The sequence below is a fragment of the Amblyomma maculatum genome, chromosome 7 (assembly GCF_055883805.1).
Source record: "Amblyomma maculatum isolate TAMU_Amacu chromosome 7, ASM5588380v1, whole genome shotgun sequence".
In the NCBI taxonomy this organism is placed as follows: Eukaryota; Metazoa; Arthropoda; class Arachnida; order Ixodida; family Ixodidae; genus Amblyomma; species Amblyomma maculatum.
The window spans coordinates 72,065,208-72,137,296 of record NC_139350.1 but is presented as its reverse complement, the minus strand read 5'-3'; the positions used below and the strand labels follow the sequence as shown (position 1 = coordinate 72,137,296).

Here is a 72,089-nt window from a genome sequence, read left to right as displayed (position 1 = left end):
GATGCTTGTTTCATTCTATGCTAAAGACATTTCGAATTCATTGCTCTTTAGGAGGGGGATCAGCACCTGCCACCGTAACCCCCAAAATCTGTCTGTCGTGAGGATATTGTAAGCAATGATCGTTCGGTCAAATTACATGGATTTCGACTACGCAGGTAAAGTATTTGCATCTGTAATGGGATAGGTAATAAGGAAGCAGTTTATTTACTCCTTCTCTCATAGCCAGAGTCGCTTTGCGACGTTAAACCTGCAAACCATTTTCTTTACTATTTACTTCTTCCCAGATTGCTGAAAGCATCCAGTTTCACAATGATATAGATTTTTTTATGTCTGCAATACCCAAACCTTTCACCATGTACTCACAGATACAGCAACTATTAAATTGTATGCAAAAGTTTTAAATTGTAGGTACTTTTTCGTGCCTTTCAGATTTTGGTGCTTCTTTATGACTTCGCTTTTTTGTGTGCTACTGTAGTAGCCAACTGCTTTGCACACCTTTCATCAGCTTAGAAAACATTAGGAGTTTCCGAGGCGACACCACTGATGGACACTCAGGAAAGCTGCGCAGTAACAGCATGAGCACAAGAGAGGACAGTAATGAGGACAGTCGTTGATGACTTTATTGCAATCTTCATTTTGTTGGAGTGTAACTATTCCGCAAATTCTCGCTGGTTTGCATGCTTTATTTGTTTACAATACAGTTTTCATAAAGGACATATTCTGAGGACAAATACATGCACAATGTGGCAATTATTTAGTCCTCTGTGGTGCTAGGCTCCCGAAATGCGAAGTAACAAGAAACTCCAATATTGCAGTCATATGCAAAAAATAGTAGTAGCTTGAATTTACCTTATCGCACACGTGTTGCTGGTTGTTTATTACAGATGACGACTGGGAATCTGCCAGCCCTGCCGATGAGTTGCAGCTACCAGCTGCTACTGCTGAAGTCGGGCAATCTGCAGCAGCTGCAGAAGTAAATGAGAGCACTTATCATGCTGTGCAGCAAAATTCAACATCAAACACTCCTGCGGCAGGCTGCACCAGCATTCCACTTGATTCTGGAGCTGCTGGTTGTACCTTTGTTCCATCAGAGGCCAATGGTGGCAATGGCAGGCCTCTGAGGGAAACAACGGCACTTTTTAAAAAAAAAAAAAAAACGTCTCTCGGATGACAATGAAGTCCCAGCTCGAATGCTGAGGGACGAGCAAGCCATCCGAATACGGCTCCTCCAAGAGCACCACGAGACGCAACGAGACCGGACAGTGAAGTAAAAAGTTTGAGCAGATGCAGGAGCTTGAACTTAAGAAACAAAACAAATCGAGGTCGAGAAGCAAAACGTCGAGTTTGAGAAGGAGAAGCAGCAGCAAGACTTCCAGCTAAAAAAAACAAAACAAAAGGGAGCTCGCAATCCTCAAGATGAAAAAAGATTAAAGAATTGCTGCTCTGCAAGCTGCAGTGCACTGCAAAGCCATAAAGAAGAATAAACAAAATGGACTTGTGAACAAAAATGTGTAATCATCAGCTGCAAGTGCATGATTGCATGCATGCAGTTTTGCTAAGGAAAATAAGTAATGCCATTCGAAAAAAAAAAAGAAACTTTTTTATGCCTTACAAACTTTCAAGCCTGTACGTTTGATCACCGACAGGTGAAGAGATAGCATTCTTTGATACAACAATGCCACAACAAATTGTTCTGTGTACTTTTCCAGGGTAATTAGTGAACCTCTCTCTAAAAATGAGGTACCATTTACTGAGTCCAACTGGTTTGATGCTCTGGGAATGTGGAAAAAGGGGTCTCACAAGTTTTCGAACCTATTGCAAGCCCATAATTACCAGCAAATTTTGTGGTTACTAAATATTCTTGCCTATTTCGAAAGCACTGGTGTAAAAACAAGTCCACAAGTGGACATGGACGTTTATTAGATTAACTCGTCACAATTCTGTACAGCATAGCAAATACTGCTTCTATGTGCAAATGTTGATGCAGCAATCAAAATTCCAGCCAAACAGGGCATATTTCAGCCAAGTAGCCTTCACAGTAATCAAGAACGAAACATCGGCCTCTACCAAGGGGATGGCAACATCTATCATTTCAGTTCATTTTACTCTTGGAACAGCCATTTAACTGTTCCAGTAAGCCGAAGATAGCATTTTACTACCAAACTAACTGCTCAGCACTATCTCAATAGCATCCTTCTGCCATCTGATGCGATTACAGAGCATGAAAGCAACGTTGGGAAGTGGTGATTTGTTTTTATTTATTTACAAAATACTGCGGACACTGAGTCCAAGAAGGGTGGGTGAACAAGTCAATCAAGGCACAAAAGGAAACGCAACACTACAAGAAAGACAACACAGTATAGCAACAATTGGTTAAAACTCATGGGACAATGGATTGCCTAGCGGATTCCAATCTGTTACTGTGCGTGGAAAGAACCAAAATTTGTAAGTGTCTGTTCTAGCGAATACAGGGGTTAGGGAACTGGGATGGTGTTGACGAGTTTGTCTGGTTGGTGCCGGCGTTTAGTATGATGACGGATCCAAACCGGGTTTGTTATGTAATAACTGACAAATAAATTCTAATCTAAGCTTTCTTCTTCAATGTTCAAGTAGTTCAATTTTATTTGTCTCCATGGGGAGTCAGACCTTGCATATTTATTGAAAATAAACCTGACAGCTCTTCTCTGTAATCTTTCTAGATTTTTTATGTTAGATTTAGTATACGGGTCCCACCCTATGCATGCATATTCGAGTTTAGGTCTAATTAATGAAGAATAACAAAGCAGCTTAATGTTAGAAGGAGCATTTTTTAGTTTATGTCTTAAGGAGGACAATTTTCTAAATGCAGCAGAGCAAATATTGTTTATGTGCAAGTTCAACGATAGATTGCTACTTATGGTTACTCGTAGGTATTTGTAGTTGGATACTTGTTGAAGAGGGAGAGAGCCTAATTTATATGTGTAGCTATGACGTATGGTTTTTTGGGTTATCGGCATATAAACAATTTTATCAGCATTCAGAACCATGCCCCATCGGTCGTACCATTCGAAAACGTTGTTCTAGGCGCTGTCCAGGTCACATTGATCTTCCCTATTTGTAACTTCTCTGTATAGAATACAATCGTCAGCAAACAATCGAATTTGCACTGGTGGGTTAACAACTTCAACAATATCATTGACATACAAAAGGAAAAGCAGAGGGCCCAGAACGCTTCCTTGGGGAACACTGGATGAAACTGGGAGAGAGGCCGAACGTTGTCCCCCCACTTCAACAAACTGTTTGCGGTCTTTTAAGTATGCATTGATCCATGTTACTAAAATATCAGGAATGCCAATTTCTTTCATTTTAAAAACTATTTCATAATGAGGAACTTTGTTAAATGCCTTGCTAAAATCAAAATATATTGCATCGATTTGGCCTTTATTATCTATACAGAAAGCAAATGAATTTATTACTGTAATTAGCTGTGTTACCGTCGAGAGTCCTTTTCTGAACCCGTGCTGGAAGCTAGTTAGCACGCGATTTTTTCTAAAAATTCGTTCATAAAATGTGCAACTATATGTTCTAATAGTTTACAGCATGGGAACGTCAATGATATGGGACGGTAGTTCTGCAGGAGAAGACGGTCTCCTTTTTTATAAATGGGAACAATTTGGGCTGTCTTCCAGTCATCGAGTATTTCACCTAATGACATTGAAGCGCGAAAAATTATTACGAGGAATTGAGCCAGAGTTTCGGCATAGCGTCGCAGAAATGCGTTTGGAATGTTGTCAGGGCCAGAGGACGTTTTGGTTTTTCAATTTCAGCAACATGGAAAGGACACAAGGATAAGTAATAAAATTCACTTCGGCGGGGTAATACACTCGGCTATTGTCGGTACGTGTGCTCGGGGCAGAAAATACACTTTGAAAATAACTATTAAAATGTTCAGTAATAGCCTTTGGACCACCTGAGCTAACAATCAAAAGCTCTAACTAGGAGTAGCTCCAGCTGCACTGCATGACATACATTGCGCATTAATTTTTAGCTGACGAAATCGCCCTGTACCCTGTAAATATGAAAGCCTTTGAATCCATGCCACTGCCATTAGACAAAAAATATGGCCGATTTGAATAGTTAATCAAATACCAACTAGGTGCGCAGGACCGCTTATCCCCGTTATACCTTTTGTGCATTACCACAAAAATTTGCGATTTACACTCTCTCCTATTTACAGCTCACGCAAGAGGTGGCCAGCCGTTAAAAAGACAAACAGCGCCGACAGTTGCGCTTCCAAAACATACAACAAACAAACCTAATGCCTAAACATTCCGATCGCTGCCCTTGGTCGATTTCGCGCGGGCGGCGGTTTCAAAGGGACGTATGTCCAGGCGTCGTCCCGAGAAGACACCGACAGCAGCTCCCTCGGCCGCGCATTCTCCCCAAGCCCATGTTTCGCAGCGATTTACGGCCTCCTCGCCCTTTCCCCTCAAACCGAGAGACAGAGCAGTTAGCGCCGAACCCACAACCACTGCGCCTTTTTTTAATCGAAAAGTTTGCCACTAGGCACAACCACTGCTCTTACTCTGTGCTTTTAAACTGCTCTGGTATGCCTCCTTCGCGGCACGGTCGCAGCTCGACTTTTCCGAGAACCGGAACGGACCGAATCGATGGCGTCGCCCCTTTCCACGTGTTCTTATACCACTTCCGAAGAGCGACCGCCTGCGCGACCGTCATAAAGAAACTCGCCTCAAGCTGCAACTTGACCTTGGCCGCTCCTTCGGAATCTCCCACGCAACAGTAGACCCACGGTGAACACTTCGTTTCTGGGAGAAGCCTGCCAGCTTAACCCCCCCCCTTAGAATGGGAATTCTACGGAGCCGACGAAGGTGATCTATGCTCGTCCGCTGTCAGCTCGCCAGCCTTGCTTGAACTTGAGCATCCAAACGGCCGCGTTTCCGCCGACTGTCGATTCATGGGACTCCGGCTTTCCTGTTCTGCCTTCGTAACCGTTGTACTTCAGCACGTCGAGCACGGCGAACCTGCGCCCCAGTGCTAGATGACCCGGCTTCATTAATTGCGACGCAAAGCAAACGCACACATGCTTTTGCAACGCTGCCCAGCGACAGCCGCCACGTCCGCAACTGACACGCCCCTCTCTTACTGTCTTACTCTCTATCTGGGTGCACCATGCGGTAGCTCCGCCCCCTCAGTGTTAAGTCGCGTGATGCGGGCGTTGCCACTTTTCCTTTCTCTTCTTCAAATTCACGGAAAGATGGATGGACAGAGATGACTTTTATTACAGCTCTGCAGCCGCTCCACCTCTTCAATGCTGAGCCGCGAGACGCGCGCATAGCCACTTTCTCTTTCTTCACTTTAAGTTCACAAAGAGAGAGTGAGTGAGCGGCTTCATACAGACATCGGCGAAATCCGTGATTGCGGCTAGTAGTGCTACGCACTGAAAACATATTTTGGGATCAGAAGTGCACAGAGAAATTCATTCCCATATTTTCAATAATCACAAGCCCACTTTGTGAAGATTTGAATGACCACATGCACTGAACACAACAGACTAAAACAGTCAAAATTACCATGACGAAGTTGATGATAGGTCCTATGCTGTGGTAGTTTGAGCCGTCAATGCTCGTACAACTTCGATAATGCTAGTTCTTATGGTATGAGATCAGTATAACCACAAAAATACAGATCCATAACACATACTTCAGCAGCACTGACAGCAGTGGCACGAAAGAAAGTGAACTGCTAACCGAAGTGTTTCTGTCGAAAACAATGCACTATTACATCAGTTAAATAACTTGACCATGCATTCTGCAGACAAATATATGCACAGTGCGGCAATTATTTATTGCTCTCAGGTGCAGGACTGCCATGTGAGGAAGCAAGAAGTTCCATCATTGCAGCTTCTCTACAGTCTCTAGAGACCAACATAACAGTAGTATACTCATTTGAGGGGGGGGGGGATATGTAGTGGAACCAGAATGGAACATGCTAAAGGCACAGTGACGTAAACTATAGCTGCATATCTTCGCTTTCTCAGCTGAGGCCTGTTTCACTGAGAAAAGCAAACACGCCCCTTGAGGGCTACCTATAAATGCCACCCGACCGTAACAGGCATGCTCGTAAACTTTCAGGACACGGCTCCAGTATAGAGGAAGGATTGTAGCTGACAAAACTAATAAAGCCAGACTGCTTGCAAATGTCTACTCGTCGACAGACGGCAGAAGCATACTGTACTGCGTCCTGTAAGGGCAACACAGTCTTGGCTTTTTATTTATTGTTGTCAATTAATAACGAACCCATAGTTGAAAAGATCTAGTCACAAAGTGTGTAATGCTGCAATTCAGCTGAAAAAACGAAGACACGTTGCTGTGATATACATAACTCTGGCACTTGAGTCTGCTTCCTGCACACCACTAATCGGCTTGGAGAACAAGCTGTCGAGTTGATTCAAGGGGTTACAACTTTACCACTATAAAACTTCTATTCACACTTAACCATCTCACCTAACGTAGAGGACCACAGCTAGCACAATCACTGTAACAAGATATACACCTCTCCCTTGCTGCTTGCCAATGGAGGCAAAAAGCAAGGTATTCATCTACTGTAAGATGTCAGTGCATGTTAAAAAACACCAAGGTAGTCTAAATTTCTTCAACTCTTAATCACGGCATCCTGCATAGACAGAGCTGCTTTGTAGACCATACCAAACCAAATCATCATCCCCATTGAAACACTTGCTTTGTGATGTCGAACATGCAACAGTGGTGTGATAAGGATGTGCAGGTCAGGCTAGCAGCGTCTGGGGTTTATCAGTGACTATCGGGTGGTGATGAGGTCCCTATAGGATAGGCGGTCCTATTCTGCCCTTCCACTGAGGAGCATGCATGGTCGTATTCGCTTCCTGCAAGATCAACACAGTGCTCTGGAAGAATAACTTTGGAAAACATTTGCAGGATTCTCAAGCTATCGTTAACACCACCTTTTACGTCTGTGCATTTAGTAAATATTTTTATTTAAGTAGGTTTACGAGGAAAAGAGAGCAGTGTCTGACTTATTGGTGGACAAAAACTTAGTTTTCATACTTGTTTATAGACGTAAAGGAAAAGTATCTGCCACAGTTCTCAGTGGACACAAGAATAGCGTAAGGGAAGGGACATCATTTCAACTACAGGCATCCGTTTTCCTGCTACATTCTGAACACTTCCAACAAAGCCCGCGCAAATGTTGGAGTGCGGCGATGGCTTTTTAACTGATCAAACTGTATACGCTCTCACGTAAAATGGACCCAATGAACAAATGGAAAAGCTCAAACTTGAAGAGGCGGCTGATAGACAGATGCTTTGGAATCTGTAACCTTGTAACCTACTCTAGGAACACGGTGCTCCTCGTAGGGCACCGTCAAAGGAGAGTGATTAAAGATTCGCCGGTCGTGGATTACGTCTGACCAGCTGGCGACGTTATAAAAAAATTGCAGATGCGGTTCGTTGACAGCCTACATTAAACCAGCAATACACCAGTCAGCAATTTTATGGCGGCGTAAGGCTTTCATTTTCTGCGCTCCGGTTACGCTGCCCATTTAGTAAGGATGCTCTCGGTTGCGCGCAGTCGCTGATGACACGACAGTCCGTCGTTGAGAAGACGCAGTTCTTTTAATACGCGCGAAAATCGCTCTCAGTCGCGTATCAATCACGTAAACTGCGCGTAACTGCCGGCATCGGTAACGATGCTGTATTCTTTAGCGGCCCACTTTGTTCAAACAAAAAAGTGAACCTCGAGCACAGCAACTGACATATTTCGCTTTACTTCATGCACCAGCGCTTCAGACGAACAAGCTAACAGTTACCTGTTCGTAACACCGCGCAAAAACATTAATTGCTGACCTGAACACTGATGAAAACGTTAGTGTTTGGACAGCCAGGGCTTTGCATTTTCACGTGAGCATAGTCTATGCAGCCTGTCAGTCCAGGGAAGTCGGCTGTTTCGTAAAACTCAAGCATCAGTGACGAAAAAACGCCGTGCGTCCGGGAAGTGCAAAAGCATCGGAGCGCAGGTGCTTTGCCATGAGCACGGTGACATTCGCAACTGTGCGGCATGCCGTTGACTGCAGAATCCTCACGAGGTCTTCTTTGTCGTTCGGAAGGTGCCAGCGACGTAAAAGCTTAATTTCATTATCAGCTGCAGCATGGGAGGAATTGTTTCTCCCCTGTTGTCCGCACTTTCCCGCAGAGGCAACATCGAGAGCAGCTTTCGCAGCACGGTGTTAGAGACTCGGCAGTGAACGAGAAACTGTTCTTCATCGTTCATCGTCATTGGATTTCCCGGATGACGTAGGGCTGGTCGATGAATCTTTGGCAGAGAATGCGCTTCTGAAAACACCACATTCATTGCGTGTCAAGCAAATTTAAGCGACGCAGTCATGCAAGCGACGTCGCTTCGGCGGGCAGCCATGTTGAAAAAAAGAGCGATGTCGTGTTCAAGACAGACTAAGAGCTGACTTGAAATACTTTGTGATTTGACCTTACTTTGAGCGAGTCAAGTCGAGCGCAAAGTTGCCTTTGAAGTCAAGTACGTTTTATGACACGCGTTGCGGCCGACTTGAGACTGCGGAAGTCGTCTGAGTCAAGTTACATCTCTGCATTCGGGGGAGTGACGTGTAACAAATTCCCCCAAACTAGAAGATAGGCACCCGCGTGGGTCTCTAGGTAGAGCACCGCATGCGACATACGGGAGCCGTGAGTTAAGATCCTACAGGTGGCGTGTAGTTGTTTTCCTCCTATTTGTAAATCAATTATACATGAGGTAAAAAGTGATTGCAACACTTGGTTCCTAGTGAAGGCTAAAACTAAATAAAAATACTCTTCCTATTGATTTCCATTTATTCGGCTCTTGGCTTTCTTGTCTATTCATTTCCTCTTCAATTTCATCTCTTTAAAGGAGTGTTGATTACCATGGCTAGTGCATCATGCAGTGATGAAAAAGCTACCACTCTCCACGGGGCCCTTTCATTAATATCTAGGCAAGCCTCACCTTAGCATTTACTTGACAGAGTTATTCGTAGCGTTCAGCGGAAATCTTGGTGCGGTGACACCAAAATTCAGATTGGTCAAGAAGGCCCTAGCGTCAAAGCCAAGGAACTGCGATTAAAAAAAAATGCCGCCGGTGAAGTGGCGGAACCGAGCCGCCGTCATTTCGGTTGCGAGCCGGGCACGTTACCCCTACGCTACCAAAGAAACGTCATTCTACGGGGCCAAATGGTAAATCCTGGTAAACGTAGTTGTACTTCGTCACATCCCAATGCTATAGTGGAGAGAGAAAGAGAGATAAAAAAATTTGTTGTAAGAAGAAGAGTTCTAAGTCTTCTCTGTGGAAGAGCCAAGTGTCGTCAGCTGATTACCGGCGGTGACTTGCTGAGCGCGGTTTATGGCGCCCAGTTGTAAATCGGGGTTCGCTTGTGCATTAGTTCCTCCCAGGATTCAGGTGATGGAGCTTGTATGAGAGCCTGCAGAGATACGGTCCTCTGAGCCATCCCATAAAATCTTGTTAAGGTTGCTGTTTCCCTGCAGCTAGTGCAGGTTGAGCATATGTGGTCGTAAACATGTGTGCGTAAACTGCAGGTTTGTGGAAGGAATTCTGTATTTCCTCCAGACGACTTGATGTCTTGTTAAAGAGTTGTGAAAGTGGTTATAGTCCCCAGGGGAATTAAGTGCTTTGTAGGGTCGGTGTATGTGGTGAATCCCTCCATTTCCCGTTGCTCGGCCTCAGGTCTCATTGCTCCTCGAACCTGTTGTTCGTGAGCGCTATTACTGCCTCGATTCCCTGATTGGGCCTGTGTCCATCATGTTCTGCCTCTCGGTCCAGTTTGATATCCGCAATGTTTTGGCGGGTGTCGGTTCTGCATATGATAAATTAAGTATGGTAGTTTGTGAGTCACTGAAAATTGTGTCCTCATCCGCTGTAGCGATGACTAAATAGACTTCGACTCCTTACACTTGGTTCGAGTTGCGGTCTTTGACCAAAGCGACTGACATATATTTGCTGAAGTTGTTGCAATGCTTAACTACACAGATGGCAAATGCACCTTCAGTCATTAGCAGTCCGAGGCATCGGTGTGTACATAACTACCTCATGATGCGGTATTTTAGAGCGGGAGCCTTACTTGGCTTATGGTAAAAGTCTTGTGTGGGCGAGACTTGTACGCGAGATATGTCCGAAAGATGTGTCTGCAGAATATTGGTGGGGTTCTGTCTAACCGTTAAAAAAAGAAATCGTCCTCTTCTGGGAATCGAACTCCTACCGCTGCGATCTCCAGCTGAGCACGTAACCGACTACGCCAAGCCGAGTACGTGAGGGACATCTTAGTTCTCTTTGTCTAGCCTTCTGGCTGTCTCCATGAAAATGTAAAGGCGCGATGACGGAGTCTTCACCCCGGTCTCCAGGAGGGAGTGTAGGGCCCGTCATCTCCCGCTAGCTATGAACACCAAGCGCTGCAACGTGCGCGTCATTGCCGTCTATTGGAGCTGCTCCCCTCAAACCCGGTGCAGAAGAAGACGCTGTACTGCGTTGTGTGATCGGCAGGGTTCTGTCAGATAAACACTACCTTAGAACAAGTCTCAAAGGTTTTTGCCTTATCGCTCTGAAGGGGTCTCAAGTTCCTCAATATATTTTCTGTCCGGGGGCTTAGCCATAACTTTCCCCCTGCCTTCATGGAAGGAGGGATTCATGTTTCGGGGCAAATGTTTGGGGATAATTTGGTCGCGCACTCTTCCTAGTAGTAGACTTGAGTGGTTGTCTACGGTTCGTCATTAATCACAAGAGCAGTGCTCGACTGGTGCGACCTCCTAACGGTCTCGAGCGATATTATTAAGGACGACTCAAGTGTCTTCGCTCCTCCCCATCTTTTCGCGCTCCCATTGTAGTAGCGAAGTCGAAGTTAGAATACAGGAAACTAAAGATACAAGTCGTGGCTTTGCGCGCAGAAGAGCTCGAGCGTGAAACTGGTTTTGGGGGATAGAGGGGAAGTATCCGCTTTACAATGAGACGAGTTGAATTGGCGTCGAAGAGGCGAAGCGAGAGGATATTCGTCAGTTTACGTTGAGTAAACAGTGGAGCGAACGCAGGAAGAGTTTTGCGCGGTGAACGTCTGTGTTAAAAGAAGAAGTCTCCTACCGAGACGTTAGGAAATAATCATGATAACATGCGACAATGACAAAGTGTGGAAATCGCGAGTGTTCACATGGCGCAAGGCATTTACAGATGTCCATGAAGACGTCCACGACCAGCAAAAATCCGGGAGCCCATTTATGATGGTTACATACCTCTGTGTTGAATGCGTACGTGTTTAATGCACAGATGCGAACATAAGTAAACGGAGCACGCTTTGCCGTTCAAATTACAATCACGCCTTCGGTACTAGAGGTAAGAAGACATTATTTGTGCAAGTAAATGCGTACTGGCCTCTACTACTATTGTCAGAGAAAGAACACTAGCAGACGACGAACAAGGAAGAGGACACACACAATGAATAACGAACTCGCCCAGCAACATACCTTGTCTACGACTAGTCTGCATACACCATGACTCCTTGTTTGAATTATGCAACATATGAAAAATTTTAGAAAAAATAGTGTGCTTCCTCTACTTTGGTCCGCACCGGTGCACTGAAATACATTTATGTGTCCTCATTAATAATTGCAGAATCTCTTAACTCGTCTGCAGTCATACGGACGCTTAAACGCCGATCACTATTCATTGTATCGCACACACAAAGTGTCAGTAGCCTCGAAGACGGGCGTTCAGACCGTTGCTAGACAGGACGTCTTCACGGCCGTCCATAAACGCCTTATGCCATTTGAACAGTCGCAGTTAGCACATTTCATAATTGCCGCATGCTCTCTGGATCATAGCACCGCATCCGTAGGCGACTTCTGTACTTTATTGCAAAACTTCTCCATGTAGCGTTCCTGCACTATTCGCTCCACGCTTTTGCAACGCAGCTATGAAACCGAGGTACACATTCAAGCGTTCACTCGCTTCAACTGTTCTTCAGCTCGCCGCATTATCTCAGGAAATCGTTTCCCCTATTGCGCTCATCAGCACACAACGCCAGGACTTGGCTCTTACTTCCAAGACCCACTATATAGCAGTAGTTCATGTGCTTCGTAAAATGGTATAAGTTACTGGGATTCGATAGATAAGCAAACAGAAGAGAACTGCTTTAAGACATACACTAGAAGAAATTTCAAGTACGCGAGGTGATTCATCGCACACTTATCCGAGCTAAGGAATAATGATTTCGGAAATTAGAAGAATTCGTTTAGCTGCAGTTAGTACGACATTCTGGTATTGATTACTTAATTACGATTTAGGTTTCAGATGCGGTGACCGTGTTTTTGTTTAGACAGCATGGTGGAGCTGTTCGGTACTGGTAGTTTAGTGCGAGTTAGAAAGAAGTATGGATTAGAACTTATTCGGGATCCTACCATTTAGAAGTGTCGAATTTCGGCTCTATCGGCTGTACCAAGGAAACTTTAATTAAATCATCACAGATTGGTAGAGACATTTTCGTCAGTACAATATGTATGGTAAAGTCAACTAAAAGTTATAGCGGAGGGCAGTTCAAATGCAAACGATTGCAAGTATTCTAGGCCCGCAGAGCGACGAAGACTTTCATCTGACAGAATAGGTTGTACATGATTACTGGATATGGATGTGTACTTTTCATTGCGACTGCGTTCGATCCTTGACAGTGCGAATGGTCGCCATAACGGAATTATGAGAAGCCGTGTCGGACCCAGCACCAAAACAACCGAATTCTGCAATGACTCATTGCACCCAGTATAAATGTTTACTGATTGATTGATCTATCAATCCATCGATTTATACACTGCTAGAGAAAGCTGTCCACAGCCTTAATGATATGCAGCAACAAACCGGAAAACAACGCACTGTTCTCTGTTCTGGTGGCCCACCGCTTTATAAAGAAGCATTCACCCATTATGCCAGAAGCGGGTGCTATGACGTACCCCCCCCCCCTCCCTCCTAACTACCACTAGCACTACCATAGCGACGAGGAGAAGATAAAGTCGTCAGAACGGGCCGACTTTAGAGACAGTTGCGTATCCTTCTGACACAGATTGAGCGTTGCCTAAGGACACGCGTATCCTTCACCACTCCCGAGACATTTCCAAGGACACGCTTAACGCCAGTGCTGTTCAACTCAGGGGAAAGCCCATACAGAAGTACCTCTCTAAAGGAAGAGTAATGACTGGAAGCGATCACGGTTGACCTTAGCATTCTTCAAAGCGAAAAGCGACCCCTATTAGCAACTTCATTATTGCCGTGCGCGTACACTACCCCACAATGACTTAACGATGACGCTGCTCCAGATGTTGGCCACCTCTACCAGTTCTTGTTAGCCACATCTAGGTTACGAAGACGATGGGAGCAATTTTAAAGGGATGCGCATAACACTGTCAATCATGAACGAAATTGGGAGCTTGCTTATCCATGCATCTATTTTGGCTTTGTTCTAAGCCTGAAAAAAAGAAGGGGCTTGAAATGTTTATTTTGTTTGTACTGGGCGTAAGCAATTTTAGTAGGAGTTCCTAAGGGACACTGATGGTTGCTGAACGAAGACGACTTGAGAATAAACTTGTTTACAACTGATTCCACAAATTCATTGTCCCTTGTGACAAATACTTAAAGGGCTGTACAATAAACAACGCAACGGATACCATTGCGTTGCTCCTTTTTGCACAGCCCTTATCATAAGGAAAAAACTTATGGAATCAGTTGTAAACAAGCTGTCTCTACTAGTGGCGTGTGAACATATTTGATAAAAACTGTTGTTAAGGCGGCTAAGGAGTATACATGCCAAGTGCGTTTAGTCTAATTTCCACACTGCAATGCTCCCAGCTTGTTTACTCCCAGTCATTACTTGCAGCAGACGCATCGATCCACAATGTTGTGTCAGCTCTGTCCTACGCAGGGAAAGCAGCGCGTGCATTCACAGCACGCAGCAATGACGTCGGTTTATAAACCCCTGGGATGAACTAAACGCGCTACAAACGATACTGTTTTCACCGAAGCTTATTCTGGCGATATGGTAAGTTCCCACGAATCATCATCTTATCTCAAAGTATGTGAATCACTTGCGATATCGTTAGCACGAGGACTCGGTCGATGGTAAACAAGAAGGAAGAAAACCGCAGATTTCAGTGCGCACTATAAATGTGATTGAATATTTCGGTGACAGATTCGTTGCTCGCTGCTCAGTGGCATCTGCTGACGCTATCTTCGAGATTTCTTAGTGCGGCCATTGAATCGCGAAGGTACGCTGCGTGTGAAGGCTGCGAACGGTGGAAATATTGGCGCTTTTTTTTGTGTGTTGTAGTACATATAGGAGTTGTGGCCTATTGTGTTTCGTCTAAGCTCTGTGATTCCGGGCTTATTTTGTTTACCCGTTTTTCAGGCCTTTCCCTGCAAGCCACGCTATGGCGGTTGCGAAACCCGGGCAGCCAAGCAACGCTGGTGGTCAAAAGCCAAACGAAGGAGGAGCTGGCGCGGATGCTGCCTTTATCGAGACAGAGACGCGTAGCAGTGGTGGTGAGCAAAGCGAGCCTGCTAACGGCGCAGAGCCCTGTGGCGAGGTGAAGAAGCCGGATCCCGACGAAAAGAGCGATGATAGTCACAACATGGAGCGAGGATGTTCTGGGAAAAGCCCTCGTATCCGCACCACCAGAACTGACGCGGCCGCCACCGCCGTCGATGACGACGCCAAGCCTTACCAAGAGGCTACCCGTGAAGGTACTGTAGCGAAAGATTGTGAAGGTGGAGCAGAGGCGCCTCTGCCAGCACCCGCAAACACCATTGGTGGTGCGAAAGGGCTACTGCAAAAGAGGCGTTTGCCGCCCTTGACCTTGCATCTAAAAGGCGACGTATGCTCCGACAGACATCTGGACAGCAGCGGCGCCGAAAGATCGTCAGAGAGCGTCGAACCGAGGCGAGAACGAAGCGTGAGCGGCCTTAACGACAACAATCCTTGTCCAGGAGAGCTGGGGCAACTAGACGCTGGCAGCAAGATAGCCACCGGCGGAAATGACGCTGGAAGCAGAATTCAGGGCCGTCATCAGTCACAGCCGGACGTTTCGCGTGGCGACAGTATTTACGAAAACGTCAGTGAAAGGCAGGGTGGCAACAGAAGCGGCCGCGTTTGTGAAGAAAGCGACGGAACCACCTCCGACGTTTCCTGGGAACCGCTTCTGGCATCGTTCGAGGACATCTTCGGGGATCCGGAAAACGGGATGCAGCAAGGCCTTCGTTCCCGCTGCGACAATTGGAAGCCTCGTTCAAAGCCCAGCTCCTTTCAGCCACCTTACTTCTTTGTAGGCGCAGCTATAGGCCTTGTCCTTGTTTGCATTTATCGCAGGTATTTGCGTTAGCTGTCGCAGCGCTGTTTAGTAGCTCGCAAGCCGAATATTTAGAACTTTCCTACGTACTCAAAAAAATTACAACATGCGTCAAGCGTATAAACGGCGTCGAAAACTAAACATTTCATACGTGGTTGTATTTTTAATGCTTAGATCCACCTAGGTTACTTCGACTGATTTTCATACATGTTTTTATCCTTTTCATTGCATTAAATTTTTTTCATACGTCACGCCTTCTCCTAACTGTTCGTTTCTTTTTCTTGTACTATGTTCTAGCCCATCATCGCGTACAATTGCATGCTTTGTTCTCTTTCTCGCGTTTAAACGGTAAAAGCGGTTAATGGGAAGCTGACATTACAATCAGTTGCTTTAGAAACTGAAATAACAAGCTGCTGCCTACTATGGTCGGGGCGAGAATTCGTGGAGGCTGTTCAGTTTCCATTTGTTCCAATTTGGTCACTGGCTAGAACATGGACTACGCTAAGCTTGCACGTAGCGTAGCCTTAAAAAGAAAGCGCATTACAAAGGCCTGGTGGAACTTATGGGAACAGTGATGTAGTGATTGAAATAGTGACCACGAGAGGCATGTAGAAAAGACTGGCACTGGTTCATATAATGCGCTCAGAACCTGATTTTCAAATATTTGTTACGCAGCATTTCTATACACCTCGTTCGTTCGAGAAGCCCTTGACATAGAAGGTGTTAGAAAAAGATGTGGAAAAAAAAATTGCCAGTAGCTTAGCTCAGCTATGCCGAATATACATAGCGAGAGGTATGTTTCTCTGGCTGAGCTTGTTGTGGGGATCTATGGTTAGCAATGAGAGTCAGATCCCTTTCTGTTGCTTACCGCTGACTGAACTCTTGCATAGGCCCCATCTCGGCGGTTATGCTCCAATCGGCAGTCTGGTATCGCCGTTTGGCAAGCCGTTCCTCGCTCTGCTCGGGCGTCACTCGCCGCTGATCTATTCGCCTTCTTACTCTCATTCTCTCTTTGCTGCTGGTATGCGCCGCCTATTACACTCTGCCGGCGGCTGCGTTTCGATGGAGGTGAAACGGAAAGACGTCGGTGTGCTATGTGATGTCAACGCATGTTCCCCGGGTGGTTTAAATTAATTGACTTCCACTATGGCTGCTCTTTCTCTCCTTCCACTTTCTCTCCCACCTTCCTTCCTTCTATTACAGCGCGGGTCAGGTGAATACAGAGCGTGTGACAGATACTGCGCCTTTTCTTTCCTGTGAACCAATTATTATTTTATACCAATTTATTATCATTATTCCACTTTGCATCTTGACGTCGCGGCTTGCAAGGCATTCTTCTATTTGTGTTTCTTCACATTCTCCTGGCTCGTATCCCCTTCGACCCGCTGCGAGGCCAGGGCACGCCTCTCCGCTTCCTGACTGCTTCTCTTGGTTAGGCATTCCTCTCTTTGCTCCGGTGTCCGGCTTAGCCTTTCGTCTGTTAGTTTTTCCTACGTTCAACGGCGAAAACCTCGGCGTCCGACGAGTTGAGATTTTCCAATCTCTTACGGCGCTTAAGTGGCCTGACTTTCTTTAACATCGCTCTCCGTGGAGAACTCCGGGCTAGGCTGCGTTCACCGCTCCACATTTATGCGCGACGCTATCTCCTCGCACATGAGAAGTAGCGCGCGCCGCTTCTGCTCCAGCAAGTGGGGGTGCCGATGTAGTGACGTCACCGGGCTGACTCCTGATGTCACCCAGATCCTCGCTGCTGCGGCGACGGTGAGGCTCACCACCTACGAGCAGTGACGTCACTCGTTGCTCGAGCATGCGCAGTACGGTCGCCCCAGAATGACGTGAAGCCAGTACAAAATCCCGTTTGGTGCAACGTTACTAGAACAAACTCAGTTTCACAGCTCCGCCCGGAGAGGTGTCCCCGGTGGCGGTCGCGGGAACTAGCGGCGTTGCAGTCGACTCTTGCTCCTTGTCGGGCGCGGCGCCTGCTACACGCGGTGCGGAAGCATGGAGCGGCTGGCATATACATAGCTGTTACGTGCTGTCGTTGCACTCTACACCCCTACAGTGCGGTCATGACTACATTATGTCAGTTTTGGCTTCGATGGCATGCATTACCACAGAGAGCGCGTTTGTGTGTTGCAAAATTTAATACTGTGAAAGAAGTGTGACAGCGTTGTCGACTTGCTCGCCAGAACTAGCGTTCTAGTAACGTTTTCGGCTCTTCGGTTTCATTTCTTTTTATTACGCGATATAGTGACGCACAAGTCATTTCGTATTAAATTATGACGAAGCCATTCATTGTGCAACGTTCAGCGTGCCGGCATGCAATTTTTTGCTTCTTATTTAGTATCCACCTTCTTTTCCAGTTTCAGTCCGATTTGTGACAGGGATTCAAGCCGCCGACATGTGTGCCTCCAATTCTATGCCGTTCACTGTAAACGTAGGTTGTACGCCAAGAAGATGCTGCGTCTTTACCCTAAAATCAGAAACAAATAGACGTACGCATTGCCAACTAGGTGCTTTCCTCTAGATGCCTAAAATTGGCGGAATGAAGAGACGGCGTTAATGGCGCTATCGCGTCCTTTCTCAAGACGAAGCTTTCTGCTATATATATATATATATATATATATATATATATATATATATATATATATATATATATATATATATATATATATATATATATTAACATCAGGCCTCTTCATGCTGGCCTGCATGCTTTCACCGGGCGCAACGAAGCCTATTGAAACGATTACTTGGAAGCCCGTCATTTGTTAGTGTCACTGATAGACTTTTTCGAAATATTAAAAAGTGAGCACAAGCTGTGCACGTAAGAGATTACTTACTTCGAAGTGAGCAATTTCTTATCTGCATTTAGAAAAGGAATTATCTTCAGGTACTCACGTGATAGTTGGTCTAGCAAGGCTATTTATTTTGTTGCTGGCACATATTTCGAACGCTAAAGGTATTATATACCGATGAAAAAGCACCCTAATAATCGCGCTGCCCCGTGTGCTTCGACAGCAATGCCAGTAGCGAGTTTGCAACATTCCAATAGCCTATCAGTGTACATAGCGCAATTCGGACAGCTGAGCTGCACAAATGGATTTTGAAGTGGATCATTTTGAGTTCGTCGCAGTACCAGTAATTAGATGGAAATTTGAATATTTTCGCGACTAGTAAATAGACGAGCCATGAGGGTGCGGAATTTTGCTTGTTGAGAAGACTTTTGTCATTGAGCGGTTAATTGTCACGGCAATGATATGTTGCGCATGAAGTTCTCATATCATGTGAATTGAGCGTTGATTACGTAGAAGCTCTTCTGAAGCATTTCAATAAAGTGAAATTATGCTAGGGGCTTCCAACTCAGAGGTAATGCGAAGAGCGGAGACATCATAAGAACTGCAGAGAAATTCGACAAGCAAGATGATCGCAAACATTAAAATATCTTCAAAATAACTGAGGTTGCGGCGTAAAAAACGCAGCGAGCTGCGGCAGCTGTCAAAAAAAACAAACAAACAAATAATAACAGAATAAAGCCTTTATTTGATTGAAGGGATGACTCTCGGCTGCTGCTAGGGTAATTAGGGAATTAGAAGGGCTGGGAATGTAGCTTCTGGCTTCTTCACGGTTCTTCAAGCGGTTTCTCGTTGTTGAAAGATGAGCATCTAAAAAGCTCAAAAGAGGATCTAGATCGCAATCTGCAAGCTAGGCCTTCCAGACTTGCAATTGCAAGTACGTCAAGCTCCTGCTTGGACTGAGGTATGATATGTAGAACGGCTTCGTAACTGCATTTGTATGAGGCGGGCAAGCACAAAAGCTTATAAGTTTCTGAATGAGCTCAATATATGCTACCAACCAAGCATATGAGCTCATTAATGCATACATTGAAGTGCATTGGCTGCAAATATGGTTTTTGCTGTTAAAGCACAAACACGTGCAAAAAAAAGATGACCAGTTGAAGTTAGTAACGCTATCGCTCATTTCCCACTAGACACAAAAAAAGGGTTAGGCTGACCACTCAAATATTTCACAAAAGAAGTATCATATTCTCCTCTGAATTGCTTGTAACTTTCCAATATTTGTCTACGTCGATAAAGTCAAGTTCTGGTTGTTTGCTGCATCTGATTAGCATTCGACATTAGTGTTGTTTACAATAATGAATTTTTGCTCATTTTTTCTTGTGCTAATAAATACCTTAGGTTCATGCAATTAACTTCTAACGCCCTTTCCGGCGCTGTAGATCCTTGAATATTGTTTTAAAACTGCACTCCAGGGCTAGTTTGCAATCACATTAACTTCCCCTGCAAGCAGTAAAATTATGTAGTTTTCTTTTCTCTGTGTAGGTGTGTGTGTCAGTGTCATTTCGCAGTGCACACGTCCATTCTCACTGATTCTTCTTTTAGTAAACTCAGTAAATAACTCTTCACATCTGACGTTGTTTTAGACGAGAAAATAATATTTTTTTACACTGCTATATAGGGGAGTGCGAGAGTGCCGATCCGGAGCTATAACCTATAACTCGAAAGTGAGACATTAAGAAAAGCGCTTCTGATTAGGCGACGACAAAGACCATTTATTCGTGATCTGTGTTCACTATATTGTTTGACGCGAGCAGCCAGACTTCATAAACTGCATGAACAGCTGCCCAGGCTAGCAGATTTATGCATGTAATGAATTGAGGCAATCTGCGCAGCGCAGTACTAAACGTGACACCCACCGCGTTAGCTTCTAAAGTTAGAGTGTTCATATGCACTGAAAATTTAACTAATTTGTTTGAATGATAGGATCTATGACCTGAAAGAACATACTACAAAACACAGGCCAGGGAGTAAAGCAAGAAACAGTGCTTGTGAGCAAGCCGACGGCGCTCACACTTCTTTCACAGCATTAACAAGTGAATTTCGCATAACACAAACGCGTTCTCTAAGGTAATGCATCGCTTCGAAGCCAAAGCTGTCGTAATGTAGTTGTAATTATACTGCAGCCATGTACAGTGCAACGGCACCACACAAAAGCTACACGTGTGCTGGCCGCGCATTGCTTTCGCGCCGCGTGTAGCAGACGGGGTGTGCACGAAACAAGAGTGTCGATGGTGGTGGTAAAAACGTTTCCGGAAAAGGTGACACCGGAGTTCCGGTACCGCTCGCAGGCGTCCAGAGAGCCCGATGTCACCCTAAGGGGCAGGGGTTATTCGGAACCCTGGTCGCTATTCCCATGCAGTATTACAAATGCGTTATCTCCCCTCATTGATGAGGAGGAAGAAGAAGTTGTTCTTTACCAGGGCGCTGCGTTCCCGCCTCCGCTGTTTTTTGGAATTTGTGCCATATCCGGGAAGCACCACTCCCTTTTTCGCATGGCGATGCAAATTGACACCCATGGGCCTCCTTCGAAACCCGGTACGTCGGCAGCGGTCGCCCAGAGGAAGCGCCTCTACAACTCGAGTGACGCAGGCAGCCAGGCCACCGTGCTGTACTCGCCTGCTATTGATGACTCTTCGACCGACGACGATGGGTTCGTGCCGGTGCTTAGCAAAAAGGCAAAGAGAAGACTACACCGATGACCAGATTCGTCCTCGTCAAGCGCGTCTACGGTCATTACTAAGCGAGGCCCCCCGACACACACTGTCTTGTTTGTGCAAGAGACGCCAACAGACAATCTGAACCAACTCAAACGGCAAGTCACGTCTCTGTTCCTTGAAAGCCTCGTCCCTGGAAAGATTAAAGACGTTAGAGCGAATCCTTACAAAAACATAATTGCTATTGATGTCAGGGAGCGGGGCGCATTGGAGAGATTGACCGCCATCAACAAACTCGGCGACATCAGTGTGCGCTCCCATATTCTTCAGGACAGTGGCACTATGGCAGGCGTCATCTGCAATGTTTACAAGGCCATCGCTTGACACCGATCTACCAGCCTTAATCAAGTCAGCATCAAATAGCATATCTATACTGCAAGTGAAGCCCCTCGGGAGATCGAAATGCATCAAACTAAATTTCAAGGGAGACTGCATACCATCACATGTGAAGGTTGGACATTTCCGACACCCGGTCCGGCCTTTCGTGCCCAAGCCACTTCAATGCAGAAACTGTCTGAAGATCGGGACGTGAAGGTGGTCTGAAAAATTACATCGTGTGTCCTAGATGCTCTGAGTCGCATAGCGGCGACATTTGCCGCGCGATTGTTCCGAAGTGCGCCAACTTCCATGGCCCTCATGACTCCTCCTCTAAGGACTGCCCCCCCGTAAAGACTGAACGGGCAGTGCTGAAGCAAATGGTACGTGATCAATCTACGTACAGAGGTGCTAAGGTGCGACACCGTCGTTCGCGTCGCCGAAGATCATCTAAGAAAGCAGTTAATTTTGATAACAAGGCCTCCAGTACTCCTGCATCTTGTCCTACTCCTATGCCTGCCATTTTAAATCGAGGTACCTCGACGGGCGGTGAAGCGGAAGGTGCTGCGTCAGACCTTAACTGTCCACCACTATCAAAACCTTCCACGTCCGCTGGGCCAGGAAACTTGCCGCGAACCGAATGTCCTGCACCTACTGCCGAACTAGAGAAAAGTCAGGATGTGGGACATGGCCAAGGCCTACAGGTAATTGCCATTCTCACGTCCATGATGAATGAAATCGCGCTGTGCTATCTAGTCTGCGCACGCCAGCAGCACAGAATGCGCTACAGGTTCTGGACGCGCTACCACAAGTTCTAGCGGCTATACAGTAGCAGACACAATGGTTCCCTCAGCATCAACATTTGGAAAAAAACTCAAGGACGCCGCCATTTTTCAATGGAATGCCCGTGGGCTTCAGTCCCGAATTGCAGATATTTGACAATATTCATGCAAATCGCATCCCCATCCTTGTTATTTGTGAGCCGAATGTACCAAAAATCTTGCGACTTTTGCATCTCCAACGCACCAGGGAAACAGCAAGGTCATGAAGAGGGCTTTGTCGGGCTGGTTGGTTCATGTTGAATGGAAGGAACAGCTCAAACGGACGGGACGTGTAGGAAGGCGAGACAGACACATGAGCTGACTAACAACCAAATAGTTTATTGTGACACAAGGAGCAATATATAGCAGACAGCAAAAGCGCATAAGAAAAAACAATTTGCGACGCAATCATGGTCCTGATATCACATATCAATGATCAAAACCGTCCGCGATTGAGATACGTGAGCTCTTGTGGGAATAGAGCAACGGACGGTTGGCTGACACACGTGTACCAAGTTCGTGAATGTGAAAAAACTCAGATATGAGGCACGAGGTCAAATCTTTATATTTGACGATAAATGTGGTTGGTTCAAAAACGCCTCACAGTCCTTGCAAGCGATGGAATGGGTGACTATGTTATTTCGGCATGACTGGTTTTCTGTCTTTGGCGTATTCGCGCAGTCTATCATTGACGCACCGTCCAGTTTCCCCGATGTAAAACCGTTGCATGAGAGTGGAATCTTGTAAACAACACAACTACAACAGTTCACAAATTTCTTTCGGTGTTTCTTTTCACAAGCCTTCTTTCTACCTTCTTGGTTGATTTTCTTTCACAGCCCTCCTAACTTATTTCTGGAAGCAAAAAAGAGGCTTCACGCCGGCTTTGCTGACAATCTTTTTCAGGTTGTGCGAAACTTTATGCACATACGGTATGCACGCCATGTTCTTATAATTTGTTTCACGTGAAACCTTCTGAATCCTGCTTTCTGATAGTATTGACTCGGCTACGCTTGAAAGGATCTTAGTCGGGTAGCCTGCAGTGGCGAGCCTAGTGATCTGTGCGTCAAAGCTGGCCTGAAGTTTGTGTATGCATGACCTATGCAAGGCTGCTGTCATGAAGGTTTTTACTATCCCGCGCTTATTAATCTTCTAGTGAGCCGATTCGAAGGGCAGAAGGCTCTTTCGGGAGCGTGGAGAGTACATCCAACACACATGATTGTCCGATAGCACAAGTTTCAGATCTAAAAACCGAAGTTTGTAGCCAGTGGGAAATTCTGTGGTAAATTCTGTGGTCACTGAACCTAATGACTTACAATTGACCACAGAATTTCCCACTGGCCACAAACTTCGGTTTTTAGATCTGGCACTTGTGCTATCGGACGATCATCTGTGTTGGATGTACTCTCCACGCTCCCGGAAGAGCCTTCTGCCCTTCCAATCGGCTCACTCGAAGATTATTAAGCGCGGGATAGCAAAAACCTGCATGACAATACATCGGACAAACGGGAAGTTGTGTTAATAACAGGCTCCTGGAACATCATAATGACTCTGGGAAAATCAGCCACCCTGGAAATCTTGCGCAACATTGCTTGCGATGCGAAACTGGCTGCAAACCATTAATCCACAGGACTGAAATTGTAGGCAAACAAAAGGAAAGGATTGAAAGAGAAATTGAATGAGTTGAAAGAGAGAGAGGAGCTAGATATGATAGCTGTCCAGATGCGGAGTTATGGTCGTAGTGATAACGCGCGTGATCACACGCATGAATGATGTGTTTGTCATTTGACGAGAATGCTATATGTATATATGTACGTGTTTTGTCGATAAAAATAAACAGTTGAAAGTTTGCGCCTCATTCGTGTGTCGTCTTTCACTTGTCTCTGTCTATCAAGTAGCGCAGTATTCCCCAGTATTGTAGATACCTTGCTAGCAAGTGTCTATGCAGCACAGATTAGGAACACAGCAAACATGGGCTGAAAAACACGCGCACGCAGGCCGAGTCGTTCCGGATCGCCTTGCTTGCTTATGCTTGCATTCGGCGCCGCCGATCTATCCCCGATCTCACTGTCGTGACGTAGGACAAGTTGAAAGGGGGACTTGCGCTGGCCTTCTCTTAGTCTTAAGGCAGGTTTCGACTAGACCTAATATAAGATGGACGCGCAGTGCAGGCGCAATTACCGTCTTCGAAGTCGTCTTAAGTGCCTAACGAAGGTGTTCCTAGCGCATGGTGAAATCACGAGCGTGGCATTTTCGAGTATATAACAGAAATGCCATGCGCCGGGTGGTTTCAAAAAACAAAACAAAAACACGCACGCTTTGCCGAGAACGGCCCTTTTCTCTTTCAAAATTTCGTGGTCAAAAAATACTCCTTGCGATTACTCAAAGCAGCTCAAAGCTCTCGAAGCCACACCGCAAAACGACGGGTAGGGACATGCTCAAAAACGCCTCGCAGAACAGAAACAACAGCGCCGCTCAGCTGCCTCGGCACTCCGCTGTTTTGGCACTTCGCCGCGGGCGGCGCTGTTCCGCCGAGGCGACGGCATAACAAAGTAGAAATCGCAAGGGAAGGGATCAGAAGTACGGAAGATGTCAAAGTATGCAAAGGATTAAGACAATGCTGTCCTCTATCACCGCTGCTGTTCATGCTTTATATGATAAACCTGGAACGGAGGATACAAGACAGTAACCTAGGTTTTAACCTATCATATATATTAGGTGGAAGGGCGGTAGAGCAGCGCCTCCCCGGTTTGATGTATGCCGACGATATTGTGCTGCTAGCTGAGAGTCTGGAAGAATTGCAAACTATAGTTAAGTATTGCGGATACGAAGGGGACGCTCTAGGCTTTAGTTTTAGCATCGTTAGGTCGGGCCTGATGATTTTCAACAGCTCAACTGATCAGAGTCCTAAAATACAAGGCCATGAACTACCCAGAGTAGCAGAATATAAATATCTGGGGGAATGGATAAACGAAGGATTGCCATACATTGGAAAGCATGAACAATCACTTAAGGCCAAAGGGCGAAGTAATGCCTGGATAATGAAACATAGGTCATTGTGGGGCTACAACAGGTATCAGGTGTTGAGGGGTATTTGGAAAGGAATTATAGTGCCGGACTTACTTTCGGAAATGCGGTTTTGTGCCAGAATTCAGAGGTACAGTCGGCATTAGAAATAAATCAGAGAGCCGTCGGACGATTAGCACTAGGTGCCCAATGCAAAACCACAAATTAGGAGGTACAAGGAGATATGGGCTGGGCATTTTTGAAGTACGGGAAGCTCAGAGTAAAATATTATATAAGGAACGCCTGAGGAAATTGGACACTAACAGATGGGCAGCTAAAGTATTTAAATACCTGTACTTAAAAAGCGTTGACTCACAATGGAGGAAAAGAACTAGGAAACTAACTAGTAAGTACGCTAGGCACAAGGACGGAGAAATAAAGAGCATTAAGCAACAGGTGAAAAACACAGAAGGTAAAAATTGGATAAATTCGATGGAAAAGAAACAGAGTGTGGAATTATACCTAAAGTGGAAATTTCAGATCAGGATGGAAGCTTTCTTTGATAACTCAAGAGGCAGTGCCCTACTTTTTGAAGCTAGATCAGGGTGCCTTAGAACACTCAGCTACAAAAAAAAAAATAACGATGAAGATGATGCATGTGCTGCATGTGGTAACTCCAGAGAAACAATTGACCATATTATACTCGAATGTAATTGTATCCATCTGGAAGTTGATGCAGGCGCAGTCACTGTTCCTGAAGCTCTGGGGCTTAGAGATTCCAGTGGCCGGGTGAATAAACCGGCGGTGGAAACTAGCAAAAAACTACTGGAAGATTGGTGGCTTAAAAGCAGAGAAGTGACATAATGTTAGTAATGTATAAACAAAAATTTAATAAATAAAATGATGGTTTAGGTAACCAATCTAAATCAATAATTAAGATAAATGGAGAAAAAGGAGCATGATAGCTATTGCTACCACCCCGCTCCAAAGGGGACTCTCCTATATTGCATCCATCCATCGACGGTGGCGCCATACAGCGGGCGCCCGGTCCTTATGGGCTCTGGATTTGAATTGGATGTGGTGTGTCGTGTCACTGACCTATGTGTACATATATATAAATATATATATATATATATATATATATATATATATATATATATATATATATATATATATATATATATATATATATATATATATGGGAAATGAGGGTGCTCGTTATAATACATGAAGTAAAGTGAACAGTCGGCGAGGCCAAAGAAAGCATTGGGGATTGTACTTTGTCATTTTTTTATTTTTTACTTGATAATCACATAAATTAGTGATGTAATGTGTTAAGGGGAAGATAAATAAACATAAAGTAGAAGGGAAAACAACGTGCCGATGGTGGGAACAGAACCCACGACCTCCGAATATCGCGTCCGGTGCTCTTCCAACTGAGCTACATCGGGCGCTGTCCCTCATCTCCCTCATCTCGATTCACGATTCATCTGCGCTCACTCACTTGGACTCACGACTCATCGGAACTCCGACTCATCTGGACTCATTCATTTCGACTTACGACTCATTTGAGCCTACTCATTTCGATGCATCGGGACTCACTCATCATGGACTCACTCATTTCCACTCTCGACTGATCTCAGCTTACTCCGATTCATCACGCCTCTCGACGCAGTCATTTCCACTCACAACTCATATGAACCATCATTTAGATTCACCTGCACTTTCTCATCCATTGCTTCTCAATCGGATTAATTTGCCCATTTATATTCACGGCTGATTAACGTTGGCTGATGCATTTACACACAATGGACAGCTAAATCGCGTTTTCATCCAACGGTCCAGGTTCTGCGACTAAAGGAACAATTGAGAAGAGACTATTACGACACCTCTCTTAGAATTACTAACATTTTGGAGTCACCTTATAATAAATATCATAGATCACCATTAATATATGGGGTTATACTTATACGTATATTACCTTCAAGGTCTGTTTCATTTGGAATACACTAAAGATAACCACTTCGTAGTACGGACCAAGAATCTTGCCTATCTTTGTGCGTGTGTGCGTGTGACTCAGATCATGATCTAAATGTGAGTCCGGACTCACGACTCAGATCACGATCTTAATGTTAGTCAAGACTCACTCACGATTCCGATCATGATCTGAATGTGAGTCCGAACTCACGACTCAGATCATGATCTGAGTGTGAGTCTGAACTCACGACTCAGATCACGATATGAGTGTGAGTCCGGACACACAACTCAAATCATGATCTAAGTTTGAGTCCGGACTCATTCACGACTCAGATCATGATCTGAGTGCGAGTCCGGGCTCACTCACGACTCAGATCATGATCTGAGTGTGAGACTGAGTGAGCCCGAGTGAGTCGACTCATGAGTGAGTCCGCCGACCTATGTCGTCAGCACTAAACATTATTAAATGGAGGGGATACTCTTGCGGTTGGCTCAGTGACTTTTATGGCGAGACGTTGTACGCAGTATGGATACACGCTTTATCGATAGTTTTGGAAACCTTCGAAGAGATTTAAGATATGTTGCAATAAAGAAAGACATTTGTTTCTATTCGTTCATTCTACCGGACTCTGTCACAAATTACTGAGTGACAAGGATGGGCATGCCGGCTGTCCGTCGAAGTCATATCACATGGTGTGTAAAAGCGGGGAAGATGACGACCGGGTGATAAACCACAAGGATGAGCGCTGCTCTCAACTGCACACTAAGCAACTCGTACAATTTTGTTCTAATCAGTTATATAACAGTGCACTTTATTTATGCATCAGCTATTTATGTAATGCTTCCGAGTAATTCAGTTTCATCAATGTACAGTCCCAATCATAGTTCCCTTAAAAAGACGAAGAAATGGATTCAAATATGAGTGTGTTCAGAGTGTGCAACGTATGCTCTGATCATTCGCCGATGTATAACTTTTTGAAATAAGGCCAGCGATTTATTACTTTTTGAAAATAATGTTACCGGGAAACGCGGGACCAAAGTGATGTGCTCACTGACAAAGACGACTACCGAGAAACACGGGCACGACAAAGCGTTGAGAAAGAGGACGACGCTGACAGAGTGGACACTGCACGGCTACTGAAGTCTTAGCGTCGAGTTCAGCCCATCGCAGTACCGTTGCATTAAGTACATCCCCGTAACATCTTGATGGAGGTGCTGGGTTCCATACAATCTGACGCTGAATTTCCGCAGTGGCCGTCACCTCGGAACCGTCACGATGACAACCGACGCGGCTCCATCTACCTTCGCAACTCCAACTGTCGCCGTAGCCCACCCCCGTGACCCTGGCCCATTCTGTGGTACAGATGAGGTCGATGTCGAGGACTGGCTTTCGCTTAATGAGCGTGTTAGCCGGCATAACAGGTGGGACGCCACGCTGATGCTGGCCAATGTCATCTTCTACCTTACTGGCATGACACGCGTGTGGTTCGAAACACATGAAGCAGATCTACCTTCCTGGGATAGTTACAAACAAAAACTCTCGGACCTGTTCGGAAAACCGGTTTGCCGTCAACTCGCCGCCAAGAGGGACCTCGCCTCACGTGCCCAGACATCTACCGAGCCTTATATTACGTATATACAAGACGTTCTAGCCCTCTGCCGAAAAGTTGATAAAGACATGCCAGAACCTGATAAGGTGGAGCACATCCTCACAGGCATAACCGACGATGCCTTTAATGTTCTACTGTGTCGGGACTGTTCTATGGTCGACTCCGTTCTGCAGGTTTTTCGACATTTCGAGCAGGCCAAACACAGACGCATTGCACATCGCTTCGATCGGCTCCCCAACACTGCCCCTACCTCCACGTGCGAGGATCTGCCGACCCTAAGGCAACCTTCCAACACTGAAAATGTGACCCGCATTGTGCGTCGTGAACTGGAAGCGCTCGCTCCTGCTGCACCCAACCCGCCCTCCTCGGACAGCAACCTAGCGACGATATCCCTCATTCAAGCCGTCGTTCGTCAAAAGGTTGCCAACTTGGGCGTCCCCTATAGCCATACCGTAGAACACCACAGTTCGAGCCCCGTCCCTCCCATAGTCGCCACCGCTACGCCCCACAACACCTAGACGCCAAGCTACCGATACCGCAATCCTGACGAGTGGCGCGCCCCTGACGACAGGCCGATCTATTTCACGTGCTCGCGTATTGGCCACATCTCTCGCCACTGCCGCAGCCGCTAGACATCACCACCTCGACGTTTTCCTTACGTTGACCGCTACTCCGATTGCGGTCACCGCCGTTTCACGCCTCGGTATGAGCAGCCACGCACCGGTACCACTCCGCCTCCTCCTGTGTCCAGTCGCTCTCCCCCGCTAGCCCGCAGTTCCCGTTCACCTCTTCCTAACCGCAGTTCCTCGCCGTCCTCTGCCGGCCGCTTCACGGGAAACTAGGCAATGCAGCTCCAGGAGGTGACGCTGCATTGGTACCCCGACCTGGAAATCCTCTACTGCCCATTTCTTCGCCCTGCAACCTCCTCGCCCTTTTCGCGGATGGTGTTCCCGTCTCTGCTCTCATTGACACTGGTGCCCAAGTCTCGATCATGAGCTTATCGTTTTGCCGCCGCCTCAAGAAAGTACAGACCTCCGCCGCTTCGCGCACCGTTCGTGTTGCCGATGGTAGTACTGCTGCCGTCACTGGGCTGTGCACTGCCCGAGTCGCCCTTGCCGGACATCACATCCCTGTTTTGTTCACTGTTTTCAACCAGTGCCCTCACAATGTGATCCTCGGCCTTGACTTTTTAACGGCCCACTCTGCCCTTATCGACTGCTCCAGCGGCCTTCTTCGTTTAGATCTACCTGTCTGCTCAGAACATCCTCCATCTACACCCCGCCTTCGCTCCACCGAGTTCTCTCGCCTGCCCCCTGACTCTGCTGTTTACCTACCTCTGTCACCTTTCCCGCCTGTGCCTGACGGTGACTATGTTTCTTGCCCTATCACCGAGGTTTTTCTTGACCGCAACGTCGTTCTTCCTCATCTCGTCGTACGCGTTACACAGAACAGCACCTACCTTCCTATCCTGAACTTCAGTCCGTCACCCCAAGTTTTCCCCGAAGGAATATCCCTTGCTACCTTGCCCCTCTCACAGACTGTACCATTTGTGCACTCACTCCTGGCCCACATTCAAGTGTCCTTCCAACATCCGTACTCCCCACTACAATTATGACCCTATTTTCGCAATAATTGCCTCGGACCTCAGCCCCGAACACGCTCAGGACCTGCACAACCTTTTGTTATCCTTCTCCAACATTTTTGACTTTGCTGCCTGTTCTCTGGGCCAAACATCAGTTGTGACTCACCGCATTGACACCGGCGATGCAAAACCTGTACATCGGAGGCCTTATCGTGTGTCCCTTTCTGAACGCCAAGTCATCCAGCAGGAGGTCGACAAGATGTTGGGCAACCATATCATCGAACCTTCGAACAGCCCCTGGGCGTGTCCTGTCGTACTGGTTAGAAAGAAAGACAACAGTTGGCGCTTTTGCGTCGACTATCGACATCTGAACAAAATTACAAGGAAAGATGTTTACCCGCTGCCGCGAATAGACGATGCCTTGGACTGTTTACATGGAGCCCGGTACGTTTGCTCCATCGACCTTCGTAGCGGCTACTGGCAGATCTTTGTTGACGAACAAGACCGCAAGAAGACAGCTTTTGTCACACCCGACGTACTTTATCAATTTAAGGTTATGCCTTTTGTACTTTGCAACGCCCCTGCTACGTTTGAACGAATGCCTTAGTCCGCGTCTTCGAATGGACGACTTGTCTATGTGACTTGGATGACGTGATTGTCTTCTCGCCCTCGTTCGAAAGCCATCTTCGTCGCCTTTCTTCCAGCTTGGCACTTTTCCGCCGTGCCGGACTTCAACTGAGCTCAAAGAAGTGCAGTTTTGGTCGCCGCGAATTTAAAGTGCTTGGCCATTTGGTGAATGCCACCGGCGTGCAACCCGATCCCGACAAAGTTCGCGCTGTCATTGCTTTTCCATCTCCCCGTTCACCCGGTGATGTCCGCAGGTTTATAGGACTGTGCTCTTATTTTCGCCGGCTCGTCCCAAACTTTGCCGCTGTTTCTCGTCCTCTCACCAATCTGCTGAAAAATGGCGTTCCTTTCTCATGGGTACCAGAGCAGGCTAACGCATTCTTCACCCTCATCGCTGTTCTCACCAATCCTCCTGTGTTGGCCCATTTCAACCCGTCTGCCCAGACAGAACTTCGCACCGACGCCAGTGGCCACGGGATTGGTGCCATTCTTGCACAGCGACAACGCGGCCAACACTGCGTAATTGCCTACGCCAGCCGTCTCCTGTCATCAGCGGAACAGAACTATTCTATTACGGAACGGGAGTGCCTGGCTCTCGTTTGGGCCGTTGGAAAATTCGGACCCTACTTGTTTGGCCGACCCTTCATTGTAATTACCGATCATCATGCCTTATGTTGGCTCACATCCCTCAAGGATCCTGCTGGCCGCCTCGGCCACTGGGCACTGCGCTTGCCAGAGTATACCTTTTCCGTTGTATACAAATCTGGTCGGCTCCACCAGGGTGCAGAGAGTCTGTCCCATTATCCCGTCGATACCCCTTCCTCTACTGACCATGAGACGGACCCCTGTGTCTTCTCTATATCGGACGTTTCCCACAAAGCCGACGAAGAGCACTTGGACTCAACCCTCAGTTCTCCGCCTCCGCACACACAGCCGTGACTCTTCCCTCGTCCTGTTCTTCCTTCATGGGAATATGCTATACCGCCGCAACATGCGACCTGATGGCGCTGAGCACTTGCTGGTCGTTTTCCAACACCTGCGTTCTGCCATTCTCAAACAAATGCACGATGCCCCTACAGCTGGTCATCTCGGCCTCTCACGCACGTACGACCGCGTGCGCCGGCGTTTCTTCTGGCCTGGACTCTACCGCTCTGTCCAACGTTATGTAGCCGCTTGCGACCTCTGTCAACGCCGGAAGAAACCCCCTGTGTTACCACCTGGACACCTGCAGGCGATTGCTATCCCGACTGAGCCATTTTCTCGTGTTGGCCTTGACCTCCTAGGGCCCTTCCCCGAGTCCTTGTCAGGAAACAAATGGATCGCTGTGGCCACCGATTATGCCACGCGGTACGTAATCACTCGCGCCATTCCAACCAGCTGCGCCACAGACGTTGCTGACTTCCTTTTGTACGACGTCATACTTCACCATGGTGCTCCCCGTCAACTACTCACCGACCGTGGCCGCTGTTTCCTTTTTCTAGTTGTTGGGGAAATACTTCGTTCTTGCTCCGTTCGGCACAAGTTCACCACTGCGTATCACCCTCAGTCGTCGCGACTGGATATTAGTCTGCCATTTGTCACCTTTGCATATAACTCTTCGGGTCATGACACTGCTGGGTACTCTCCATTCTATCTTCTCTTTGGAAGAGACCCCTTACTGCCCTTCGACACTTTGCTTACCGCTGCTGGCCCCGTCACAACCTGTGCCCGCGATACCATCGCCCGAGCCGACGCTGCTCGCCAGATTGCTTGTCACAATCTCACCATCTCTCAAGAACCTGAAAAACGCCGCTACGACGCTCACCACCGCGATATGCACTATCCTCCCGGAGCTCTGGTGTTGCTCTGGCTTCCGTGCCGTCGTGTGGGGTTGTATTAAAAACTTCTGCCCCACTACACAGGTCCTTACCGTGTACTACGCCCAGTGATCGACGTGACCTATGAGATTGCACCGCTCCACCCAAAGTCACCGACTGCTACACTCACTTCCGATATCGTACATGTCGCTCGCCTCAAGCCATATTACTCCCCCTCGACACCGCATGCCTAATACGCACCGGGACGTTGCCTTTTGCCGAGAGGGGTAGTGTTACCGGGAAACGCGGTACCAAAGTGATGTGCTCACTGACAAAGACTACGACCGAGGAACGCGGGCACTACAAAGCGTTGAGAAAGGGGACGACGCTGACAGAGTGGACATTGCACGGCTACTGAAGTCTTAGCATCGAGTTCAGCCCATCGCAGTGCCGTTACATTAAGTACATCCCCGTAACAATATGCAGGCTCAAATTCGTTCGACCTTTGGTCAGCACATATACCGGTCGTTTCTGGAACTATATTTTGACACGGTATATGTGCTAGAGCGGCGGCTATTTGAGCCAATTGGCAGGCATTCATTTTTAAGGACGGGAGTGGAACGGTGACGAAAGGGAGATAACGACACAGAATAAAATACTGGCGCTATCAACTGGTATTTATTCAGAAAAAGCATTTTTAAAAGCGCTCTTTTTCTGTGCTAAGCACGTCACAAAACGTTGTCACGGTTAAACCATATAATTTATTATTTAAGCAAACTCCTCGTACGCCTTCAATGTTGCGCTGCTGACGCATGTGTCGCCTGTCGTTGTTGAGCGTCTTCTCTTGTTGTACGCTGGGACACCAAAATGAATGTTCACGTCACAGCTATCGTGATGTCACTCGGTGAACAACAGGGCACTAGAGAGTGGCATTTGCTGCAGCCGTGCAGTAACATATATACTATACACACGTCTCTTGAACGGCCGTTTTTTTTTTATTGTGTACATGGCAGTAAGGTGACTGTATCGCCATTTTCTTTGTTTCACTCGCATAATTGGGCTATACAGCACCAGCACGCCAAGATGGCATGATGCAGTTCGCACACACTTCTACGCCATTGCGTCGAGTCTTGGAACAGATTACTACAGTAGACGATAATAAGGCTGCATTAGCACAGCTTCACAGGTAGTTCGGTAGACCTCCACACGAGGATAAAACGAATAGAAGGAAAAAAGTTTCCTCGAAGTTTAAGTGAATGTTTTGCAAATAACTAGATAGCTCACGAAGCTTTTTCTCACAAATTACATACACAAATATGTTGCTTCCCTGGGCGTGAATGGCAACAGCTAACAGAAGGTTAGCTAGGAATCAGAACCGAGCAAGTGTGGCTAGAGGGAGCGGCGAATGTCAGTGAAAGCTTTTATTCTACTGTAAACGTCGCAACTTGTTTACATTGTTAGTAAAATTTGCGCTCGTGCCATTACTGAAATTAAGATCTAAACTATATCCGCAAGGACTCCTGTGCTTTTAGCCTAATTATCTGTATATCATGATGGCTGTGCTGCAGTCTGACTAAAGGATAATAGCGTATACACACAAAGAAATCTTTCTGCTCTGATGACGGCATATGAGAAAGCACATTGTAGTTAGGACAAGTTTCGCCAGCGGGATGACAGGCAGCCCGCGTTCTTGAGGGGCGTGCACACTAGCGTAGCAGAGATATGATCAACTGATAGCAGTGCATTTTTGTGTGTCTTGCCCAAATATAACGGCACAAGCAGTGAGGGGGCACAACTGCAGCTTATTTGCTGGACAGCTCGAAGTGCCATATTGTGGCTCCTGACAGCGGTACACTCTGCCCATCGACTGAGCGCTCGCTACATGTGGTACTTTTTGTGCATTTTTGGAGCAGAGAGTTGCATAGCAGTCGCCCATATTCCCGCAAGTTATTTACGTCTGTCATAGCCAACAAACGGGGAAGTCATTTCGCTATCTTCGATACCCATCACCATGGTAATCACCAGTCCTGATTCAGCGGTCCCCGAAACAATGTTGAGGAACTGCAGAGCAGGGCGCACTCCTAATGGGAACTTATGCGGACATCGTCACCTCTTGAGCAACGACTGGTGGAACGTCCTGGGACAGCTAAGCAGAGCGAGTGATTTGGAGAACAGTGCTTCATCGCAAGTGCCGTCGCCTCCAGCGCAGCAGCCGGTGCGATCAGAAGGCTCTTCGTATTCAGCCATTCCTGCAACCCTTGGCGAGGACATCAACTCACCCGCCGAAATCCATGGCCACTACTTTCATCGTACGCGGCCGAACCGGTATACTTATGAGACTGCTAACGGTAATGACTTTGAAGAAAATGGCATGTCGCTGAAACATTTTTTGACTGGGGCTTGTTGTAGATGTTATCGACAGCGACTGTGTAGTGTCGCACTTTGTTGCAAGTATTTAAAATGGCTTCTCCCTGTCGCGGCAGTTGGCGTCATAGTGTTCGGCGTTGTTTTATGGGCGGCAGTGCATGCGTTTTCTTGGGTAGTAAATACGTGAAAGCCTAAGTAAGGTACGTCACTATTGTAACCCTATATTGATGAAGTAATCATCGGTGATTAAGTGAATGTGGGATAGGCGTTAAGGCGGGAAGTGATATTCCGAAAGTTTTCTTCCTTTCAAAGTGCCCCATTTTTTTCTGAATGTGCAGTTTAATAGAGAAACACAATCTGAGTAAAACAGTCCAGAGAAGGCGCCATTGCTACAATTGCACCACAGGAAGCTGTTTTCACACGTTCAAAGAGGACGTACGTTTCAGCCATAGCGGTATTCATCACATACAGCGCTGTGCCTCTATACTGTAAAGGGACCGAAAGGAATACTCTTGTTTTTGTTGTCGCAGGATCATGCCCCCTTCATATTGCGTCAACGCAGTTCCACATATTTGCTTCACCTTGTTTTATTCAATTTGCGCAGTTTAGTCTTCATCACTGCGTTTGACACGTCAATAAATTGACTCGATTATGCAAGTCTGCTTCCTTTGCTTGATTTCTTGAGGCCGACCATGGATCACTATTCCCAGGATCACCAGATTGTCATGAATAAACTACAAGAGAGCGGTGTAAATTGCGAACCATAGGTTGTGATATTGAGAGCGATTTTTCTCATGTATGCCACAAAACAAACGGCAGCTGCTGTCCAGTATCTTAGGCCCGATATAAAATCACCTTTTTCTAACGCAGCCACTGGTCGGAAGTGTGTCACTCATGTTTGCTTACTAATGAGCATTCTTTGTCTATATGGCGTTTCAAGAAGGCCCAGTTTTTCAAAAATTAAAGCCACATTCTGTTTCATCTTTAGGAAATATATAAACGCACCATGGCTGGACGGTTATGTAGTGCTGGTACTGACCAATATCTCGGTTTCGTACAAGTAATTGCACCCGTTTTTGATGACCGTGAAACGTGCAAATGCATAAAGGAGATTGCAATTCGGAATTCTCAAAGCCGTGATTGTGCGGAAAAGATGGCATAACACATTACCTAAGTTTTATCTAAGCTACATAAAAGGGCGCAGGCTTTGAACGATCGAAAGGAAAAAGTGTCTTAAAATGTATGTACACGTAAAAAATGTTGCAGCTACGCAGTAAATATCAAGAGCAGATGGAACCGCTTAATCTATATCCTTCTACCCGCCGCTGGAAGAAAGCTTTAGTGTTGTAATAATAAAATCGCGTTACTCTGCAACTGTTTGCGGATGTCTGTACCATCAAATGGGCGCAGCGGCTCCCTTTTGGTGAGACAATTGTTGTATGTACAGTCATGGACAATATTTTGCGAGACGCCGGAGCCCCGTTTCAAAGCTGCCTCTGGGCCACTAGGCGGCGTGGTGCGCGCGTCGAGGTTGCGCGGGCCGATGACTAGGCGCATGCCCGTCCTATATGCGTCCGCTGGCCTTTCTCCTCGCTCGTTTTGTTTGAAGCGCTGCTTATTCCGCACTTGGGCGCGGCTGGCGCTGTTTACTGCTCGCGCCGCTCGAGCTATGCGGCCGTCCTGCTCGGCGTGCAGCCAGTCGAAAGCGATAACAGCGCTCGTGCACGGGGCCCGCCACCTTTATACCGAATCATTTAGATCTGTTTCTTTTTTTCTTTCAATAATAACATAACTTCTGGCATGCGATAAAGGTCTCGTTTCTGCAAACTGCCCACTGCGATGAAAACATCTCGATAAAGACACTCGGTCCTTATGCTTCAACTGCGAGCGTTAGCGTGCATCGCAACTCATTCATAGTTATTGTGCCGACCAAAAGCGTAAAAGAGAGAAATAATCCTTAAGCAACAAGTTTATTGTCATAAAACAAAGAATACAAATAAAACAATGCAGACATCACTGGCAAACGAAAAATTCCTAATACTTGGTGAAACCGCCATCAGCAGCGATGACGCTTGCCAACCGGCGTGGCATCGATTCGTAAAGGGAACGAACCACATCTGTGTCCGCACGAAGCCTTTCCCATTCACCTCTGATCGCTTCCCAGAGTGTGTCTGCGTTGGCATTCCCAATGTGAGACCTCATCAGGTGAGCTTTCAATAGGCCCCACACATTTTCAATGGGACTCATGTCGGCTCCCTTCGGAGGCCATGGCAGCTGCCGCACGCCACGAGCGTCGAGAATAGCGCTCACTTTTCGAGACGTGTGTACAGGACTCCTATCTTGTTGAAAAAGGTAGAATCCATCTGGGAATGGTCCGTCAAGGACATATGGCGTTAACACACTCTCAATGATGTCGACGTAGGCGTCCGAGGTGAAGGATCCATCGACTCTCACCAGAGGCCCCAGTCCATTTCTTGACATGGCGCCCCATACAGCCACGGAACAGCGACCACTGGAGAACACATTTTGCACGTATGGCGGGTCGTATCTATATAGGAGAAGAAAATCAGTACAAAGTTATAATTTGGGTCTTATGCATCAGGTTGAGCGCGAGTGAAAACTAACTTTTCCGTGTAAAAAGGTTTGATTAGCAACTGTGAATCGTTTCTAAATAGTTAGTACTTGAACCACGCTACTAAATGACAAGAGTTGTTTCGAAAGAGCAATTACTTTAGAGTAAATTGCGGCATCGGCACTAAGAAGCGTTTGCTAATGGACTCTCTTCGGAAGGGCGCTTCTATCAACATCGCGCACCTCCGAGATATTGCATGCTGAGGAGGAGTATTCGGCATTGTTTACGACGTATATTTCATTTGGGAACACGAAGAAAGCAGTTTGCCGCTATATCCTACTTTATTCGTATTCTTCATATAAAATATTCAGGATTTACTTAGACGCAAAAAAAATTGTATCCATACCTGCAATTCACTGGCCTCCAAACTCGGCACTTCTGGTCCCAGCGGGTGGAAAAAGAAGACTCGTCCGAGAATATAACTTCGGACCAGTCGTCCACAGTCCACCCTTTCAGAGAGTTGGCGAACTCGAGCCGTTCCTTGCGCTGTTTAGTTGTCAGATGCGGCTTCTGGGCAGCCATGCACGATCGGAGACCAATTTCTTTGAGCCGCCGCCTGATAGTTTTAGCAGATATATTCAGTGCAAGTTCCTTGCGGATTTCTTCTGCAGTCATCAAGGGGTCGGCCACCGATGCCGCTATGATCAGGAGGTCATCTTCTCCTGTTGAAGCTCTCGGTCGACCTGGGCGCTTGGAATCTGCCAGGCTGCCTCCATTGCGGAAAACGCGAATGGTTCGGGCTACTGCAGATTTGGAACGACCGGTACGGCGAGCAATTTCTCGCTGGGGAACACCTTCCACGAAGAGACATGCAATCAGTCTCCTGTCGTCGATCGGCACTCTTGGAGGCATTTTGCAACTGGCAGGATTTGCGATGAAATTATATAGGTTTTCCTGGATATCGCTAACCAATCATAAATCAAGTAACGTCGATGGCTGAGCAGAAAATATAGGCGTTATGTGGGAAGAGTGCTTGCGCTATCTCGCCTTTCTACGATCAGACGATGCAAGCATGTGCTCATCAGCCTTATCACGTCAGAGTGACTTTTAAACAACTATAGTTCGAAAATTACGGTATTACATCACATAAAATGACAGTACATTTTACGGCCTTACGTCCCCGACGTGATAAGGCTGATGAGCACATGCTTGCATCGTCTGATCGTAGAAAGGCGAGATAGCGCAAGCACTCTTCCCACATAACGCCTATATTTTCTGCTCAGCCATCGACGTTACTTGATTTATGATTGGTTAGCGATATCCAGGAAAACCTATATAATTTCATCGCAAATCCTGCCAGTTGCAAAATGCCTCCAAGAGTGCCGATCGACGACAGGAGACTGATTGCATGTCTCTTCGTGGAAGGTGTTCCCCAGCGAGAAATTGCTCGCCGTACCGGCCGTTCAAAATCTGCAGTAGCCCGAACCATTCGCGTTTTCCGCAATGGAGGCAGCCTGGCAGATTCCAAGCGCCCAGGTCGACCGAGAGCTTCAACAGAAGAAGATGACCTCCTGATCATAGCGGCATCGGTGGCCGACCCCTTCATGACTGCAGAAGAAATCCGCAAGGAACTTGCACTGAATATATCTGCTAAAACTATCAGGCGGCGGCTCAAAGAAATTGGTCTCCGATCGTGCATGGCTGCCCAGAAGCCGCATCTGACAACTAAACAGCGCAAGGAACGGCTCGAGTTCGCCAACTCTCTGAAAGGGTGGACTGTGGACGACTGGTCCGAAGTTATATTCTCGGACGAGTCTTCTTTTTCCACCCGCTGGGACCAGAAGTGCCGAGTTTGGAGGCCAGTGAATTGCAGGTATGGATACCCTTTTTTTTGCGTCTAAGTAAATCCTGAATATTTTATATGAAGAATACGAATAAAGTAGGATATAGCGGCAAACTGCTGTCTTCGTGTTCCCAAATGAAATATACGTCGTAAACAATGCCGAATACTCCCCCTCAGCATGCAATATCTCGGAGGTGCGCGATGTTGATAGAAGCGCCCTTCCGAAGAGAGTCCATTAGCAAACGCTTCTTAGTGCCGATGCCGCAATTTACTCTAAAGTAATTGCTCTTTCGAAACAACTCTTGTCATTTAGTAGCGTGGTTCAAGTACTAACTATTTAGAAACGATTCACAGTTGCTAATCAAACCTTTTTACACGGAAAAGTTAGTTTTCACTCGCGCTCAACCTGATGCATAAGACCCAAATTATAACTTTGTACTGATTTTCTTCTCCTATATAGATACGACCCGCCATACGTGCAAAATGTGTTCTCCAGTGGTCGCTGTTCCGTGGCTGTATGGGGCGCCATGTCAAGAAATGGACTGGGGCCTCTGGTGAGAGTCGATGGATCCTTCACCTCGGACGCCTACGTCGACATCATTGAGAGTGTGTTAACGCCATATGTCCTTGACGGACCATTCCCAGATGGATTCTACCTTTTTCAACAAGATAGGAGTCCTGTACACACGTCTCGAAAAGTGAGCGCTATTCTCGACGCTCGTGGCGTGCGGCAGCTGCCATGGCCTCCGAAGGGAGCCGACATGAGTCCCATTGAAAATGTGTGGGGCCTATTGAAAGCTCACCTGATGAGGTCTCACATTGGGAATGCCAACGCAGACACACTCTGGGAAGCGATCAGAGGTGAATGGGAAAGGCTTCGTGCAGACACAGATGTGGTTCGTTCCCTTTACGAATCGATGCCACGCCGGTTGGCAAGCGTCATCGCTGCTGATGGCGGTTTCACCAAGTATTAGGAATTTTTCGTTTGCCAGTGATGTCTGCATTGTTTTATTTTTATTTTTTGTTTTATGACAATAAACTTGTTGCTTAAGGATTATTTCTCTCTTTTACGCTTTTGGTCGGCACAATAACTATGAATGAGTTGCGATGCACGCTAACGCTCGCAGTTGAAGCATAAGGACCGAGTGTCTTTATCGAGATGTTTTCATCGCAGTGGGCAGTTTGCAGAAACGAGACCTTTATCGCATGCCAGAAGTTATGTTATTATTGAAAGAAAAAAAGAAATAGATCTAAATGATTCGGTATAAAGGTGGCGGGCCCCGTGCACGAGCGCTGTTATCGCTTTCGACTGGCTGCACGCCGAGCACGACGGCCGCATAGCTCGAGCGGCGCGAGCAGTAAACAGCGCCAGCCGCGCCCAAGTGCGGAATAAGCAGCGCTTCAAACAAAACGAGCGAGGAGAAAGGCCAGCGGACACATATAGGACGGGCATGCGCCTAGTCATCGGCCCGCGCAACCTCGACGCGCGCACCACGCCGCCTAGTGGCCCAGAGGCAGCTTTGAAACGGGGCTCCGGCGTCTCGCAAAATATTGTCCATGACTGTACAAAAAACACAGGCTTCTGGGGCAGCTTTTCTGTTCTCGAGATTCCTCTGGCTAGGAGTCCCGAATGTTCCACATGCTGGATTAAGAATGGGCACTGCGTTTACTGCCTGAGCGTCTATAAAGTACGCACTGCTACTGATGTAGCAGCGCTGTATATCATGACAGTGTAATGTGTGCCCAGAGCATCAAGCGGAAATATTTGTTGACTAGATTAAGGCTTAATCATAGGCGATTCCTGCACGCACAGAGCTGCTCAAATGACGCGGACAAGATAGCGGTGCGCATGCCCAGGCTGAACACGAAAGAAAAAAAGTCCACAAATAGCCGCCACTTGCAAGACGAAGGCGTTGGAAGCTGTTATCACTTTGGCGCATACCAAATTCCTAAAAGATAACTGCTACACAGACGAAAACGACAGACACTCCCGGGTGCGGTAAGATGAATTTTTACTTACCGGAGCTAACACCTTACACAGCTTGAAGTGTTGCTTGAAAAATAAATTAAAGGAAAAGAAAATTGCATGACAAACGCCGAAGACTGAGCCAGCATAGGGCATGCGCAAGCAGGAAGGAACAAAACTTACCAGTTCAGATTTGTCTCTTCGTACTGAACAATTACAAGCTTCCAGAGAGGCAATTGCAGCCACAAAGAGACATAATAGATTACCAGATTAATAACATATCGCGTTTATGGAAGCGCGGAACTGTTGAAAATATGAAGAAGTAAATGCAGTTTGACAGCGTCGCTTTTTCCTGCCGGCACATGCAATTTCGCTTGCCCAGTCTTTGGTCTCTGCTATGCATTTCTCCCCTTTTTTTTTCTGACAACACATGGTATATATGATCTTCAGGAACCGAAAACCAGTTAACAGTTGGTGCCTATGTGCGTGTGCCATTTACGGGGTGCCTCTGTTGCTCTTAACATCTAACAATTCAGGACGAAGGCGGCGTGCAAGGCTACAGTCTGGCTTTCTGCAAGCCATGCAGCGTGTTCGCGCTTTCAGCAAAGTAAGAACCGGCTCCTGAGTATTCCGCTCCTCTCGGTGGTTGAAGTGATGATTGCTGTGACTTCCTCATAGTTTGACTACTCCCTTAGTTCTTGCAATATTCATTACACTCTACAAGGAGTTAATTAAAGCCGAGTAAGGAAGGGGCCTGAAAGGCCGTATCGTGTGCAGATGGCGCAAATTCAAGCACAGCGTTAATAATTTCGGATCCATCGTGTTTTGCGAAGTTCCTCTCAACATTATCTGCTGGTTTTGCAATGATCAAGCGGCGCTTCAGTTCTTCTACTGCTAGTCTAAAACATATGCCCTAAGCGGCTTGGTTCACGACAAGCACAGGTAATATTCAGAAAGATGAGGCACTGTAGATGTAGCCCAGCTTTAGCTGACGTGTGCCACGCATGGCTTCGATATAGCGCACAAGCTATAGCGTGTAAGCACAAACAGGTGGTGATAAAGGCATGACTGATGCACCAGTGACGGCTGTCTCCTCTCGTTTGGTTTTGAGGCGCTGCGATCGTCATCCAATCATACCATGTTTCATAATGGTGCTTTAACCGCGCCTGCGTCTGTGTTGCGCGGTTAAACCACCATTATGAAGCAACACCAACTAGTCCAGTTCTTCTACAGTGCATACCATTTTACCTGTGCCATTTATCGGATGCTTTTTTGATTCAGCGTTCCACAACTGGTGACAAAAAAGGTTTGGCTTATAGGGTTTAACATCCCAAAGTGACTCAGGTTATCAGAGAAGCCATATTGGAAGGCTCTGGAAATTTTGACCGCCTGAGGTTTTAACGTGCACTGACATCTCAAAGCACACGGACGCTTTGTTTTCCGCCTCAATCGAAAAGTTGCCGCCGCGGCCGGGATTAGATTCCGCATTCTTGGGCACAGTAGTCGAGCGCCCTAACCACTGCACTACCACCGCGCGGCTAGAGACAAAGAAGCGCACCTTAGTAGTCACCAGTATGCAGTTTCTGTGGTTACTGTACACATTAAGCCTTTCCTGCATATTCTATTTAGGACACCATGAAATAATATTAGTAGAAGCCGGTGGTTAAGAGCATGGCCACAGTTACGTGAAAACGCGTAGCAGAAAGAATACAGCAGCTGCGACAGTTGCCTTCTTCATGCGGCGATTTAGGGATCGTCAATTGACGGCTAGAAGGACGAGGTAGGGTAAGCCAAGGCAAGGAGGGCGTCTAAGTAGCGCGATAGGTTAAACGTGATATCATGGTGGACGAGGTAAAAGCCCCATTTAGCAGCTTGGATGCTGCCTCTTCGCTACAGAGAAAAGGAAGCCACGCAAGGAAATGATTACCAGCACTTTGGCGACTAAAGTGGTGAAAGGCGAAAGCCTGAGTGCCGCATTCTGCTACGCATTTGTTGTGAATGTAGCCGTGAATGATGCTTCGAGTAAAGAGGGTGAATACTGTTTCACATTCCTCCCTTCCTTTACAGCGTGGTACATGTGTCCGCGGATAATTGTGGCAGATACTGCGCCTTTTCTATCCTGTAAACCAATTTCAAACGCCGCTGATGCCCGCTGTACTAACGCCTCCTAGACGTCTGGGTCTGCTTCTGTTTGCTGTGTGGTGCGCCGTTCGAAGAAGCGACTAATGAAAGGGCGCATGAACGCCTGGATCGGACGCCCGGTGGGGTCAGCTTCGTATATGCATGAATCGCCTTGTGAGGTCATGAACTGTCGTGACGGTACATCGCGCGCCCCTTGTCGAACACAATCAGCATTTCATTGAACGCAATAAAGTTCATCGGCATTCTATAATTCGTCGATAGGAAAGGAAAGGCGCAATATCCGTCACTCGTGGAATCTCGCTATCATTCTTACTGTAGACAAGGGGAATTATGAAGAGCGTTTTACGAGCCAGGCAATAAAGAAAAAAAAAAGTCTGGGGTGTGGCGCAGTCGTAGGGATGGGTTGGGGATCCAAGGGATGGAGGTTTGATTCCCCGGGGGAAGCCGAGGTGTATTAGTTTATTTTTTAAGTATCGATTCAATCTCCAAAGCGTGACACTTTTGCTGATGACAACGATGAGCCATTAAAGGCTTTCGCCTTAAAAGTATTTTTTTTTCTACCGGATATGATATTGTTATGCTCCGTAACTGGACTCGAGAGAAACCAATCAATTGGTAGAAGACCATAGGAGCACTGAATGTTCTTGCATTTAAAATACTTCCAGTGTCGTAAAACGAACTTGTCCAGAAATATCTGTTACACAGCCTAAGCGAGGTTGCTAATACATACCGCTATGCAGTCAACCATCATCCCATTATTTCGAAATCCAGATTTGGGAGGGCAGTATTGGTTGCTACAAGATACCACACAGTTAACACAAAGAATTGCCAGGTGCTTAACAAGGTTTTAGAGAAAAATTAGCTGTCGCTGTAACAACATAATTGGCAATCAAAATATCAATCAACTTAGAAGATTTTGCACTAACCCTTAGTGGTAGACGTAATTGTTCAAAGAGCATGTATCGAGTAATAGCTTAAATTAATTTAGAGGAGTAGAACCTCTTGGCATGTTATACGATTATGCGATTTCTTGCAGAAAGAAATGACCGAAATAATAGTCCTTGTTACTGAGTCGTGGTTTGTGCACTGGTTATTTCTATTTATTTGACTGAGACCGCGTGAGATGTCCAGCATCACCGGCATCTTTTGTTGCGAAAGCAACACTACGACAGCCAGAGCGAGACCTCGGGTGGCCGCAGCTACGGGGTAAAGAGGCGTAGCTTCGAGAAGAAGACGAAGAAGAAGAAGGGCAAGAAGACAAAGACGAACAAGACGAAGACGAAGAAGGAGAAGAACGCTTGGTCCTCCGCAGCTAATGATTTCGCTCTACATTCGGTTCAGCAGCGTTGAACCTTTCTCACTTTTTCAGGCAACGTTTTCGAGGTAGATGAAATCCCGAGAGTGTTGCCGTTCAGAGACGTGGCAACTGCCATACCACCTACCAGGGGCATTTCCGTTAATTTTTGAAGACGGCAGGCTTCAGACAGGGTATACTTTTATTTATTTATTTAGAATACACCTCAAAAGCACCAGGAGTGAGGTATTACATGAGGGATAGCGGCATAAAATAAAAGTTATACATTAGTTATCAAACATAATTTATTTTCTTATGAACTTTTTAAAAGATTGCGGATTGGAGTGGAGCATGGCTTGAGGGGTAAGATCATTCCAGTTTTTTGCAGTCTGGATGAAAAATGAAAAAAAGATGCGCAGTAGTGTGAGCAAATGATGGATAAACACTTTTGTTGTGGCTGACACGTTGCGAAGTCCGGTGAGAGGGCATAATTACGTAGTCGGATAGCTGTGAATGATAAAATTAATGAAAAAGGCAAAATCGAAACTTTTTACGTCGGTGACCGAGAAATGGTGGGTTAGCTTGAGACTTTAATTAGATACACTAGTGAAGTAGCTGGAGTTAAACAAAACGGATGGCTCGATTTTGTACTGTTTCGAGAGTGTTAGCAAGGTATGAATGGGGCGGGTCCAAAATAGCGCATGCGTATTCTAATTTTGGTCGAACGAGGGTTAGGTAGGCCATAAGGTTTACAGAGGGAGAGGCAAGTTTAAAAGGATGGCGAAGGAAGCCAAGACAGCGGTTAGCATCGTTTCTGATTGCAGAGATGTGGTCATACCATGAAAGGTCGTGGGTTAAGTTAATGCCTAAGTATTTGCAGGAGGAAGCACAGGAGATTACTGCACCAAAAATTATGTAGTTAGGCGGAGGGAAATAATGTTTTCGATGAAAAGATATGACAGATGTTTTGTTAGTATTGATTGACATTAACCACTTCTTTCACCAGGATTCAATGTGATTTAGATCGCTTTGTAATGCCGTTACGTCGGCAGTACTGCTGATGGGGCGATAGATTACGCAGTCATCTGCGAATAAACGAATGTTAGATGATATATTATTTGACAAATCATTAATATAGATAAGTAACAGTACTGGGCCAAGAACAGTACCTTGAGGCACTTCGGAGACGACCTGGGACATTTGCAATGAACACTTGTTGGCGTAAACGAACTGCTGATGCTTAGTTAGAAAGGAATGGATCCAATTTAGAACTGAGGGGCTTATATTTAGGCATGAAAGTTTAGAAAAAAGACGTTTGTGAGGAACTTTGTCGAGTGCCTTCTCGAAGTCAGTGAGCACTGCGTCTACTGGAATAATAATATCAATGTAAGAGCTTATGTCATATAGTGCTAGTTGGGTTTCGCAGGATAGACACTTTAAAAAAACCGTGTTAGCTAGGATGAAAAAAATTGATGGAGTTTAGGAATTTATGTGCTAGAGTATATTACGTGTTCCAAAACCTTCAAGACAACACTAGTGAGCGAGAGAGGACGGTAGCTTTGACATAAGAAGACGGACTTTTTTTTTGGAACCGGAATGGTCTTGCCCATTTTCCAGTCGGTCGGCACCACTCCAGATGAAAGGGACTGCTGAAATATGTGAGATAAGATGACACTCGTGACGTTTTTTCTATTCTGTAGTATTTTGGAATTAATTTTATCGACGCCAGCTGACGACGTGGGCTTAAGCGATTCGGTGAGCTTCATAATGCCGCGAGGGTCGAACGTAATGTCAGGCATCGTGGGATGATCGGTTTAACTAACTTCAGGTGCATCGTCATAAGGCTCGTTTGTAAATACTGGGGAAAAAGCATTGTTTAACATGCAAATGTTTACATTGTTTAATACATGTACGATATTACGTCTCCGGCAAGCTAAAACGTGCGACGCTGTCGACGGAGACTTTGATCGAAATGTTGGCACTAAAGCCACCGCGTTAAATGGCTTTATGTACGCAAACAAAAATCACAGCTTTATATCACTCCTCGGCCTCTCAGGATTGATTCGCAATCAAAGCGAACAATTCAAGTGTCATTCCTTAAGAAGTGTCACCGTGGTGAGTGATAGTGACCTCAGAAGCACATAAACCTTATAAAACAGCCTAAACATTACTCCCTCGTTTGCTTCGTTTCTCGCCTCGTGTACTTTTAATTTCGGCAAGCGAAATGCACCATTGCGATGGCATCAGCTGTAAAATTCTGATCTCTCGTTTTCGTCGTGATGTAATGATGGTGGCGCTCCACTGTCGAAACACGGTGATTTCGCGAAGCGCAGCGACCACAAGAAGCGTGATTATCTTATATTCGGCGGCCGCATATAACACAATAGCGTAATTTTGCAAACTTGTACTCCATATTTCGCAGAATACTTTTTTATTAGATTGATGAAGCGCAGGGGATGCTAGAAATACATGGGAAAAGTCGATACCTTTGACGAATTCGTATATTTTATTTGACGCGTTTCCAATTAAGAGCAATTCACTTTTTCTCCGCCGGCCTTGGCTCAATCATCTCGGCGCGTCTGAAGATTCAATTTCTGCCCTCAGGATTTATTTTGTGTTGCGAACACGTGCGTTCTTCTTTTTTTTTTTTTTGCCCGCAGGGCCGCGACTGCGTAGGCAGTCGGTTACTCCGGACGAAGTTGTAGAAAAGAACCTGCGCATGCTGGTGTCTACAGTTCATGTGAGTCCATGTTTAAAGATTCCGAACGGTAGAAAATGAGCGAGCCCTCCACTACTTTGTCTTTGATGGACTCCGTGCTGCTGAGGCGCCTAATGTTTCACATAGCCGGACATCGTTAACCCGTGCAAGGATGCCGACGCTGCGTAGAAGCAGCTTTCGTCCCAGTCTAGTAAATCCCTTTCCCCGGGCGTGGGTACTCTTTCTCCGCCTGCCGCGCTACGATTCCAGAGAGGAGACGAGTTAGCCTGTGCTCGAAAAAAAAGAACTGAATTAAGAAGAGCAAGAACCAGTTTCTCCGAGAGGCGCGGCGTTGCTTGCCACGACGTCGTGCTCCAGGTTAAGTCACAGGGAGGAGAAAATTTCTTTGAGCGGGAAGAGCGTCGTGAACACAGCCTCCTTAGCGGCAAAACCAGCCCCTTGCAACGTTAAGTAGGATGGGCCATTCGGTGCTGGAAGAAGTGATAGAACGCTGTTATCCGGAACTGGTCGTGAGTGACGCCGAGAAATGGAACGCTCTGAAGCAGACAGTTCGTCCATTCGTCCTCGATGCCGACACCGTCCGCAGAGTGCGAAACACGTTCCGCATGGAAATTGAGCTGGGTCTACAGAGAAATCCCGAACGGTCTTCGTCGTTGCAAATGAACGTAGCTCACGTACCCCAGCTTCCTGACGGCACCGAAACGGGGGACGTTTTAGCTCTGGACCTGGGCGGAACAAACTTCCGCGTATTGCACCTGCACCTGGGACCAGAAACGTCGAGCGAGTACCATGTTAAGCATTACGCGGTTCCGGAAGTCGTGAGGAAGAGTTCCGGAGAAGAACTTTTTGACTTCCTCGCGGACTGCTTACGTGACTTCGCGGAGGCGAGCGGCTTGACGGGGAGACGGCTTCCTCTGGGGTTCTGCTTCTCCTTTCCAATTGTGCAGAAGACGCTTGATTCCGGCGTACTGATTGAGTGGACTGTGAGCTACGACTGCCCCGGTGTGGTGGGTCAAGACGTCGGTCGCATGCTAAGGGATGCGATACGCAGGTGAGGTAATACACGGGCATTTTTGAAAAGACCAAAGCGTTTCTAGAAATGTCCGCGAGTTTTGTGAGCGAGATTTGTGCCCGATATCTGTGCGCGAGATCTGTGAAGGATATGTACGCCAGATTCCGCGAGATGTGTTCTCCTTAATGGACAGTAATATACGTGCGCAACAGACGAGACAAAGAGGAGAAGAGGACTACGACGGCGCAGACTGATTTAATCGAAGAACGGAACAGCATATATTCTGCGCCGTCATTGTCCTCTTCTCCTCTTTGTCTCGTCTGTTGCGCACGTATATTACTGTCCATCATGGTTCACCAACTCGCCCAATCAGCCGTTCTTCTAGTGTTCTCCTTGTCTAGTGTTCCCACCATCTGCAATGGACACTTGAACGCGCGCCAAGGAACGCCACGCGATAGGAACGATGATTTACCGTCCAAACTCACACTTGCCGGAGAAAGTGTGACTGATACTGCGCCTTTCCCTTCCTGTAAAACAATTACATTTATATGTAGCACTGCAAACAATGACATGCAAATGACAGGAGAGGAAGGTTAGGCTTTCGCCATTCCGCTCTTACGAGACATTTAAAAAACCCTCTAATTTCTCTCTGTCTCTTTTTTTTTTTGCATTGGCTTGAAGCTGCAAAGGAAGGCCCACCGATTTCCTCAAGTCCGGCAGTAGCTTATATGTCGCACGTTTGCTGGACGTCTTTTCGACATCTTTAGTTGCAATATTTGGCCCCCTATTATGATAAATTTTCCGGCAGAAAGACGCAGAGAAGTCTGCCATAATACTTTTGAGCAAACTAGCGTTCAGCTAAAACAAAGTTAAAATACAAAATATGGTCCACAGACACAGGCATTGACACATCAACTTTTATATTTTATATATGTTCATCTTAGCGCATCTGGCAAAGATCAGGGTCACTAATGGTTTGTGGTTTATTTTGTAGAGAGCACAATTATGATGATGACGTATTCGTACTGTGTTTCGAATATATGAGTAAATATAGCCCACCCTGAGTTAGGACGTTCACGCTGCAGCGCAAGCACAGAAAGGGATTCATAGATTACGAAGAATATTCTTAGTGCTTCCTGCCTCTGCTAGAGCTTTGTTTAAAAAATTGGCATCCATATCTATGTAGGCTGGCGGTGATGGGGTATGAACTAAGTTTAGGCTCCTGCGTCTTTCAGAGTGCTTGAATTTTCGTGAATGGCGGCAATAATCTTCTGCTGTGCTCTGTGATGGTTTTACCACACGTCTATCAACTTAAAACCATTTCTAATAGGTCAAGCTCATTGGTAACCCTTGTTGGAAAAATAAGAATTTTAATTTGAAATCTTGATTTTAATATCCCAACCTCAAACTCGCTGCACTGCTTTTAGTTTCATTGATAATTTCGTATTGATTGAATACCTGGCCGTCTTGCACATAGTTGATAGCGGCATGGAACGAAAACGCAGAAAAGAAATGAATCGACATTGAGTTGCATGAGATAGGCTAATAAAAAATACGCACCTTAGTTACTGAAATACTCGGTCGTGAGTTATACGGTAGCACCAGAGTTGATCCCGAACACGATTTACTGGTACTATCGAGGCAGTGTTCAAGTCCCATTTTATATTTGCTTGAAAAGTGCTACTTCAGTCGATCTGTACAATACATCGCAGGCTTCGCTACCTATAAGAGAAACGATTGGCGCAGGATATGCTCCCAGGTTTATTTCTTCGTCCTACGTGGGATTAAACGGGAGCCGTATACCTTGTCCTTTAAACGGCGTCAATGAATAAAAAGCTCTTACGATGTGCAAAGTTGACTCGTGCCCGTCCAGTCCATTCGCGATGAAGAAGGCACCCAAACTCCTGCGCTTAACAAATTACAACTTATCCCTCCTTTACGTTAAGCCACTGCCGACTGGTTTGTTGAATACAATCGCTACAATCTGGTACAGTGAATTAAATACTGTTGAAGAGACGAAATTTCTTCCACTAGAAGTTTAACAGCATATTTTGACATTTCTCTGTGATTACAGGCGTACGGACTTGTACATGAACCTCATTGCCATCGTCAACGACACCGTCGGCACACTCGTTCAAGGAGCTTTTCTTGACAGCGACTGCGCTATTGGACTCATCATGGGCACTGGAAACAACGCTTGCTACCTCGAAAAGGCGGAAAACACCAGTAAACTATGTGTGGAAGGGCAGGAACCGAGAACAAGCGAAGTGATTGTCAACACTGAATGGGGCGCCTTTGGCGACAATGGCCTACTCGACTTTGTCAAGACAAAGTTTGACCGTGCCGTGGACGAGCAGTCACTCTTTCCCGGTTCATTCACATTCGAAAAACTTCTGTCCGGTGAATTTCTTGGGGAAATCGTTCGGCAGGTGCTCGCGGAACTGGTCCGGCAGCAAGTGCTATTCAACGATGAGGGCGCGCTGACAAACTTGAAAAAGCCTGGGAGTTTCACTGCCGTAGACGTATCACAATTTCTGCAGGCAGACGGCGCCGACAGCAGACGCAGTATGCACGAGGTAGCCGCCCGTATTCTGGGATGCGCGGAGCGGATAATCGGAGACGACATCGCCATAATTAAGCACGTCTGTGGGGTAATCTCCGCAAGAGCGGCCCTGCTTGTGTCTATTTGTTTGGCAGAATTGTTGAAGCGAGTCGGCAGAACGACGTCGGTGACTATCGCTGTTGATGGCTCTTTATATAAGCATCACCCAACGTTGAAAACCCTGATGGGCCAGTTCATCAGTGCTCTTGCCCCCGAACGACCCTTCAAGCTAATGCTGGCTGAAGACGGCAGCGGGAAAGGTGCGGGGCTTGTGGCCGCTGTAGTGGAACGGCTACGAAGCGCCATGAAAAATGGCTCGAGATAGCTCTGGGCGCCCGATTCATTCGACACAAAATTCGTATGCTTGAAAACGATACCAGCGATGAGATTTTTGAGGCAATAATAGTTTTATAATAATTTCGTTATTCATTCATACTGTTCCAGTGCGATGTAAAGAAGCTGCGGCAAAGAAGTGGGAGCAGACCTTGTATAACAATATTATTCTCTCTCTATTCTTGGGTAAGAATAACAGAAGAATTTCGAAAACGGGACGTGTAAGAATGAGTAATGTATTTGCCAATTAAGGTCAATAACGAAACTTCAGAGGAGAATAGATTATGTTTAGCAGAATAAATTCGAGTTTTGTGTTGCTCACTCATTTAGGGGCAAGCGATGTTTTATGTTCTGGCATTGGCGAGCTAATTAGGCACATGGTAAGCTACGAACGGATAATAGCTGATCTTTGATGACATGTATTCAAGCATCAAATTAAACACTTCCTTTGCGACTGCGTGTATCTTCTCCTTAAGGCCCCAATGCAGAACTCACTAGAAAGGCGTAGACTTGAACAGTAGGCGACGTTAAACGCAGACATGTTGGCCATCGCAAAGCTTTGTTCCTTCATAAATCATATAAGAAATAACTGCTGGACTAGTGCGCACAGCTAAGCTTTCATTGGCACATAGTTCGCACATTTTCCGTAGAGGCTCGTGCATCTTTTGTGCGCCTTTCATTCTAAGTTAGAGCTTTTAGGAATTGCTTTCTTTCCGCGTAGCTTTCTGGATTTACAGTGTTGCGTTGTGCCGTAGTTGCGTGTTTAGATGCGAGCGCAGGAAATGTATTGTAAAGTAGGGTTGTGCCCTTGGCTTGAGCAGAGAACCCCAAAATCTTTATGGACTTAACTGGCTCTAGTAATGATACCATTGTTTTCCGCGCAATGGCTGTGATGACGATGCTAGTATACCGCAAACCGCTGAGAAAACGCAAACAACTTGACAGCGTCCCCTCCCCCCTCCTTACTTCACTGCTCAGTTGACATCTCTGCGCTGTTCCGGAAAACCGCCTTTCCCACCACCATGTTGCACCTACCTGATACCGACCTTTAGCACGCACCTCAATCAGGCAACATTGCCAGCCCGATTCAGTCCAACAACCCAATCTCAACTCCCAAAAACATTGCAAGCAGAAAAAAAAAAAACAAAAAAAAACGGCGCTCGCCACCTGGATGCGCACATGCCTTGGTCATGTACGCGTCACACGACTGGCGGTGATGATCACCGCGGGCAAACGAGACATCCCATGCACTTCACCCAAAGAGCAAATGGATGCTGTCAAGTCGACAGCTGGCGCCGAAATGAAATAAGAAAACCGCTAATATGTTCAAATAGCGCGCTCAGAGGAAACGTTGCGGACTGGCGCCGATCAGTTTTTATCGGCAACGGCGACGTAGCGGGAACATTCCTCGCACGCTTCTAAGCCCGATAAGCCGGATCAGAGGTAAATAGAATTCTAAATACATGTGCGCTGTGTTATTTTATTTTGTTATGGCTCGAAAATTTGGTATTAGGCATCTTGAATTTCGGTGTCGTTCCGTGAAAACGCCCCGCATTGTACTGTGTGTCTGACCCCATCTTGCGCAGGACAAAACAGCTTCTGTTATGGCGCACTTTGACCAAGCTGTCTCTGCATCGATAAGCTTGTCGTCAAGGTTATGATTATTTTTGGCTTATGGACTACTTCTGGCTGATGGCGATCGACCTTATTTGTTGTTACAAAGAAACGTAATCATGTCTTATGCTCTATTTAAGTGCACGAAATGGCAGGCACTGCAGCCATGAAGCCGCGGGAAACTTCGCGAACAAGGTCTAGGTTTCAAATATCTGAAGTATCATTTCATTTGGAAAGGTTACTTGCATAGCACGAAAATGACGCAATAATTATGCACCTGGAAAACTTTCTCGGCGTTCACTGCAGTCGTACGTTGAGCACAAGATGCTTTCATTTCTATTCCTATAAGAAATAAGCAAAACTTGTCCCTGCAGAAACCACGCCAACTTAAAGCTGAGGACCAGGCTGAACATGGAGGCAATGTTATCCAACAACGTCCGAAGGGTATAAAGTAGACAGGAATTACACTACAAGGTCAATACACAGGTCTTCATCTGAGGTCCGAGCTGGATACCCGAAACCCCAGCCTGATCCAGGCCTGGAAGCCTAGCCCCGGTCCGGGCCTCTTCTCGCAGTAACGCATGAAGTAAATTGCTCGCTTTGAGGAAGTAGACGCCTGCTACACAAAGAGCTGGGGACAAGAAAACATAAAACGCTGTAAAATCGAAAGAATATTTTTTCACACAACAAGAAGGGATGATGCATGTTCACCAGTCGGCTTTTCGCTGTAAAATCGAAAGAATATTTTTTCACACAACAAGAAGGGATGATGCATGTTCACCAGTCGGCTTTTGGAACAATAATGCTCATAAACAATATGCGCATAAAAACATAAAATGAGCTCGGAAGTTCCCAAAAGCAAAAGAAGAGGATTGCATGCACACGTAATAAAGTACTTCGCATTTTCTTCACGTTTTGTCGGTAATATTTTAATGCTCGCGATGACTCAATATTAAGCCGCGCTCCCAGCCAGTGGAAGACGTTTTTTTTTAATTAGCATAATTTAATTCATTGGTTTTATGGCCGAACAAGTCGCCTTTCTAGTGAAACGAAAAGCAAAACGGCTTGCGCGCAACTAAGGCTATCAGGGTCGTTGTAGCAGAGTGCTCCGTGTGATTTTGCCTACCTGGTATTCTTGACAATACAATGACACCGCACAGAACACGGGTACTATGCGCTCCGCGCAATTGAAACTCGGCTGCCGTAGCCAGGATCAAACCCGGCTACTACGGCTCTGTAGTCGAGCACCTTAATCACTGATCCACCGGGACGGGGTAATTCTTTAAAAAAAAAGAGGGTGACAATTAAACTCAGCTGTTAAGGTATGGCGCGCTAGCATTTCACAAACACGGACGATGGCTTTTGTACTTTATATTTATTTTTTGGTTTTTTCTTTCTCCTATAGCGTGCCGGACGATAATGTTATTGGTAAGCTCGGATGTCGCTTCTTGAAGGTTAATGCTTAGAAGTGCGCTTTAAACGGAACGCGCTCTTTGAGTTCAGTACAACCACGGGGGCCTCCACCAATAAGGGTATCAGGCAATACCGTTTCACACACACGCGGACGCCGCTTTTCAGTTTTTTTTTTCAATGTCTGTTTTTAAACTTCTTAATTCTTTTTTTATAGACCAATAGTTTGCATCAGAAACATTGGCTTTCTATTGAGAACATCTGATCCCTCCTTTATTGAATGTTTCGATTTTTCAAATACATTACTGAATTGATCAACGAAACACTCTAAATTTTCTTTAAAAGCATCATCAAGCATTTGCTTTTTATTCTGAGCATTTTGAAACCTTAGCTCCTTTTCCTAAAGCCTTATTTTTAAATATTTTAATCATTTGATCAGTTAACGCTTTCAATTCCCTTAAATAGCATCATCAAGCATTGGCTTTTCAATCTGAGCATTCTGATACCTTTAAACCCCTGTTCTCAATGTCTTCATTTTGCAGTTCTTTAATAATGAATTAATTACAATCATTTCATTAACTCGTAATCGCCTATCACACAACAGTAAATCATCAACTAGAACCACAAACTACCATGGTACTTTTTTTTTTTTTTTTACGCGGTCGCAGATCATTTTCTACGCGGTGCCGATGGCGGTGGCTTTTCTGCCGAAGCAGCTGTAAAAGCTATGCTTAATAAGTCAACAAACTAACTTTTTTATGGCTCGCATCACGGCTTTTTTTTTTAACCCGTCTAGCTGCTGTAAGGCGCAAGTCTACTAAAAGGGAAGCAAAAGCCGGACATCGACCCTGGATGTACGACCTCAAGCTCTACCTGGGACATCAACTCTAAGGGCGAGCCAGACCCGGGCCCACAACTTTAGCACCGAGCCAGGCCCGCGTCCGTTTAAACAACCCATGTCCGGTCCAGACCCAGCCGGGCTTGACCCAGAATTTTGGCCTGGCCAGAGCCCGCGCATTGCTCTGCGCATCAGCACAACCTAGTCCTTACCCGCAGTCCAACAAGCATGAAAGTCACTCATTTTCCCCGTTCCTTAGATATTCTCTCATGGTGTGCGTTACAATTGCCTTTGTTAATGCGTACTTTCTGGGCCACGGATATCTGCTAAGACCACTGAGAGATGAGTGAGGGTTATGAAATGTCACAGTGGAAGCAGCGAAAGGCGTCATGCATGCCAGGTGCGGAGCATTAGGCGCCTGAAGTAGGGGTGGAGGCGAAGTGGGCTGTCTCTGTAAGAAAAACGTCCAATGGAGGAAGTTCGTCCACCCAGACCGGCAACGATGGATATGTTGCGCACTTCCATGCTCAATTATTATATATATATATATATATATATATATATATATATATATATATATATATAAAAACAAACGTAGGGGCCGACTACATAGCAAAAAAAAAAATCTTACCAGCACTACGAGTGCCACCATGCATAAGCCGCCCTTTAAAACGCTGCTTTATTGTTGTAGTGCGTTTAATATGCTCCCATTTGCTATCGACCATGATGGGTAGGCGCACTCTCGACCGCTTCTTTGAATCACGGGGCTAATAAACAAGCTGAACGTACATTACACATTATAAAATAATTACTACATCTTAAAAAGGAGTAGCAGTATTAGGCCACATAATGATTTCAACTCAATAAAGCGGCCCCGTCTACGAAATGTCCTGCTAGCTACAGCACTGGCAGCACGACTGATTGTGAAATGTTAAGCAGGCCGAGAGAGGAAAAGCAGCAAGGGAGCACAGAACGTTCGTAAATAATACAGGACTGTGCGCTGAGAGCAGATTCAAAGCTCAGCAGTGGATAAATATGCACTAAGCTCAGGAACCCGTTCTCATCAGCACGTGTAAAAACATGCGACGAGGAGTGTTCTGGTGTTGAACTTGCAAAACAATTTCGCATTTCGCAAAAAAATTCTAAAATTGAATGCATAGTGTTACATCCGCAGTACACCTGCCATCTTTAGTAGCTGGACAATTTCTTGTGCTTGTTTCCTTTATGCCGTATCTTTCATGAAGGATAAACTCAGCCCGCATTCGCTGTTCATTCCGGGATGCACATAGAGGGCGTTTGCTTCGGAGAGCTCACATTTTAAAAGCTTATCCTTTATAACGACCGACAGCCTCAAATATTTACTTGCTTATGGCTCATGAAGCTCCAGATGTACCGAAAGAACCATATCAGGAGATGGGCGGCGGAGAAAATAGGCCATCGCTTGCACCGAGAAAAATAAGAGGGTAAAGAAGGCGAGGACATTGGAAGAAAAAGAAATGCGCTTCGTCTTTCAGAGTTAGAAAATACGCGTAAATCCCTTGATAAGAGCATAATGTTGGCAAGCTGTCTCGAAACCTCCTCAGAGCAGAAGTTTAAGCGGTAAAGATTGACAAGAAAACTAAAGAGATTTTGTTAGGCGCTCCTGCTTTACGTCGATTTTTCTATTGCTGCAATTCCCCTTTCTTGTGGGACGTATTTTGGAAATTTCAGTTTTGGCTAGCCGGTTCCCACCTTGACCGAGACCAATGATCGATATAAGAATACAAAGCAACGCACAGCACAGCACCCGGTCCTGTCGTCAGGGTTTCTTCGTCCGTGTTTATTTTCGCTTCATAATATAGTTCATAGGAAGTTTATAAGGAAAGAAGTAGAAAAGAAGAGATTAGTCCGAAAAAGGTATCTATGCCAACCAGGAAGCAGGGGGTAACATCACGCTTACTTTTGGAAAACAGTGTCATAAAAGTTGAGAGGGGCCATGAAAATTCTTGGCGAGCACTCAACGCCTGAAAAACGAGGCTTAAGAGGAAGAGTAAACACATGTCTTTAAAGACGAGGATCATGTGTAGGAGATGCAGGAAGATGAAATGTTTGAGCTGGAAACTTTCAACGGTTAGTGTTTGGATCTGTGGCATGTTTATCTGCGTTTTGTCGGGTAGGCTTAGCTCACACCCTGACACGGCAGTAGAGCTTTTTAAGTGGCAAGTAGAATTTTCAACAATAAAAAATGAAATAAAAATTTGGTTCATTTGCTTAGCTCACAGAAATGTTTTCGAAAACGCTTTTTACTCAGGTATTCAGTAGAAGGCGATGATGTATTTTTGAGATTCATCAAGCAGGCGGTAATTTACTTCGCTTAAACGCCGGCAGCTGAGGATTGTGTCTGCAGAACAGAAAAAAATGCCACTACGCCTCCATATCAGCAATCAGAGATTCGAATATTATACCGGCTACTCTGCATGTAGTGAATACGCGAGCGGACGAACTAACCGAGTGTAATTTCGAACAAAAGCTTTAACCGGCGTTGAAGAGGTCGCATTGACAAGGCAAAGCGAAACCACGCGTTTGCCGAAACTGAAAAGAGCGCTGAAAAAAAAAAATAAAACTCACCATTAGGTGCGGAACCAACAGGCACACAGACGTAGACTGACGGGCAGGTAGGCCATCAGCATCGATAACTTGACAAGGCCAATGCAATTTAGTAACCTGCGTCAAGGCTTAATGATGCGCCGTGGAGGGTCCACCAATAAACCTGCGAGTACGGATCCGAGTCGTGTCAATAAGCTGCCCCATCGCCACTTTAATCATAACCATGCATGCATTTTCATTTTCTATTGGACAATAGACGTATAGGCGATTCGCTGACGTGGCAAAGTTTCATGCACCGGCCTTGTTAAGCTCTAGATGGTGGCTACCAGACAGGTGGTGGTGGTGACAGACGTTTAATGATTTAAAAGCTGTGGAGGTATGCATAAGCCACATCTTTGAAGATCCAGCCCTTAAAGATACTAGGTGTGGTCCCAAGTACGGGACCCCAGTGGCATCGGCCGCTGCCCGGGCGCGCTCGACCAAGGCCTTTTGGGCCTGCAGTTCATAGCAGCCGACAGGCAGACAGGCGGTCCAGGTGCACAAACGAGGTGGACATACATACATACATACATACATACATACATACATACATACATACATACATACATACATACATACATACATACATACATACATACATACATACATACATACATACATACATACATACATACATACATACATACATACATACATACATACATACATACATACATACATACATACATACATACATACGTACGTACGTACATACATACATACATACATACATACGTACATACGTACATACGTACATACATACATACATACATACATACATACATACATACATACATACATACATACATACATACATACATACATACATACATACATACATACATACATACATACATACATACATACATGCATGCATGCGCGCATGCATACAATTGATCGAATGGAAGGATGGGTGGGCACACTGGGGGACGGACGAATCGATACACATACATGCACGCCAACACAAACGCACATACGGGCAGAAGACATGCGGACGAACAAGCAGAAACCTGAAAGGCACACAGGCAAACAGGCCGGTGGTTTGTAGGTCGGTCATGCGGACGTACGGACGGACGGACGAATTTTTCGCAGTTTCAGAAAAAGATTGTTTGGCTCGAAGGCAAAATTAGGGGATAGTTGGTGTTCCATACTTCTTCAGTCTGTGTTCACCGCTTTCTGTACCACATAGCGCGATTTCTTCAGTATTTTTCTCCGTGCTTTAATTAAGTGCTTCAAAAGACGAGCAGTCCATATACCACCCTCCACAGCTTCGAACTCTCTTTTTTATTTGGTGTTCAGAGCAAATATGCCTAGAGTTCTTTGGTTGTAAATCTGTAATATTTTTGCCAAACCTTATTTAAGGCACAGTCCCGCGTTCTCATACGTCCAATTTGCAAACATTACAACTTTCCACAGTACTCGTATTATTTTATATGCATAGTGTATATACCTACATTGCTTTATACTTCTTTCCCCTCTCCTTTCATCCTCTTGTGTTCTCAATGAGTGTTTGACTGTTCTACTCTCACTCGTTAGCTGTGCTCCATTCATTTGCGAGTTTCGAATTATTCTAACCACTAGTACCTCATTCATTCTAGAGATGGCGCCTCGTACTCTTGCGCCGCATGTTATTTCACCGCGCACTGCACTGTGCGCCAAAAGTCGCCGTGTTCGTCGTCGACCCCGTCACGAGAGCACTATGTTATCGCCGCAGCCTATCACGCCTTGTACAAAATTGCACCACACTTTCGCGTTGTATAGTAAACATTATCGCTTTCATCAATTTATAACCGCAAAACGCACTCCGCACAGTATATTTAACATCGACTTCATAAAGTTTCACTTGTTCTGCTCCTTCATTTAACCTGTGTTTGTAAATATTCCCCTCCACCATATACCTCGTATACCCTCTTGCTACATGCAAATCCACGGTCGAGACAGCATTGCTAAATAAGCTTATGCCAGCATGGTAACCATCGTGTCGTGAAAGCACTGCTAAATCAGTTGGCTGCAAATCAATAGTCGTGACAGGAATGCTAAATCAAGTTACATCAACATGTCAACCATCGGGTCATGACAGCACTGCTAAATTATTTTACGCCAACATGCAAACCAACCGGTCGCGACATTAGCGGTTAAGTTCCCTTAAATAACGCTCGATATCCATGCCCAATTGCGTCGAACTTATTATTTTCATTGTGTGCACCTGCTTATAGAGCCCTTCTCTGCTAACGGCATTTCACGTCTGTTTACTGTGTGGGGATTCACAATCCCCTTCCTCCATTATAACGCCCGAGTGTAATTAACACGCGTGATTACGCGTGCTGGCAGAGAGGTTGGCGGAGGAGATGGCACACTGGCCACTCCCCCGCCGCCTCACGGTCTCCTGCGGCGACGATGCCGCGGTTTTCCCTCTTTCCTGCCGGCGTAACTGGCAGACTTCCTTTCCCATGTCCGAGTCTAACAGCGCGTCTGTCGCACCTGACTCGGGGTTCTTCGGTGGTTGAGCGCGCACGCGCGCGGTCCATGATATCCGCCGAGTAGACTACCGCCGTCACCGAGAATCGCCAACCCACCGTACGCACTTAACGCAACGGGATGTGAGCACGAAGCCGTGTCAAGTGAGAAGACTTCCTCTCCCCTCCTTGGCGCGCTTCCCCATTAGGTGGTTTTTATTTCACTCCCGTACGCGGCGTTCGCTCGCTACACGGTGGTTGTTCTTGATTGCTATTCTCTTGCCGTGTACTCGAGCACAATGAACTCTGTTCGAGTACGTAACTCGGTGTTTGTCCCCTCTGGCCCAAACCCGCCGCAGTGACGACTTCTCGAACCGCGGGTTGGGGGTCTCAGCTCTGTCTGCTAGGGCTGGCACGTCGGGGCTAGAAGGCGACTGTAGCGTCAGCCCCCCCGTGGCGCATTCTTGAGAGAAATAACCCCAATAACTGATACCGTGTCCCTCGCGCTATCGCTATATACCATAGCTCCCTGCTTTGTAGGACACGTGGCTGTGAGGACACAATCGCGCATCCGCTCTCTGTGCCCTACTTTTGCGTCCGAATTACTTACTCTGCGTGTTGCTCCAGACCGCCTCGACACTATCGTTCGCAGGAAAGTGTGGCGCGACGGAACACACGTGTTGCTTGAAGCGCACTGGTGCGGATGTCAATTTTGACTGTAGGCAGGAAGGTAAATGCGGCGACAGAGCAAAGCGCATCTTAAGCTTGCAGGGACAGTAAATCGCAGCGGTCGCTTGGTATGCCCGAATGCTGTAATCTAAATATATAACGATCGAGCCGCCGCAGCGCAGCTGGGTGGGTATCTTCTTCCGTTGTCCGTTTACTATGAAACCATACCGCCTAAGATGAGGTTGGTCGATGAAGATCCGAAAGTTTCCTGACGCTCAGGCGAAAAATGTCCATGGAAGCCTCAGTATAGTGGCTGCCGCAGTACAGGGGGTGATAACATTCTTCTCGCCCTTACTTGGACTATATCAATGCACGCACACACACACACACACACACACACACACACACACACACACACACACACACACACACACACACACACACACACACACACACACACACACACACACACACACACACACACACACACACACACACACACACACACACACACACACACACACACACACACACACACACACACACACACACACACACACACACACACACACACACACACACACACACACACACACACACACACACACACACACACACACACACACACACACACACACACACACACACACACACACACACACACACACACACACACACACACACACACACACACACACACACACACACACACACACACACACACACACACACACACACACACACACACACACACACACACACACACACACACACACACACACACACACACACACACCCTCTTCATCTGCCTCGTTTGCGATGAGTCGACCCGTAGCAATACACACACACACACACTTGCAGGTTAGCGGTATCACTCAAGAGGGAGGGATATAACTATATCTTACTTGTAGTCACCAGTGGAGCTCAAACGTGTTGGCTATTTAAAAGGGTTCTACATATTTTAAAGTCAGCGCAGGGGGCTATGGAACGAAAAATGGTAGGTGTATCATTGAGAGATAGGAAGCGGGCAGAGTGGGTACGAAAAATAATTTGAGTTGATGGCATTCTAGTGGAAATAAAATGGGCATGGACAGGGTATGTAGTGCGAAGAGAGGGAACCGATGGTCTCTTAAGGTAACAAATTGGATTTCAAGAGAAGGAAAGCGCAGCAGGATGTGGCGGAAAGTTAGATGGCGGATGAAGTTAGGAAGTTTGCAGGGGTCAAGTGGATGCCAGCAAGCACAGGACCGGGTTGGTTGGTAGGATATGAGAGAGGTCATCTTCCTGCAGTGGATATAGTCCTGCTGATTAGTATAGATAATAATGTTATAGTATTATATTTTATAAATTATTCAAATTTTAAATCGGCCAATGTTTCATACTTACTTCAGTATGAAAATGAAGTTAGGTTAGCGTGTTCAAAAGCAGAGGTGCCGCTCATTAACGTGCAAACAGGTGGTATTGTGTTAGGTCTCTCTTCTAGATGAGAGTGCCTTCGGTTGTCTAGATACACTCTTTTATCGGCACTGAATTACATTCTTTTGCATTTAATTGCCACGAGAACACGGTTTTGCATTTAACGCGCTCTCATGCGAAGTCGCCCTTGTTAATAAAAAAAATGAGCATTTATCCTCGTCGCACAGAACGTCTACAAGGTAGAGTGTTGCCATTATTTTGTACTAGCTTTCAATGGCGAATAGAGTGCACTGCAGAAGTGTAAGACACGTGCTGTCTCCAATTAAGATAATACCACACTGCGAGAGAATGAGGTTTATAGAATTACTGCTTAGAAATGCGGACGTATATTGCGCGTCTAGCCTCTGTCTCAGTATATTAATTGGTTGCTGTCTTGAATTGCGTTATCTTGCACGGTTTCATGCATTTGCTTTTCACTAATGATTCTCATCATTTTCATCATGCCGATCATATTTATACCATCAACCAGGTGATAAAAAACGCTCGGAATATAACCAGCCCTTATATATTACATTCATTGATTACGAAAAAACATTTGACTCAGTAGAAACTTCCGTAGTCATGCAGGCATTGCGAAATCATGGTGTAGATGAGCCGTTTATGAAAGTACTGGAAGATATTTATTGTGGCTGCTCAGCAATCATAGTTATGCATAAACAAAGCAACAAAATTTTTATAAACAAAGGTGTGAGGCAAGGAGACAGAATCGCCCCAGTGCTATTCACATGCAGCTTGCTTAGAAGTATTCAAAGATTTGTAATGGAAACAGTTAGATGTAAGGAATCATGGAGAATACCTCGGTAATCTGCGATTTGTTGATGATATTACGTTGCTAAGCAACTCGGGGGATGAACTGCAAAGAATGAGCGATGACTTAGGCAGGAAAAGCAGTAATGTAGCCTTAAAAATCAATATGCAGAAGACTGAGGTAATGTACAACATGCTCGGGAAGGAACAGCGCTTTACAACAGGTAGCGAAGCGCTGGAATTGGTAAGCGATGTCTACTTAGGACAGGCAGTAACTGCAGATCCGGACCACCAAAGGGAAATAACCAGGCGAATAAGATTGGGACGGAACGCATTTGGTAAGTCCTCAAGCATTATGAGTAGCAGCTTACCGGTTTCGCTCAAGAGGAAAGTATACAACAGTTGCTTCTTACCTTTACTCACGTATGAGGCTGAAACGTGGAGGCTGACGAAACGAGTTGTGCTTAAGGTGAGGACTACGCCGAGGGCTATGGAACGAAAAATGGTCGGGGTAACTTTAAGCGATAGAAATCGTGCAGAGTGGGTAAGTGAAATAATTCGGCTTAGCGACATTCTAGTGGAAATCAAGGAGAAGAAATGGGAATCGGAAGGGCACGAAGAGAGGATAACCGATGGTCGCTAAAGGTAACAAATTAGATTCCAAAGAAGGAGAGCGTAGCAGGGGTGTCGGGAAGTTAGGTAGGCGGATAAGGTTAAGAAGTACGCAAGGGTCAAGTGGATGCAGGTAGCATAGGATCGGGTGAATTGGAGGATAAGGGCCTTCGCCCTGCGCTTTGTATAGTCCGGCTGATGATGACAGTGATAATGATGATGAATCATTTTGATTGTATGCACTTCCGATAGCCCGGCTAGCGAAGTGCCTGCAACGGCTGCTACACTTTGGATTTGCATGTCATTTCTTCGCGTTAAGAGTATCAACAAGATGAGTCGTCATCGGGTAGTCTTGTGGCTTCGCAGGCTTAATCGTAGATAATGTTCTCGTATATAGGCAGGCGTTTAATTGTTCTCTATCACCGTCTCAAATGCCATTGGTTCAAAAGTGACTGCAGAATTATATTTTTCCCCTGCGTATCCAATAAGCACACCGGCCACCTTACAGTCATAAGGTGCTTGGAAGCATTAGCTGGCAAAAAGTGCACTTGTTTACCGCTGCACCCATTCTTATACTGCATTTTACCTAAAGGTGCTAATTCTCTTACAGTTCAGTCGTTCAGTCTTGTCCGACTCTTCGTGACCCTATGGACCATGTCACGCCACGCTTTCCGGTCTCTCACTATCTTCCTAACATCACATAACTTCATCTGCAGTGCCTCGAGGATGCCATCTAACCATCGCGTTCGCTGCCTACCCCTTCTCCGGCGACCCTCAACCCTTCCCAACATCAAATCTTTATCCAGCGACTCCGTTTTCTCATCAGATGACTAAAGTAGCTGAGCTTTAACTTTAGAATTTGACCCTGTAATGAGCATTCAGGGTTTATGGTCGACAATATCGACTGATTTGATCTTCTTACTTGTTATTTTTTTCCTTATCTAAGCCGCTGTAATTGTTCTGTTTATTTTAGAACGCGGTTTTCTCTTTTTTTTTTCCACTATATGTTTCCAGAATCGAGCTTTTTCGATAACATTTATATGGCCGAGTACCTTTACTGAACGCGAGGTACCGCCCATCGTCTTGTACCCGCTGCTAACATAGGACGGTTGAGCACCCTCGATCGCTCTAGAAATTCGAACGATGACTAGCTATGTATCGCAATTGTAGGTTTAAAACAAGTGGCTTCTGAAACGGATCCCGGGACTAAAAACCGAGCGGCGTGGAGATACAGGGAAAAACACAGACAGAGAAAAATCGCTGCGATGGGACGAGACGGTCGTTGCGAGCAAGGCATGCAGAAGGCCAGGGCAGCTCCACGACCGTAGAGCCACTGTCCAGCCGTCAGTAAAGATTGGTGTCCGCCATCTTGTGCCTGCGCCTGACAGCGGTAACGCCCAGAAGAAGGAGAGGGTCGCTCAGCCACGAGGAACCTCCCGCCTGTGCCGCACCACACCGACGCAGGCCCAGTTATTGCGAGTCCAAAAGCCCATCGTAAGGGACATCAAGCCAGATTGCCTGATTCAGCACATATCAGAAATCAATTTCCGAGTCAATGCTTCAATCTCTTCGTGCCTCAATGTGGACCCAAGCCTAACCAGAAAAAAGTTCATCCCCCTTCGCATCTTATACCTTTTCCCTATCATCATTAGGGCAAGCTTTCTTCCTTAAAATAAATAATTAAAGCCCCCCCCCCCTCCCCCCGGGGTTAGGAGGCGCTCAGAGCGATGAAGAGCCGTCAACACGTGTCTGGCTTTGATTTTGTAATTTTCCAATCATATTTGTCTACACGTTAAACCAAAAGAAGAAAATAAATAAGCTCAGATCTGTAAATGGAGCTCTTTATTATTACCAGCTTCGAAATTTGACTTCATTTCGATTGTGGCGCTTAAGACCACGAAGTGCTAAACCGTTACACCTGTCCAACACCGAATCGCCGGGCCGGGTTGCTGCCGTGTAGTGTTTGTTGGACTTTACTTCGAAAGCGACTTAGGCAATGGGGACGGCGTAATTGAAGGCTGCAGATGGATTCTGATCACCTAGAGTTCTTTACCCTGCACTGACATCCCGCAGAACACTGCTGCATAACCTTTTGCCTTCAACAAAACGGGGCCGCCGTGGCCGGAATCAGCACCGGGACCTCCGGGTCAAGTCGAGAGCCGAAACCTGAGCCGTCGCTGTCGAGGATATAGAAAGAAGGCATGCCTGCTGATTTTTGTGGCTTAAGGTTCCTTCTATTTAAGCCGGCATTACAGAGGGGTACACTGTTGCTTGTAATGTCTTAATCGATTCTCCCTATTGCTTTTGTTTTTCTCTATCAGTGTGCTATTCTTGAACGAGTGGAGGCTTGCAAATTTTATAAACTTCCACGGGCAGCCCTTTTGCTCCAGTCTGGCTCTGGGCAGAATAAAAAAGGAGAGGGGGAGGTGCCTTTTTCTGCTGATCAAGCTTTCCTCTGAGCCTGTAACTCATCAAGCACTTCAATTTCCTATAGCTTGAATAGAAGTGTCCGATATTAGCTCCCCCTTTTTTTTTTTAATTCACAGAAGCAACCATGTTTACGAAGTATAAACTTTGTCTTTGTCGTGACAGCATTTTTAGAAAGAGCTTAAAGCTAAGAAATTAAAAAAAAAATAAAAATATTGTGACTTGACTAGCAAGGGGCTGCATCGACATGTGCCCATGTAAGTCCACTTAGCAGAATTTTGCACTCATACAATGACGCCACAACCGCGAATAAATAAAGGGTTATAATGGTTGTGTGCGTGGCAGGCGGCCTGTGGCTCGTGTTTTTGAGCCACCCAATTTATGTACTGGGCTAAAACTTTAATGATGTGATATAATTAAGGGTTGTGCTCCAAAGAGAACGCGGTGGCACCAGCGGCGCTGTAGAGAAAATGCGGATTGACCAAGTAGGTCGTGACGGCAAGCATATGGAGCGCGGGAAAAAAGATTGGTTAAAGCATAATGAGACTGTTAATAGATTTCAAGGTTCCAACATGTTGAAACCTCTTTGGGACAGTTAAAAACGTGATTTAAATGAATTCATAAAGAAATAATTGGGTAATTAGTTGGCAACTGAACATCTACTGTAGTCCTGCCTATTCCGAGTCCCCATAAGGATTGTCTTCTTAAATATAGAACTCGTATACTATTCAAGCTACAGACGATGTACTTGACGCGATGCATAATACGACATGCCTATGCACAATACACTGAGACAGCGGCAACGGAGAGCACATCAGTAAGAGATGAGTGCAACTCTGATCCGAACTCGGTCTGGGGATACATTTTTCTTTTATGAAGAAACATTCTACCGAAGTGCACATTCGTAGAAACAGCAGGTTCGCTACGTCAGTCCATCACAAGACTTTTCCAGGGACTCTGTAGTTCAGTAAGAAAGAACATATCTGAAGGCGATCAATAAATGACAGTGCAGTAGGACGTGCAGAAAGCAGGGACAGACTGTCTCGTTTTAAATATCTGTAGAAAGCTTTTTCTTTTTTTTTTTGTTCTTTTTTTTCAGAGAACACTTCATCAGTACAGTTGGTTTGGTTTGGTTTGTGGGATTTAAGGTCCAAATGCAACTCAGGTTATGAGAGACACCGTAGAGGAGGGATCCGGATATTTCGACTACTTGGGGTTCTCTAACTTGCACTGACATTGCACAGCACACTTGCGCCTTGCCTTTCGCCTCCATCGAAAAACGGCAGCCGCAGCCAGCCTTCAATCCCGCACACTTAGGTACAGACTTCGAGCACGACGTGGCGAGGCCTATGCAATTGGCGAAGAAATGCTCAATTGTTTCTGCAGAATCACAAAGCCGGCAACTTGCCATAGACACAAAAGTGCTCTTTTTCTCTAACGATGATATGACGGGCAATATCTCGGTATGTAGATTATAAAAAAAATTAAAAAGTCAATGTGCTTGATCAGAGAGGTGTTTTGTGTGTGCGTAGGAGCCCGTTATGTAGTGGTAAGCCAGAATAATGAAATCGGTGTTTAGGCGGACGGAAGAGCATATAAATTAGATCCTTCTATGTAGAATTGTTTTCTCGACACGGTAAATATAGGAAATCAGGAGAGAAACGAACAAATAGGAGATGAACAGTCAAGCACGCCTCATGCATTTGATCCCATAAGCACGGACGGTATAAAAGTGATAAAGTAGAATGTAGGTAGGGAAAACAAGAAAACAAATTAACTTGCAAGATTGGATGTCCTGCCGCGTGTGAGATGTTACGGAGAAGCATCAAACGTGAAACTATCTCTCGGACATATAAAATAACGAATCTTAAATAAAAGAGAAAAGTTTTTGAAATGTGTGCATAAATCCTCGCTCAATAAATAATGTGAAGCACAATGAATTTTACTGGCGAGAAACAGATTTTAGGCTGCAGCGTTGCCAAACGTTTCTGCGTAGCGCTTATAGAACGTGGCCTTTCCAGTAATATGTGGCACAGCTGCAGGCACTCAGATTGATTCCGAGGAACTTAGGTAGCCTACTTGTCCATTCTACGCAAAGATATTTAGCAGGTGTCGATACTCAAATACCAATACAGAGACAATAAAATCTTTATAACAATTGATCCGACCACCTGACGCGAAAATAAGATCCTTAATTAACTCAATGATCTCTTCGATGCTTGGGTTGCAAACGCAAAAAAAAAAAAAAAAAGATAGCAATATCCCGCGCATAAGCTAATACCTGAAGTTCGTTACAGGTAATGCGGAAAGCGTTGACCACTACACTTTTCGTAACACTTTGCAGAATAGCTGTATTTATACAGCAGAAAGGAGACGGAACAGTACGTAACCTTATTGTATGAACGTTTCAAAGCAGTCGTTAAAAACGTATGTATTTCTCATTATCCTTGACGTAATATTCTACCGTAAGAATGTAGCTAATGAGTGATTACAGAAGCATTAATCATAATAGTAGTAATAGTGAAAGTCGAAAAATGCAAGTCGGGGAGATGTGAGTATACACGATTGACAGTATGCTTGTTGGCAGTTATTACGAATGTTGACGAGCGTTATTACAAGCGGGCGACAGGAGCTGCTGACGTGTCCTATTAACGCTATTCCATCATGCGCTTAAAGACGCTGCTTAAGAGCCCCCCAGAGTTTTGATTTAAAAATTTAAAAAATAAATGCATACTAGCTAAGGGGGCTGCACGGGTGCGGGAGGGGAGGACGAGTGCCTGATCTGGGGAAGCGAAGCCGAGTTCCGTCGGGCGAGGTTGTATCAAACGCACTGATTATCCCTCGAAAATAATGTTTTTAAAGCCTGGCTAAATCGTGCAATATATCAAACTTCAATTTTGCCAGTCGGTCGATATATCGATCGAAGCGCCGAGGTGCTTCAAAGGCCGCTTCGCCTAGCGCCGCTCTTCGGTCGCTTCCGTGCCTGAAGACGGGTCAGCTGGGCGGCATTGGACACCTGCTGGCAGGGCTTATTTGAGCTCTAAAATTGTGTGGAGAGGTGAATTTTGGGAGTGCTTCAAAGGCCCCTTCGAGTGACTGTAGTTCATTTTCACGCCAGATAAGTGTAATGCTTTTCGTCCTACCTTAGTAGCTCAAACGTAGCTGTCGACCTCGCTTAACATGCTTTTTCGATTTCCTACCGCATGCATCTTACAAACAGACATTATTTTTCCACTAGCGGAATATTCTCTTTTCAGGGCACAGGGAAACGTTTCAGACATTATATGGCAGGCAGCAACTTAATCTCAAGCATCGCTTGCTTGCGGCATCGTTACGAAGCAGATTAGGCCTGTCATCTCCCGGCGAGTGGTGCGCTGCCAGCATGCCGGGGAAAGAAGCGCGTGCCTAGGATGAGTGGAATGTTTTATCGCGTGTAGTTTACAGAGAAGATTAATCATCACTGTCCTTGTTACGTTTCAAGTGATCGTTACAACAAAGCATTTCGCGATGTGCTTAAATTTAGATACACACGGGGTCAACTGTTATACGTTGTCTATATTTCCTAGTCAAGGTACAACGTCACCAGAAGTATCAATGAGTGAACCAAGAAAACGCGTGACCTCAAAGAACGTGAGAGATCCTCTCTGGCTTAATACCTGCCTTCAATCTCTTTTATGAGTATATGATTTGAGTTCCTACACTCTTAAGTGGCTACAAGGAAACGGACACAGCCATGCAATTTTAAAATTGAAATGAGATTTTTTTTTTGTCGCGTGATTAAGTCATAGAATAAGATATCAGACGTGAAAGACCTCTTTAGTTTTGCGCTGTTGTCCTGTGCTAAGCTTGGTGAGATGTCGGTTATTAAATTAAATGGTGTGGGTCATACTGCGGTTAGGATGACAGAGGAAGCATGTACTTGGAGATCAAGATGTATAGATATGATTATCTGAGCTACACTTACCACTAGCTATGGAGCTAGTGGAACGAGATGCGAAAGTATCTTTTTTGCACCATTTACAGTACGATGAAACAACCGCAAGAGGAAGTTTTGGGCCAAATTGACTGGCACGTACTTTACGGCATCTCGCTTATTTTGCGCTGCCATTTTAATACCACACCTTTTTGATCGCTAACCTTCAACAACATCCTACTTGCAGCTTCCTTGCGCGGTATATAAAATATTTTAAGGTAAGTATTGTAAGGTAAATATCAATTTCTTCTTCTCAGTGTATAGGTTTTCCAGAGCAGCCGATTTATTTTCCTCATTGAGTTAAAAAAATGTTGCGTCGTCCGAGGAGAGATAAATCCTGGGACGCCCAGGGCATAAAGAACAGCACACAGGCCACGGAGAGAGCATAGGACAGAGCGAGTGCATCAAGCACAGTAACTTCGTTCTCGTTGTTTGCCTTGTCCGCAGCAATATTTGTAAGAGTTAGGGAGTACGAAATGAGCTATATTGTCGGCGCTGAAAACATTTGCGCCCAAACACTTCCCTCATTTATTGACTGCATGCACTTTATTTTGAGGGGAACGCCGAAGGCCAATGCGGGGGAAAACGAAGGCACCCCAGTCATGAAGATCTTAAACTATAGGCTGTCGATTCAACTTAAAAAGGACGCAATACAATAAAGATTGCTGGCTTGATTTACCGTCAAAATAAATGTCAGGCCTATGCCGCTGCTTTTCAGCTGACATGAAGAACCATGGAGAGCATTGCTTAAATATGACGAAGGAAGAGCCGTCGGAAACTTGACCCAGCAGTTAAGAAATAAACGCTATCACCAAGCGCGCACACCCAAGATTGCCCTCCCTCCCTTCCCTCCCTTCAAGAAGACGCAACAGAAAGGTTAATTGGATTTGCCGTTAACTATTAGCCAAGTGCCTCTTGACTTTACGCATACTTTATTGTTTATGCGGATTATACTAGCACTTTTTGCAGGTCAATGAGGTTCATGCGCTTGAAAATTTAGCAAAACCTAGGGCCATAAAGTTTTATTGGAGCACAGTAAATTCGTTAAATATCAGCGCACGGAAAATAAAAGTAATTTCGTTTGCAATGGTAGAGAAACAAACAAGGTTTCACTTCGACAACTACTCGCATCTTGATTTGGTTTGGTTTCTGGGGTGTAACGTTTCAAAGCAATGCAGGCTATGAGAGATGCCGTAGGAGAGGGGGGGGGGGGGGGAGGGCTTTGGAAATTTCAACCACCTGGGATTTTTCAACATGCGCTGACATCGCATAGCTCACGGCCGCCTTGCTTTTTGCCTCCATCGTGCCCTTAGTGCATTTGGAATACCGTGTGAAAGAAAACATTCGGAGTAGTTTTTAGCGAACATTTATCCTGTCTGAAACACTCATAGTGACCCCATATAGCTAGAGAGTTGACGAGCGTATGTGAAGCGATATGCAAACTGCGAAAGGTGATCTCGCAGAAACCCAAGCTTCTTTTCTTTAATGCCTCATTGACCTCTGATATAAATTACTATAGACATGCCCGGGAGGCACCACAAATATTCGCACATTACATTTAGTACCCCAAAACGCTGACCGCAATGTTGCAATTGTGCTCTCCAAGGCGGAGGCATGGGAATTGCTTGCTTCCTGTATAACATGTTTCCATCTCAAGGTGAAAGCCTTTATTGGCTCAT

The 72,089-nt window shown here is 45.9% G+C and overlaps 2 protein-coding genes across 2 annotated transcripts; both read left to right on the top strand.

Annotated features, from left to right (window-relative positions):
- The first annotated feature begins 14,224 nt into the window (after window positions 1–14,224).
- Window positions 14,225–15,658, top strand: LOC146183610 (uncharacterized). The gene is made up of 2 exons (XM_084609162.1): window positions 14,225–14,330; window positions 14,471–15,658. The coding sequence occupies exon 2, from the start codon at window positions 14,493–14,495 to the stop codon at window positions 15,438–15,440; it is 948 nt and encodes a 315-aa protein (XP_084465288.1). The 5' UTR covers window positions 14,225–14,330; window positions 14,471–14,492; the 3' UTR covers window positions 15,441–15,658.
- Window positions 15,659–48,019: 32,361 nt separating this feature from the next.
- On the top strand, window positions 48,020–51,555 carry LOC146183609 (hexokinase-1-like). Its single transcript, XM_084608385.1, has 2 exons — window positions 48,020–48,667; window positions 50,703–51,555. The coding sequence occupies exons 1-2, from the start codon at window positions 48,072–48,074 to the stop codon at window positions 51,553–51,555; spliced, it is 1,449 nt and encodes a 482-aa protein (XP_084464511.1). The 5' UTR covers window positions 48,020–48,071.
- The last annotated feature ends 20,534 nt before the right edge of the window (window positions 51,556–72,089 follow it).

Excerpts from the sequence above, each read along its gene's own strand:
- LOC146183609 (XM_084608385.1), top strand. The coding sequence starts at position 48,072 with ATGGGCCATTCGGTGCTGGAAGAAGTGATAGAACGCTGTTATCCGGAA. Across the intron at positions 48,668-50,702 it reads CTAAGGGATGCGATACGCAG|GCGTACGGACTTGTACATGA; the intron begins GTGAGGTAATAC and ends CTGTGATTACAG.
- LOC146183610 (XM_084609162.1), top strand. The coding sequence starts at position 14,493 with ATGGCGGTTGCGAAACCCGGGCAGCCAAGCAACGCTGGTGGTCAAAAG.